Source organism: Rattus norvegicus, chromosome 3, assembly GCF_036323735.1.
Source record: "Rattus norvegicus strain BN/NHsdMcwi chromosome 3, GRCr8, whole genome shotgun sequence".
Classification (NCBI taxonomy): Eukaryota; Metazoa; Chordata; class Mammalia; order Rodentia; family Muridae; genus Rattus; species Rattus norvegicus.
In genome coordinates this window covers 29,080,101-29,137,186 of record NC_086021.1, presented here as the reverse complement: position 1 = coordinate 29,137,186, position 57,086 = coordinate 29,080,101, and the positions used below count along the sequence as shown (strand labels likewise).

The 57,086-nt window shown below is 54.8% G+C and overlaps 1 protein-coding gene across 16 annotated transcripts; it reads right to left on the bottom strand.

Moving 5' to 3' along the window:
* Window positions 1-284: 284 nt before the first annotated feature.
* Window positions 285-56,116, bottom strand: Kcnt1 (potassium sodium-activated channel subfamily T member 1). 16 transcript variants are annotated; one of them, XM_008761624.4, is made up of 32 exons: window positions 55,635-56,114; window positions 36,764-36,805; window positions 30,734-30,813; window positions 30,001-30,100; window positions 27,898-27,954; window positions 27,569-27,617; window positions 26,899-26,958; window positions 26,615-26,689; window positions 26,464-26,547; window positions 25,786-25,880; window positions 24,669-24,849; window positions 20,479-20,643; window positions 20,051-20,187; window positions 18,535-18,598; window positions 18,332-18,440; window positions 17,825-17,933; window positions 17,464-17,613; window positions 16,849-17,087; window positions 15,464-15,698; window positions 13,869-13,974; window positions 12,700-12,872; window positions 11,987-12,058; window positions 11,727-11,861; window positions 11,243-11,354; window positions 10,067-10,168; window positions 9,692-9,775; window positions 9,442-9,567; window positions 9,088-9,108; window positions 8,031-8,361; window positions 6,722-6,784; window positions 3,593-3,680; window positions 285-3,498 (listed from the first exon to the last, which is right to left on the bottom strand). In XM_008761624.4, exons 1-32 carry the CDS (start codon window positions 55,727-55,729, stop codon window positions 3,378-3,380), a joined length of 3,660 nt encoding a protein of 1,219 aa, XP_008759846.1. In that variant the 5' UTR covers window positions 55,730-56,114; the 3' UTR covers window positions 285-3,377. The 16 variants fall into 16 exon arrangements, 15 of the variants coding, with proteins under 15 accessions (XP_008759846.1, XP_006233760.1, XP_006233759.1 ...); XM_006233698.5 differs by lacking the exon at window positions 55,635-56,114 and adding an exon at window positions 40,913-41,341 and having other exon boundaries at window positions 8,031-8,394; window positions 15,464-15,692; XM_006233697.5 differs by lacking the exon at window positions 55,635-56,114 and adding an exon at window positions 40,913-41,340 and having other exon boundaries at window positions 8,031-8,394.
* Between the last annotated feature and the right edge of the window lie 970 nt (window positions 56,117-57,086).

The window sequence follows — 57,086 nt, the reverse complement described above, 5'->3', positions numbered from 1 at the left end:
GTTCTTGTGGGACTAACAACAATGGGACTGGGCATGTCTGACTCCTTCACCTGTGCACAGGATCTTTCCCCTCCTACTGGGTTGCCGTGTCCACCCATGATGGGAGAGTTACGTCAAGTCTTACTGTGTCTTGTTAGGCCATGTTCAGTAGATACCCCTGGGAGGCCTGCTTTCGTTTATTTACTTAATTTTATTTTCTAATGGGAAACAGGAGTTGATCTGGGGGAGAAGGGAGGTGGAGGTGGGACTGGAAGGAGTGGGGGGATATGAGAGAATAAAAATAATTACTACACCCCAAACGTTTATTGACACCGAAGGCATGTATCTGCTCTGTGTACAGTGAGCATTGGGCACAGAGAGAACTCCATTCTCCAGGAACCTGCCTTAGGAGGGAAGACAAAATGAGCTGAGCTTCCTACAGCAACACTGTTCCCATCTCCAAATGCAATTCCGCTTTGTATGCCGCACTGTCTTCCTAATGGAACTTACCCAGCAGGAAAATCTGACTTGGAGTTTAAAAAGGTCCTTTCCAGGGCATTGTGCTGTGACTCTGTGGGGCCTAGGATGAGGGGTCAGAATGGTGGGGTGAGAGCATGGTGGGGCGGAGTACAGCCTGGGGGTTCTCGTCACATACTTTTTGGAATCTTTCCCCAAGAGATGCCTTGCAGCATGAGGTACATGGGGTTGGTGGAGTGAGAGGGCTTGGGGAATGGGTCATGTCTCAGAGTCTTCTTTCTGTCCATTGTGTCTGTCTTGTCACTGCCCACTGAAGCTACCCTCAGAAGGTGTGGCAGATGTGTCACTGGATTGGTGCTACCTGTGTGTGCAAGTGTTTTAAGTTTTGCCTTGGTCTCTGTCTCTGCCCTTCCCATTTTTCTGCACTAAGCACTTAAACTTAGTGTTCCTATCTCTGTCTGTCATTGCCCATCTGTAAATATGTGTTACTGAGACAGCCTAGAACCTGCAGCAAACACAAACTTCCCAGGCTCCCAGACTCAGCTGCCCTCACAACACTCCTGTCAGGTTCACTTAAGCACAGGCTACAGCATCTGGGACACTATTTTGAGCTACAATTCCAAGTAGTTAGTTAGGAACACAAAAATAAAAGGCTTCCTGCTAATTTTGTATACCTTGAACATTCTGTTGCTGTTTAAATTCTGACTCCCTTTAAAGGCCAGACCCTTTGTCTCATGAGAGCCCTGAAGGCCTGTGGGGTACAAGGGCTGGGAGAGTCAATGGTGTCCAAGGACAGCGGGAGACAGTCTGTCTTCCAGGCCTGGAGATGAAGGCAGTGGAAGCTGTGGTGAGTTCCAGGTGTGCAGGTGGCTTTTATTGACCTGGTGACTGGTATCTCGGCACACACATCCTCCTGGCCAGGCTAGCCCCGGGGCCAGGCATCTTTAAAAGCTAGCAAAGGCTGGGCTGGAAGTATCTGCCTATACCCCTGGGAGGAGTGCGCTGTCCCCACACCCACACCCACACCCCCACCCCCACCCCCACACCCTGAGACTGAGAATGTGTTTCCATGCTGCAGATGAGCAAGTGGCAGCTCTGCCAGCATGGACAGCGGGCTGTTCAGATCCTTCTAGATGAGGGCCAGCTTTCCTGGTTCTCTGGGCTCAGCAGCCAGGCAGGCGGCTGAGCAGGGAGGTAGAATGTGAGGATAGACTCAGACCTCCTGCTGCAGGGTGATGGCCATCGACAGACCCCAGCCTAGGGAAGTCCTGGCCACCCAACTCCTGTGTAAACCACCTGCTTCTCTACCCAAGCCCCAAAACTTCTTCCCTGAGTCCTTAGAGTCAACTCTGTCCCACTACATCTCACCAGGACTCATGCACACTTTGTGAGCAAGAAGGTTCCGACAGGCACCAAGTGGCGGTAGGAAGGCTGGACTTGCAGGCAGGCTATGGGGAGGGGAGAATTAGGTGCAAGTACTCAGGCAAGCTGTAGCAACTGCCTTGACCTATCTCCTGCTCACCTGAGGGTCCATTCCTTCACCCCAACCTTTCAGGACACTCAAAAAGCACCCCAAGAGAAGAGGTTCACATAGTCACATCAAGGCACCTTCCTCCCAAGTGTGGGGTGAGGGCGCATTTCCACGGGAGTTTAGGGTCTTAGGTGAGTTGGGCCTACCTCTGGGACATGCTGGACCATAGGGGGAAGCTAATGAACAGCTTGTCAAGGGGTCCTCTGGGCACGACATCCCCATACACCCTGGGGCAGCTGCCTAGGCCTAGTCACCTGCAACACAGAGGATTATATTACTGTGTTGGGAAGGCCATGCTGGCCATGCCAGAGGTTGGGAGTTAGTCTGTGAAGGCTGGGGTGAGGAATACATGAGGCAGTTCTAACCCTAAAACAGGTGAGCCTCAGCCATCGCCACACCCACCGTCCCAGAGCCATGATGGGCTGTCTGTTCCATGCATGACTGCAGGATGTATCCATTTTAATAGAAGGTTCCGGTTCTGATCATACAAACCATAAACAAGAATGAAGTCAGCTGCCTGGAGGAATCCCTGGAGACCTGAGGCATGGCCAGGGCCCAGAGCTAATTGTGCTTCTCAGATCAGGAGTTTTAGAGACAAGACTTGCTTTGAGTGTGAAATGATCCACAGAGACACACCATCTGCCATCTGTGTCCCCAAAGGCTATGGCTGGGGAAGCTCAAGTGTGACTTTCATAGTCACAGCCTCAGAACTTGAGGATCCACTATAATCCCCCCTCCACTCATGCAGGGGGCTGCAGAGCTCAGGTTCAGGGTGGGGTCTCCTGACCAGGGTTCTAAGCCCCTGTTTTTCTCCTCTTAAAGGGCACGGCACCTTTAGTGGTTAGCCCCTTGCCTGGTTCTGGGGAGAGGCACCCCATAGGCCGTGGTGTAGTCCCAGAGCCATGCAGAAGCTCTGATCAGAACAGCATGTTGAATGGCTACAGAGTACAGTTGGTTTCCATGCAGGAGGACTTCTCAGTCCTCTGTGGAACTCTGCAGTTCCAGGTCATTCCTTCTCCCATGCACCCCAGCACCCCTTCAGACATTGCTGAGTGAAGCCATGAGAGACTGTAGGATCCAGGGTAGTGTCCAGTCCTTGTTCTGCCTGCCTGCTTCACACTTAAGCCAGACCCTAGTCACGAGTTGTGGTACAGCTATGTAAGGAGATGCAAATCATTCAGATTTGTAAAAATAGGTTAAAAAATGTCTCATGCCAATTTCCAGGGTGGTCCGGTGGTCTCACTGTTGGCCCCACTGAGAGGATTTCCTTTCTGGGGGCAAGTCTTGGAACCACTGTATAAAGTCATAATGCAGCCTGCTTGGCCCAGGCTGGCCCGTGACAATGTCCCCTCTATTCTCCCGCGTCCACCTGTCCGCCTCAGAATGGGGCTCAGAGCTGGGTCTCATCCCGGGTCTCAGGATTACAGGATGACAGTTTGTTGCTGCAGCTGCTTTTCCGACTCTGGGAGCTGCTGGTCACGTGGGCCAGGGGGTCGGAACGGATGAGGTACCTGCAGAAGACACCAAGGAAGGGCCTGGAGTGGCAAGCCAGCCCTGTGCCGGGTGAGTCATCCCGCCCGCCGCCAGGCCTGATGCTGTACTCACACAATATCGTTGGGCTCCAGTCTTGTGTCTGGCGGGGGGTTGATGAGTACATAGGAAAGGGTGTTCTGGTGATGATCATTCATCTCATCTGCAAAGGACATAGCCTAGGCATCACCGCAGCCCCACCCAGTCATCTGCAAAGGACATAGCCTAGGCATCACTGCAGCCCCACCCAGCCCAGCTCTGTGGGGCCCCAAGGCGCCAGGGGAGCTAGTTGTCCCTCCTTTCTGGTCACGGACTGATTCTGACCCCCCGTCCTCAGCTCCTGCCTGCACTCTGCCGGGCTCAGCCAGAGTTAGAGCAGAGCACTGGCTCCCACTCGCCTGTGAAGCTTGCTCAGCTGTGAGCCAACTGCAGATGACAGCTCACCAGTGTGTGGGGCCAGAGCAGAGTTAGAGTGCACCTGTAGGCGCCTACTTCCTACAGATCTGTGAGCAGGGGCGTGTGCCCACGTGCACACCTGAGTACACGTGTGCAGAACATTCACCTGCATAGCAACTGTGTGCACTTCAATATATCTGTGGGCACCTGTACATCCACACCTGCAAGGACCTGTGCATACCCTATGTACATGCACCTGCACATATACACGCATGTACCCATAAACACTGCCAAGTGGTCACTTGCACACATGGCACATCCACATGCCTGTAATACCCACATGCACAGCCATATAGAACACTCAGGCACACTCCATCTACCCCATACTACATCACACCTACATAAGCTGCTCAGGCCTTCTTACCACCTTCCCCAAAGTGCTTTGCGAGGAGTCCCCATTGCTGGGGACTGAAGGCCACCTCTACTCCCTACACTGATGAGAGACAGCAATTCCCTCCTAGCCCCAGGGTGACCATGGACTATGACCCATGGGAAGGTGGACAGTCTGGAGAAGCAGCCTGTTATCTCACTGGTGTCTGTGCTTGGCCAGCAGGGCACCATGACCACCTATATAGTCCTGGCAAGGGCCCTCAGCTTGCTGGCCTCAGTTTACCTACTTCATATTTAAAGGTACCTCTAGTTCAGTGGACATACAAAACGATGGTGACCTGAGACACAGCATCTTCTACCATTTCTCCCTCTCCTTTGGTCATGCTGGGCATGGCCCTAAGAAAGAGACTGACCCCTCTGTGAAGCTGAAGAATCTGCCAGGCAGCCAACTGAGCCCGGGAGTGAATAGCCAGAGCTATAGCCCCAGGGTGAAAGAACAGGGCACAGCATGCTCCTGAGAGATGGGGCGGGGCACAGGCTGGGCACACGTGTAGTTGTGCCCTGGGGTAGTTGAAATGGAGCCAACACCTGTCTACTTCTGCAGAATGGTGGCCTGCCCTCTACATGTGGGAGGCTGTTCTGTCCCACATGCATCCGTTTCTGCTCCCCCCCCCCAAATCCTACAGTCAAGATCCCCATGTATGACTCATGCTGGGAGTCAAGTGGGAGGTGTGTGATTCTGGGACCAAGTCCCTCATGCAGTGGCATGGGTAGTGTAGGGACAGCAGGGTTTGTGCAGAAGCAGGAGCATTCAGGTGTGCTCACAACATTCCAGACCACAGCCTCTGTCTGTCAGGGCCACCATACAGCCATCCAGAAGGTAGGGCTAGAAGCCCTGGCCATTGAGAAGCTGCTGGATCCTCTCTCCTCAGGGCTGGGCCCTGGGCTACGAATCTCCTCCAACCAGGGTCAGATCTTGGAAAGTCTGAGACTAGCAAAGCCTGGGGGTGGGACTAGGCCTGGCTCAGTATTGGGTTGGGGGAACCATGCCAAATTCCAGCTGTAGCGCAAGGGAGGGGCTGTGGTCAGTCTTGTGGCACCGACTCCAACTGCTTGGCCAGGGAAGGCAAGCTAACTGACCCTGCGGTAGCCTCTGCAGCCCTGATGTTTGGTAAAGGTGGACAACGGGTGCAGGGTAGGGGTGGGGACAAGACCTGGCTTGAATGCACTTCTAAAACGGAGACTCCCAATAGGCTGGGCCTCTGCAGCAGCTGTGTCCCCTCAACTCCCACTTTCCCCAGCCAAGTATTCCCTAGATCCAGGCCCTGAGCCTCCAAATCTATTCCCCCATGTAGCTAGAGGGTACTAACCTGAGTCTCAGCTTGCTCTAACAGAACCAGATTCCCCTGACCCCAACCCCTCCCTGGTTGCCCTTTTCTGGGCACTGTGTGACATTCTGGCCTGACATCCTGGTCCACTCCATGATGCTTGTGGGCATTGCGAGTTCCTGTTGCCGAGTTCCCACACATTTTCCCCCATGAGCACACAGATGATGCTCAGTGTACAGCCAAGAGTATCTGGTGACCCTGCAGGAGCTGCCCAAGCCCTTGCCTGCCCACCTTTGCCTAGGAGCACACAGGAAGCAGATGTAGCTGGGTGCAGGGTACGCTTGGTTCATGAAAGTCACCAGCCCTAGATCAGAAGCCCACATCTCAGCTCTCATGAGTGCTGTTATGGGTGGCAGGAGGAGAAAAACCACAAGCCCAGGAGATGCCAACACTTCACTTCTGTAGCTGCCCACAGCCATCCTTGCAATAAGGGTCTAGCTTAACTGATCTCTACTTGAACTCATAAAGCTCCTTGACAACCTTTACGAGGGGAGGCACTGAAGGCAGGGGCTTAGCCTCTGCTCAGGGCCTAAGGGAGGGACAGCTCCTTAGAGGATGTGCTCAGTACCATTAAGCACCCAGATAAGAAGTGAGCAGTTGTCTGTCTCAAGCAGACAGACTTCTCTTGAAGCCCCCAGTCTACATGGCTTGAGTAATCCCAGTCTGCCTATGCCTTGGCACAGAACCTAAGTTCAATCCTCATGCCTGCCCTGAGGTAAGCAGGGACTTTGGCATCTTGTGGGACTAGCTGTTTGTTAGGATGGCCTGCTGCTTAGTCAGGACAAAGCTAGGTGGCATGGCACATCCTAACAGAACTAAGTGAAGTATTTTGGGTTGAGGCCTGGGACCAGGGTGGGGTCCATCAACTGGGCTCCCACGGCCCTCAGAGGAGGAAGGCAGAAGGTCTGAGAACCCACTGTGGATACACAAAGCCTTCTCAGCTCTCCTAGTCACTGCCTGGCCCAGTCAAAGTGACAAAAGGTTGGCACATCCCCTGTGTGGTGGCTGGTATCCACTGGGGCAGAATTACCTTGCAAATATCCCAGGTTTACCCGATTCATCACATCACTGGCTGTTAAATTTGCTACGTCCTCTATGGAACACATAGGAGAGGCACAGACAGAAACAGAGAGAGAGACAGGTCAGCAAGCAGTGGTGGGGTGGGCACGCTGGCACAGCAGAATGGGTATGGGGCAGTGGCCAGCTGCACACAGACACCGTCCACACTGGGAGAGTGGTGGCCAGCACCTCAGAAGCGAGTCGGTTGCCAAAGGGAATCTGGGTTTTATCCGGCAAGCTCTGGCAGGGGTGAGGTTGCAGAGAGTAAGAGGTACACAGGGCTCGACTTTGCATCTGCTAGTACTTGCAAAGGCTCGTGAATGCTGGAATCCCCTTAGCCTTGGTGATGAGTTCCCTGGAACAGCAGGTTACCCAGGCAGGTACTGAGGGGCCCACTAGATCCAGGACGTTGTAGGGACTCTGTAGACATGGCTGGGGAGGGCTCTGGTGGCCTCAAAACCCTGGTCTGTCTTCCCCAGGCCTTTCTCCAAGTCCACCACTGCCTTGTGAACACGCCCAGAATGCCCAATGTGCACTGCCCATGCCCTATGCATGGCCCAGCCCCAGTGACCCCTGGGCAGCTCCTTCTACTTAGAGGAGCCTCCAGGGTGATGATGGACTTCAGCATGCAGGGTGGGCCTTGGCAATGGCTGAGTACTGAGATGTTGAAAGAGTGGAGAGAGGCACAGGCCAGAGTAGAGATCCTGGGCCCCTCTGACCTCATCAAGAGGTAACATCTCTAGAGGAAGGCCACACAAAATGGCCCATAGAGAGGGGAATTACAAAATCTGTTGGTGCAGATGTCCCCTAGGACTGACTGGAGCAACAGAGCTGTGGCAGCTGCCTTGTGGGGAACATGGGATGGGTCAAGAAATGTGCAGACCATTCTTGCCATTGATGACTATGGCAGGGGTGACCAGGGCAGGGACGGGCTGTGGCCCTGACAACTCCTTGCCTTTTCATGTCTTTCGTGGAATGGGAAGACGGGACTTGTATCCCAGTTGAAGGTGATGAGGAGCTTTGGGGAGCTGGCTTGGCTCTCCACTCTACTCCGGTCCCTTACTTTATGGTGGGGAAACTGAGGCTCCAGAGTGGTAGAAATGAGTCAGGCTGTGGGTTACTCTGAGCCTTTCACACATGAGTGCAGACGCCCGCCCTGCCCTTTGTGGAGCAGGCCCGGGGAGGCCATTGTAGAGTTGGAGCCATCCCGGCCATAGGAGTCAGGCGGCTATGAGACGCCCATCAGGTGATCTGCCACGGTCCTGCCAGCCCTGCCTTACCGTAGCCAGTGGTGGGCAGCCCCAGGTGCTTCATTCGGTTCTTGACCAGCTCCGAGAGCTCCTGGCGCTCTGAGCGCCGGTACAGGCTGAGTCGCTGCTGGGTGATCCAGTCTGTGGTCATGGGTGCCTTCCCCGCCTGCTTGCTGCTCTTGCGGCTCAGCTTGCGGGCCCACTGCAGGCTCTTGCGGCGCAGTAGTGGGTGCTCCACCGGGTCAGCACTGCCCCCGTGACGGCCATGGGTGCTGCCACCGCCAGACGCAGCCCGTGTGCCCCAGGGCCCCTTGGCCTCCCGAGTGTCCTCGCAATCCTCCATGTTCACCGAGATCTGAGACTGGGCAGGCAGGAGGGCTATGGCTGGGCCCCCCTGTGGCATGAAGTGCCAGGACCTACAGTGTGAACTCCAGCCTTCTCTAGGCCAGAACTGTGGGCTTCTACCTGTACCCCAGTCTGCCTGGCCTCCTGGCCCTGCTCAGAGTCTGGTCCAGGATGGAGCCAGCCTGGCCCCATTTCCCTCTCTGGGCCATCACCACTATGGTCTTCCTGGTCCCTCTAGCCCAGCGTATCCTGACCTTATCCTAGGAGCCCTTGTGTATACCAGTTTGCCCCTACACAGATGGGGCAGGGGTCACTGCCAAACACATCCTTGGGAGTCACTGAGGGGGGTTGGGGTAGGCTATGCCTAAGTGGGCATGTGAGGTGCAGGGAAATTGTGGGGACCCCATCAGGCAGTACCTTGTGGAGACTGGGAATAATAATTAGGGTGTGGGGTCAGGTCAGACCATATAGGTACCTGCCACTTTGGAGGCTATAGTGTGACCTGCTGTACAGTGTACATGGTGCTGGGCTAGGGTGAGGCCGAAACCCTGGGTGATCTGCCCTGCCTTGGTTCCACACCATATAGGAGGATGGTAACTGCTAAATGCCCCCAACCCTGAACTGCCCAGTGGCCAACACGTTTTCATTCCCCGCCTGCTTCCCATGGGTCTGATCAAGGTACGGAAGAATCCCACGAAGCAGAGGTGAAGCAGAAACTCCACATGGGCTCCGGGGTGCTCACCTGGGCTCTGAGGTCATGAGGCTGTAAAGAAAACCAAGGGTTGCGTGGGGCCCGTGAGTGTGTTCACCTCTACCTCAGTGCACCACAGCCTCTCAAGGTCCACACATGACGTGCTGAGGGCGGGATGTCGGGAGGCTAGCTGTACCAGACTGCCCTCAACACCCTGCCCAGCCCCCCTGGAGCTCTGGGGTGTTTCCAAGGTCACCATTCTTCCCAGAGTGGCAGCTACCCTCCCTGGAGGCACATGTTTTAGACACTGAACCACCCGGAAGGAGCCCATGGCACACATCAGCCACACCCAGCTCCTTAGCACTGGACCATAAGGATGGAAACTCTACGGCCCTGGGACTGTACCTCAGAGGAGAAGACATGGCACTCGGTCCTGTAGATGCCGATGGGGATCTCAGCGCTGGAGGAGCAGAGTTTCTGGAAGAGGCGGCCATAAGTACGGATCCACAGGTCATCCTCAGTTACCTTCATCTGCAGCGAGTGAGAGGCACTGAGCTAAGCGGGCTCAGAACACTGCCCGGAGCCCCAGTATTGCAGTGAGCCAAGGAGGGTGGTAGGCCCGTGTCCCACGGTACCACACGTGCCCTGCACTTACAGCACAGAGGTAGCCAGAGCCTGGCGTCGTGTCAAGGCCCAGCAGCAGCCTGGTGATGGTGATCATGTAGTCCTTCACGAAGGACTGTGGGGCAGCAGGGCCAGGTGAGGCAGATGCCCCAGCCTCCGCACGCTCAGAAGCTACCTGCCTGCCATCTCAGCACACGAGGTCCAAAAGGACCAAGATCCAACCCCCCAGAGTGGCACCGGGGTATCCCCAAGGGCGATTAGACCTGCTGCTCCAGCAGGAATGAGTCTCGGGGGACCTGGGGAGGCTGTTCAGGGGAGTGGGACCATAGTTCAGTGACAGATCGACTGTGGACTCTGGTCCAGGGATTATGGGGCCCTGCCCACCTTTCTCCACCTTCCAGCTGACCTGGTAGAGCAGCGTATCCAACATGCTGATACTAAACACCCGACCAGCAGCAAATGGCAGGCGGAACATGAAGGCCAGGTTGGAGCCATTCTCCCGTTCTTGCTGCAAGAAAGGGATCCTCGGATGACACAAAGGATTGTGGGTAGCCATCAGATGTGCATATAGGATGTGTATGTGTGGCATATGTGTGCATATGTATGTACATGTCTGTGTGGTATGTCCATGATGCATTTGTGTGTATAAGTGGTATATGAGCGTGTGTGCATGACATGCATGCACATGCATGTGTTGTATGTGCATGGTATGTGTACATGGATGTGCATCTGTGCATACACCAACAGACTTCATGCCAGCAGGCTTGAATATCCAGTTGCATTTCCCACACACTCAGGGCCAGAGCCCAGGGAGAGTCTGGGACTCTGAGAAGAGAGTGGGACCTATCCTGTATGTGGAACCCAGGGTCTCACACACACTGTCCCAGACAACTCTGGGTCTTCCTCAGTCAGCCATGCTGGTCCCCGCAGCTCTCCACAAGCATGCCGGCCCAGGCTGAACTTGGGACTCACACAGAACAGCAGGCATTGGCAGCCATGGCTTCCTCATCCATACCTGGCCTTGCTGTCCTCATCCTAATACATGGCTTCCATTGTCCTTACCCCAGTGCCTGGCCATCCCTATGTGAATAGCAGGAAGGGCCAAGCCACTATACACATGGCAATGCAGACAGTGACCCGTCTCTCCACACGCCTAGTGGGTTTCTGGGTCCTTAGTGTGTTTATAATACCTTGCCGAGTCCCTATGTCCCTGAGTTCCACATCTGGCCCAGTGGGACCTGACACCTCCCACAGAGCTCCAGTGTCAGAAGTGCAAGAGTTAGGCACAGCTCTGCCATTGTTGCTCCATCTGCTGTGTGATCAGCACAGGTCTCTCCACTCTCTGATCCTCAGTGTGGAGAACACAGGCAGTGTCTGGTACCCAGTGGGCTGTAGGTATCTGTTAATGGTTGCTGGCTGAGCCCAGATTACCATTGACCTGCAGGTGCGCGGGCCGGGAGCACCACAGAGAGCACCATCAGCTGAGCCTGTCTCCTCAGCTCCCACAGCCCTGCCCTCTCCTCTGTCCTGTTCTCACTGGGCTCCTCGGTGAAGGACGGCCTACCAGGAGGAGCCCGCTTACCTTTTCAAGTTTGGAAAGAGCCAGAGAGTAGCTGTCCTTGGCCCGGAACTGCATGAACCGCATGTTGGAAGGGTGCGTGAGCTCCGTGGTGATGCTGAGACTGGGGAAAAGCCTGAGGAAGGGATGACCATGGGAGGAGTTGCCATCCACTCGGGGCTGAGGGCCTGAGTGGGTCCCAGGGCTGTGCAGTCGGGTCTATGGTGGATCCTGTGCTCATGACTGTGTGGCCTCATGTGTGTTCCCATTGTTATAGCTATGGGATTGGTCTCTGGTGGATCTTGGGGTCAAGCCTGTGGTGTCTGTGGTGGGTCCCTTAGTCATCGACATGTAGCCCCTTGTGGGTCCTGTGGTGAGGTCTATGAACTCTGATGGGCCCCACGGTCATAGCTGTGGGGTCTCTTGTGGGGATCACTGTCAGGGATGTGGACACAGGGTGGGTTCCGTGGTCCTCACCAGGCCTAGTTCCCATGGTTCAGGTGCTCACCTGAACATGGTCTGCACGTTGACAATGGTCTTGGCATCTGCCATGTAGTCCTCTTCAGCGCTCATGGTACTCTCCTTGTCCACCACCACCAGATTGTCAGCATAGATGATGCCACACTGCAGCAAGCTGTCCAGGCTGGGCAGGGCAAGCAACATGGCCATCGGGTCAGCCCAGTGCCCCCAGCAGCCCTCATTTGAGGCAGTCTGGGGGGGTGGCAGGGAGGGACAGCAGGCGTCCTGCCCATGCTGTTCTCAGCTTACTTGTCCACGGATCCCTCCATGTAGTAGACCATGGGGAAGCAGCAGATGGCCTCCAGGAAGTGGTGGTCAGGCCTGTGAGGACAGCAGGGCCTGGAGTGCCATCTGCTCTATGGCTTATCCTCCTCACACTGTTGGGGTCCCCAAAACATGGGACTGAGGGAGGGTTAAGGTCAAAAGATCTGCCACTATTCAGCTCTGGAAACCTAGGCCTTGGGCTTGTTGAGGTTAGACAGCCAAGACTGGACCTTGGGCTCTGACTGCCAGACTCCTGGGGTCCTTGGATGAAAGGGGCTGTGGTTTTGGGAAGCCCTGTGGTCCTGCCACCTAGGACTCTCAGTTGTGGAGACATAAGGTAAAGAGGTTACAGGAGAAACTAGAGGAGGAATCTGCCAAGGCCAGCAAAGGGAGAAAGGGATGAGAAGACAACAGGGGACTAGCCAGCAGTCCCTCCACCCCCTGTCACACACACGCGTGTACACATACATGCACACATGCACACACACACATGCATGCACACACACGGACACACACACACAGACACACACATACACACACACATGCATACATGCACACACACGGACACACACACACAGACACACACACACACACAGGCACACAGACACACACATGCATGCATGCACACACACGGACACACACACACGCACACACACACACACACACAGGCAAGGCATCCGAGGGCTGCACTGCCTCACTTGTTGTCAAGCAGCAGCACAATGGGGTTGAGCTCCCGGCGGGACCGGTAGTAGGCACGCAGAGGCACGATGAAGTTGTAGAGCCCGTTGCCTGCCGTCTCAGCAGAGACGATGATCAACTTGTTCTTGAACCCGTAGGCCTTGGCATCCTCATAGCTGTTGTGTTTGCAGCCCTAGGGATGTGGGGGACCCAGGCTGGCACCGCCCTGACTGTTGGGGAAGCTGATGGGCCAATAACAGCAGGGACAAGCAACCTGTCCCTGTCCACATGGCAGCCTGGGGAGATATGGGGCCACCAGCCACCAGGGCTCAACCCTGCTGGCAGCCACTAAAGTCAGCGCCCCACACAGCTTAATGGAAGTCAGCCAATGTAGTATTTAGCTACAGAAATACAGAGGGCCAAGTCATGTGTGCACAGGTGTGTACGCATGTGTGCGTGTGTGTGTTCACGCACATGCATTTCCTAGCTCTGCCCACCACAGCCCTGGTGCAAGGCCACAGGCAGCAGATGATCCTGTTTCCTAAGGCCCCTTTCCCCAAAGGGAGTCAGACCTCAGCTGGAGGTGCCTGATCCCAGTCTACGGCTTGGCATGTACAGGGAGAGGCTGGCAGGCATCAAACAACATGAGACAGTATGAGCCCAAAGCAAAACAAGGGCCATGTGCCTGAACCACGTGAGTGCAACAGACGCCTGACTCTTGGTAACATGCTAAGAACAACTGGAAGGGCCTAGAGCTAAGGCAGTGATTCACAGTGAGGCAGCTACCCTGCCCTATGTCTGTAATCACTGAACCACAGAGAAATAGTCACTTCCACAGGGGGCAGCATGGCCAGAGATCCTGAGGAAGCAGAAGCGGAGAATGACAGGCATGTGTTGGCTTAAAGAGGACAAAGACCCTGGAGCCCTGGCAGACTCTGGCTCTGACTGACCCTAGCAGTGATGGTCCTCACCCTCTGGAAACACACGGTGTTTGGGTGTGAGGGACAGGACGGTCCTAATCAGCTTTCAGCGTGTTCAGAGAAGGATGCTGTGAGGTCAGAGCAGGGAGACAGAGAGCATGCAGGCAGGGTAAGGCAGAGAGGGGTTTGCTCCTACACCATTTGCAGCACAACCAAAACTCAATGTCACCAAAGTGGGATGTCGGATGGTCACAGTGGAGTGGCCTTACCTTATCCAGTCGCAGGCAGCAGAAGGGGGCCTTTACAGGCAAGAGGTGGCATAAAGTCGGGGAGCTGCCAATGTAGGGTGAGTTGGGAGGGTAGCCCTTCACATACCTGGGTGAAGACAGAGACCATAGCATGGTATGACTGCATGGCGGCCTGGCCACTTCAAAGCTGCCCTGCACCTGGAGTACCACAGTCACCCAGTACTAGCAGAGATAGCTTACTGTCTCCCAACTCCCGATTCATACATCTGCCTGGGACAGCCACATGAGAGAAGACACCATGGACCTGACCCTGCTTCCCAGGCCAGAGCTAGGACAGGTACACTGGCCCTCACCAAGGCCCTAGAGTGGCTTGGGCAGAGGTGGGGTGCAGAGGGGCTATTTGCTGCTGCTCCCTTTTAGGACCCAAGCTGGGCTGGGAATGTTGCTGCCCACCAGGACAGATGGGGACAGGAGGGGAGCCTTGCATCCCTTGAGAAAAAACCCACAGAAAATATGCTCAGTGCAGACATTTACACACATACATATGGAAGTAAAAACAGGAACAGACACACATGTGCACATGTGCATGTGTGAACACACAGAACACGCTTGCATACATGTATGTGCACACAAACACAGGCATACACAAGCAATACCTACCTCTACACATCTATACACATATATTCTCCCTCCTCCCCCACTCTGAAGCCTGGAGGCTGAGAACACCGGGCTGTAATCATCAGCTCCCTGAGTAATACTCATGGCACCCCAGGTGACAGATGGGACTCAGGCCTGTGCTTCCCGTAGAGCTAAGCAGCCTCTCAGAGGCTGGTTCTCCTCCCTCCCACCCTACAGTACCCAATACACACTATACCATGCTTTAACATTGAGCCCTGGCCACAACCCTCTGTTTCCTCACTGCCCCAAGGGACATAGCCACAGGGACCCACATACTTTCTGCTTGTAGGATCTGGGACCCCGACAAATGACCCCTCGACCTTAGAGCAGATCCCAACAGGAGGATGCCCTGACTGAGGTCCCTCATGGTCTCAAACAGAAACTTTTGGCCTCAGATTCCCCTCCCCCCAGCCAGGAGGGCTAACTTGAGGTAGACTTGTGGTCTCTGGTTCTGGACAAGGTCTTGCCAAATTGTCTGCTGGTGACCTCTACAGACCCTACCCCAAGAACACCTATTGAAATGAGGTGGGCCACACCCGCAGTACCCAGAGGAGCTGACCAGTTGGAACGTGAGCTCAGGAACGTCTGCGGGTCACTGTCTGGCTCTACCCCAACCTGTTGACTGGTGGAGTATCGGAGGGCAGATAGCCCAGTGGCTGAGCAGATATAGGGCTGCTCTACCATCCACACTGCTTATGTACGTCACTGTGTGGGGTCTCTGAACCCCATTATCTATGACTCCAGCTTAGCACAACCCTGTCAGAATGCCCTCACATGCTTCAGGACTAGGCTTGGGGTGAGGAGTAGGCTTACTCTGCTTCTATGCGTGTCCGGGCCCTACCCCCAGAGACCCCGTTTGCGAAGCAGGGATTGCCAGAGATGGAGTATACCCACACTGGGGACTCCCTCACACAGAAGGAGCTCCACTCAACACTCACTCAACCACAGAGAGCCCCTCGTCGTCTGAGGGTGTCACCTCATCCTCTGATTGGTCACTCAGCAGGTCGCAGGGCAACAGGGCTGAGCTGTCTGCCAACTCCAGAACGGGTGCGATGCTGGGACGCCGACTGCCAGAGCCGTTCTCAGTGGGCAGAGTCAGCTTGCCGCCGCCCCCACCACTGCCACCCTGGGAGGGCCGGCAATCTGTGTTCTGCAGGTCCATGGCCACTGTCCCTGGACAGAGGGGGTTGGACCTGACCAGTAGCCCTTCCCACCCCACTCCAGGCCAGTCATGACCGCCCTAGGAATTTCGGCACATTCCTTAGTTTCAGTTTCCTCTTCAGGAGGAAGACTCTCCCACCCCCCAGTGGTGGTGATGTTCAACTGATGCTGACCTGAGGGTGGGGGCCCTTGGGGCTCATGGGAAACTGGGTGGAGCTAGGGAGGGTGGCCACACAGTCACACGGGAGCAACAAGGCCACTTTGACCTGCTGGCCTCAGTTGTTCCCACTTCAGCTCAGGCTGCCAGGCTGCGGCTGGTGATTGGCTCAAGGATGTAGCTCACAGCCTCTGTGGGGCAGACCTGAGGGGTGGGGTGGACAGGCTTCCTGGGTTACTCTTGTCTCCCTAGAACGCATGGGGGTGAGCGGATAGCAGGTAATAGACAGGGGCTGGGTTGGGCAGCTCTTCCTCAGGCCTGACCACTAGACAGGGCTGCTGCTGCAGGAGCAGCAACTTCAGTCACAGGCCATTGAGAATGTATACCAGAGTCAAAGCACGAGGTCCCTAGAGACCACTTACACTGGGCATACAGTAGGAGCTTACTAGTGTCAACTTGCCTTGTGGGTCACAGCTGGAGCCTAGCACCACATGAGAGAAGGGCATAACCCTGGATAGCCTGTGGGTCTGGGACCTGAGAGGCTAAATGACCCTTTCCTGTTCCCCACCACTGCCTGGGGGACTGGCAGAGGATGGCACCTGCCACAGGCGCCTTCTGAGTCTTGGCCCAACCCTGTTCAGGAAGTCCCTTGAACCAGTTTTGGGAAGACAGCAGTTCCAGGGAAGAGCCATGAAACTAAATCGTGGCTAACGCAGTGGTTCATCTAGTTAAGGGGTGTCCCGCTGAGAGCCCAGGGACCTCTGGTTAGTACTTCATCTACCACAGTACTCCTATAGGCTCTCGGTTATCCTGGTAACTGATGCTCCCCAAAACTCTGACAGGTGGGGTACCACAATTGGACAGGGGGCAAAACCCGAGGCCTGGAAAGGCTCACACTGTCCAGGAGGAGCTGGGTCTTGGGGGTCTCCTGCCCAGTGGCAGGTGGGGTGTGGAGTTCACCCTTGGAGGCCGCCCGTCTTCCACCTGTGTGCTATACCAGCTCACCCATAGAGGCGATGATGCTGTGCACTGGGAGCCGGGAGGGCCCTTCGTAAAGTGCCTGCCCTGCCAGGCCCCGCCTCTTCTGCTTTTCCTCCTGCTTGAAGATGAAAGCTGAGTTCTCCTCCTTGGTAATATTGATATAGAAGCAGGTGTCAGAGGCGGCCAGGATGTGCCGTGGCCCCGGGTTCAGCAGGATACTCTTGTTCTCTTCACGTTTCAGCCCAATGAGGCACACCCCATACCTGAGCAGACATGGCCTGGAGCTTCAGGGCCACTCCTGACACCCTGTGGCTCATAGTCCTCCTGAGCTACTCAGCCTCCTCCCAGGGCTTCTTGGACAAGCCCTCCCCTCGGGTGTTGGGACTCGAGGATCCCAGGTCAGCCTTAGAAGCTTCAGAGGGGAGTAGCTCTGTGGCAGGTTCTTACATGAACCCTTGTCCTGGGATGTCCTCCCCAAGAACACAGGGCCAGGTTACCCTGTCCTTAGCTGTGACTCTGTGACCTCCTGCCCCAGGGCCCTGCTCATGTTGATCTGGCCCTGGGTGGGGAGGATGAGTGTCCCAGTGGTGGTGGGAACAGCAGGCTCCAACCCTATAGGCAACCCCGAGCCCTACGTACTTCTTGTGCGCGTGGAAGGCTGCGTAGGTGAAGCTCTTGCCCTCATACTCCCGGAAGAATTTACTGTCACCCATGCGAATGTGGTACACCTCGTTGCCCGAGCAGCGCCCGTACATGCGCTGCCACTGCTCTGGTGACTCCTGTCCTTCCCTGCCGGAGGAGCAGGGCAAGGGACCTGTCACCCTCAGCCAGGCCTGCCCCTCTTACCCAAGGTTAAATGCACCCTGCATCCCCCTAGACCCCTTCCTGTGCCAGACCTCTGCCCACTATTATGCCCTCCACCTCCAGGGAGCCCGCCCTGCCTTGTGGGGTTGATCGGGATGACCAGGGCGTGGTAGTCGGTCTGGCACAGGGCACTCACTGGCCACGGGATGTGTGCACCAGCAGGGTGATGAGGGTGGAGGTGGCCGGGCAGATGCAGTTCAGGGCCAGCATGGCGTACTTGCACTCTTCCTCGCACACCACATGGTCTGTGGGAACTGCAGGGTCAGGCCCGCCACCCCTGCTGTCTGTGGTCCCTCCCCACAGCACCCATGTCTTTTGGACATGGGAAGCTACTCCTGCTTGGCATTAGATTAGCTCAGCACCTCAGTGAGCTGCACATCGACTCCTAGAGGAGCACCTGCATTCCTGGGATCACCCCAGCTCTACCCAGATGGGCTGCCCCTCTGGTCAGTGTTCCTGCTTCCCTCACCACCTCTGGCTCCTGATCTCAGACCTTAGCCCCAGGTGGAGGTCAGATCATCCACCAATGCTGCTCCCTAGTAGTTCCCTATTTTCTGACACAGAGAACTAGAGGGAGGGGTGAACCCTCCTCGATCCACCCTTGCAGCCTGCATACCAATGATGCCACAGGGCCCCAACACACCAGCAAATTTGACGTGAAACTTGTTTTCGGGCTTGAGAATCTGGACATAGAGGGGGCAGTTGGGGGCAAAGTCTTTCACAGCCCAGGCTCGAAGGATGGTCTGGTGATCCTAGGGGATGGGGGGTGGGTAGTAGTGTTAGAGGCCTGCTGCTAAGGGCAAGCAGGCGGGGCAGCGCAGGTTGGGGAAGTCAGCCTGAACTCACCGCAGCTGTGCGGTCCACCTCATTCCTGCTGCTGAGGATAAAGCAGGCCTCTCCGTTGTCCATCCTGCAGAGCAGCAACTGCTGAGTGTGGCTAAGGACTCAGAGGCCTCCCCAGGAGGTCAGGAGAGGCTGGGCATGTAAAGGGTGAGGAAGGATGGCCCAGCAGGGGCCATGCCAAGACAGCCAGGCCTGGCCTAGCACATCCTAGCATCAAATCCTGCAGTGTATCCCAGGCCTTCCGACCTCCCCATATTCTGCCAGTATATTCTGAGCAGGTCAGGATGCCAGGACACCTACTTCAGAGTCCAAGCTCAGATGCTGAACAAAGCTTGTGAGCCAAGCTTATCCTCGAGACACCAATTGGCCAGTGGAAACCACTCAGGGTTTCCAAGCTGTGGCATAATGGTGTCTGAGAGGGGTCTCTTTGAGCCACAGTCTGCCACATCCTGCCACACTCTGGTCTCTGCCTGCCGCTGTCAGAGGCTTAGCATCAGAAAGAACGGGTCCACTTGTGTCATTGGTGAGAATTACCTAGCCCTAGGCCAGCTGACCTGACTTAGGGCACTGCCCACAGCATATAGAGTCCTTGTCCTAGGCTCCCATTAACCCTGTGCTGGAATCTAGAATCTGTCCTTTCCTCTGCCTGGCCGAGACACAGTGGCCTGGACTTGGGTGGTCATTTCCAGCTCCTTCCAGGTTCCCAGGAAACTGTCTGCAGAAACAGCTAAGCCCTGCTAAGGACCAGTCTAAGAAACCCTTACTACCTCACAACCAGGACAGTGAAGCCTCACACCACCTCCCGCTCCACAAAAGCTGTGGGTGCCTCCCTGCCTAGCTGGCACTTCCTCTCTCCAGCCAGCCCAGAGCTGGACACAAGCAGATACAGTCTCATGCGAATAGAGCAGGATCCCAAAAGAGACTGCACCCATGAAAGCCCCAGCTCAGGGTTCTGGGGATGAAGGACCTGGGCCATCATCCTGTTCACCCTTGGCCCCATTTCACCTGTGCCACACACCAAAGTACAGGAACCTTCTGGAATGAAAACGTGGCACGGATTGGGGGAAGAGTCCCAGATGGTGCGTAGCACATTCTAGTTACATGTTAACAGCACACTCTTGTCACCTCAAGTCACTCTGTCAACTCGTCTTTAAATCAAGAGCCACCCTCAGCCTCGTGTCTTTGTCTCTGACTCCTGGCAGCCGTTTTTTTCCGCCCCTGGTCTATTTTAAGCTCCCTAAAACCTGACAGAGAAAATCCCCAGACTTAGAGCAGGAGAGGGAAAATTGCCCGTAGGCAAGCTCCACAGCGGCAGAGACCACAGCTTGGCCAGGACTGTTTGTCAGGCTGCCACACCATGATGTGAGGACAGGCTCTAGGGTCCCACTCACCCACTCTGACCCAGCCTCCATGTGGGCCCCCTGCCTGCCTCAGGCAGTTAAGACTGTCATCACCCTACCTCTCTCTACCTGGGGACTCAGGGGGCCTCAGGCCTAGGTCTGGCTGTGCTGTCACTCACTTAGCTCGCATGAGGTCCTGGTCCTTGAGGGCAGAGCCCTGGAGGTAGATGACACGCTGGGACCACAGGGGAATCTGTAGGACCCTGCGCACCTGGACATCCATTTCCGAGGGACACAGGATGACCACGTAGTAGTCCTACTGGCAAGAGTGAATGTCAGTGTCTCTGAGCAGGCTCCTGGCCTCCCCTCACCCCAGCCTGCTCTGTTTCCTGGGTGGTGTCATTCCAGGGCCTTATTGGACCACCACAGACCCCACCCACCCACCCACCACACACAGGACAAGACAACCAGGGTCTAGAGCACGCAGGAGCCTAGCCCGAGCATGTGGCATTCCTGTGCTGAAGTGGGAGTTGGGGGTTGAGGGGAGGTGACTGCTCTGGGTGCCTGAAAGAAATCCGAGGCCCTCTATGGGTGCATACAGCCTTACCTGGAGACGGGGGTGGGCATAGAACTCATTCAGGAAATCCATGAGGAGATCGATCTTGAGGGAGCTCACACACAGGACCACATGCTTCTCTGTCCGTGCTCGGTGGCGGCTATAGTTGCCCCCTGACTTCTGCCGCTCCATCCAGAGGTAGACAAGCTCTTCAAACTGTGGAGAGGGAGTAATGAGCACAGGCATCTGACTGGGAGCAGAGGGCGGGGCAGGCTGCAGAGCAGCAGTGTTATGGAGATGCCAGGTGCTGAGGACAGCCTGCTAGGCTGGCAGGACGCAGCAGGAAGAGCAGAGACCAGAGCAGGGCCAGGAGCTGGCATGTACAAGGCGGGATCAGAAACCGTGGTGTGTGGCACAGATCATGGGAGGTCCAGCTTGTGGCCTCAGAAGCTACATGAGCAGTAGCGGATGCCAGAGCCTGTGCTCTGGACAGACATGAGAGTCTTGGCTCCTCCTATCAGTTTCCTGACAGTACTAGGAAACCCTTAGCATGGAAGTTACACACTGGGCGCCTCTCTATCTATCAACAGTGACCAGATCAGTTCTCAGGTTTCCCAGGCGGAAGCAGTGTTCAGGCCTCGCCAGTGCAGTTTCCTCGTGCTGGGTGGGAAGAGTTGTGGTGAGGACGGCCAGGCTTGCACAGTACCGGCTCTGCCCAGGGCCTCACACTGCCTGTGGCTCTGAGGTCAGAAGTCCACTGTCTGCTCCACTCCTGAGCACCAAGACCACACATGGCTCTAGGACTTCTAGGACTGTGGCAGGGGCCCTGATGGTTGGGGCCACTCTACAGGTGACATAATCTCCATGTCACTCCCATGGGTCTTCACGAGGAGACCTGTAGGGTGTTGGGGAACACAGGTTCCCCTGCAGGGTCTAGGGTGGGGCAGTGCTGCTGGACCCCGGGCTTGCTTCCAGGCTCTCTCAGGTCTCAGTTTCCTCATATAAAAAGTGTAGGGGTTTTTTGCAGCTGTGATGAAGGGTGTAAGAGAGCTAATGAAAGACTGACACTGAGACCTAAAGCAGACTCACTGTCTTGTCAGAGTCTCCAGATGGGAGCTGAAAATGTGTGTGTGTGTGTGTGTGTGTGTGTGTGTGTGTGTGTGTGTGTGTGTGTGTGAGAGAGTGTGAGTGTGTGTGAATGTGAGTATGTGAGTGTGTATGTGTGTGTGTGTGAATGTGAGTGTGTGTGTGTGTGTGTGTATGTGTGTGTGTAATTTGTTGACCTGAGGTCATCTTGGATAATGGTGACTCCCAAATCCAATATCCATGGAGTATCTGTAGGTGGACCAAGGGCGACAAGGTCACATGGAGCTGGGCATAGGGTGGAGCATGTGGTCAGGAGGCTGCCACAACCATGATACCAACTTCCAGACACAACAGCTACCACGTAATGGGCCTTGAGTACCCCTGGTCTCCCCAAAGTCCTAGACCAACCACAACTCAACTCTGACCTGGCCTCCAGAGTTTCCGTTGCCTACATGTTTGGATGCCGAGTCTTAAACACTGGACCGCTGTGGAGGAGAGCAGACCTCAGCATCAGCGCCCCATTTCAGAGCCTCCAAGAAGGCCAGGAAGAGTTTTTTTCTTGCTTCTTGTCAAAGTAACTCTGAGTTACTGGGACAGAGCTCACCCTCACTCGGGGAAGGGACTGGGGTGTTCAGAGGGAGTCCTGAGGGCTGAGACTCAGGATGGATTGTCCTTGGCACCTCCTCAGCTCCTGCTAGGTCAGGGTGTCAGGAACGAGCTATGAGATGAGCAGCCAGGATGGGCTCAGATGGCTTTGCAGTGTGGTTAGGGCAGCACAGTGAAGCCAGGACCTATAGTGTGTAAGGGGGGCTAGCAAAAGAGATGACTTCCTGCCACTTAGGAATGTTACCTCATCTGGAAAAATCAGCGGGACCTTTGTGGAGACCAAGATGTGGCCTTTATGTGAGGAACATAATCCAGTGCTTGATTAGATGGGAGCTATGACTGGTAAATCATTGTAATGGGCTATGCCATCAAAGCCCACACAGGATAAGCTGACACAGGTACCAAGTGTGGCTAGAAGAAAGGAGAGGTGGGCAGAAGGAAGAACAACAGAGGAAAGGCCACATACGGGGCTGACAGTTTGGAATTCTGTCTGTAAGCCAAGAAATACTGAGGATGGGAAGCTGAGGTAGGGACAACATCAGATTTTGGAGCTGTGGTCTCCGTAACTGTGGAGTCAACTTCTAAGTCCAGGTGTGTGGCCAGCTTCCAGCTGTCAGGAGACACCTGCACACTCCAGCTGTAGCAACTCTGACCAAAGCAGACCCGTCTTGGGTGATGACAGATAACAGAAAGCACAGGCTTCACTCAGACACACGCTAACTACCAGAGCCCAGCAAACCCTAGCAGACTCCTGCATAACACTGTTAAAAAGTCAGAGGCTATGTTTCAGGAATTCAAGGATGGGTAATATTAGACGACTGCATTGATTTTTAAATGTGTTAAAAAAAAAAACCCCTGTATTATAAACCCTGTATTATCACTCCATTGGACTGATAAAAAGTATTTAATTAAAAAAAATACTAGTTCCAGCAAACTGGCATGAGAAGGCCTTTAAGCAGAGGCCAGGCATCTACCCAAAGTCAACAGATTGTCCCAGGAACGGCAGACTGACAGCTCTGAGGCTCATAGACTGATGGATGGGAGAGTGACTGTCGTTCTTCAGGGACAGTCCATGGAAGCTGACCAGTGTCTGACACAGCTTGCTACGTGCACACTGGCAGAGCTCAGGAGAAGAAATGCAGCGTCGCCATGGGGCAGAAAGAAGTATGGCTCGAGGAAACAGCAAGAGCTTGCCCCCGAGGAGACCATAAAACAGCACTCAGGAAGGGGTTGGGGTTGGGATTTAGCTCAGTGGTAGAGCGCTTGCCTAGCAAGCACAAGGCCCTGGGTTCGGTCCCCAGCTCCGAGAAAAAAAAAAAAAAAAGACAAAGTAACAAAGGTTCTGGAGCTAGGTGTAGTCGCATACACCTTTAACTGAGCACCCCTGACACAGAGGCAGGGGGATCTCTGTGAGTTCGAGGCCAGCGTGGTTTATAAGCAAGTCCCAGGAATGTCAGAGACTTGCTAGGAAATGCTAAGGCTAATAAGCCATAACCCGTTCCTTGGCACACATGTTGTTAGGATTCTCATAAAAGTCCTCATATGGGGAGTTGGTCTTGAACCCCATAGGAAAGCTGAGATTACAAGTGGGCACTACCAGAGGCCTGGCCTGTGAAGTACACAGAATTGCAAGGATCCAAGAAGCTTCTGAACAGAAGAGAGGGTGGTATGCAGGGCCTCGGGAGTGACGTACTGTCGGAGGGATGAAGGGATGTGCACGGGGCCCATTCCACCTCACCACACGCGTGCCCCGTAGGACAGCTTGGCCCTCTGTGTGAGAAGCTAGCCCTAAACGTTTGCAAGAAGACAGACTTGTGACTGAGGGAGGGAATGGTCCTTCTAGGTAAGAGAAGAAAATGTTAAGGGGAAGTTTGATGCATTAGACCACATTAAAACCTCAACTGGAGAAGGGCAGGGCCCTTGACTAAGGCTCGGAATGAGGTCCCAGCCCAGCATCTGTGAGCAGAACGCTCTAGGACTGGCTTCTGGACACAGAGAAGGTAGCAGGTGGGAGAAATGGCTGGAAGGACAGTGCTGGGGACGGATGAGATTGGCACACTTCAGGCTTTCAGTGCAGCATACTGTGGACAGGGGCAGTGGAGAGGCAGGCAGCTCTTTCTGGAAGAAGTGGGGAGCTGCCTACTGGGTTTGGGGCTCAGCGCTCCATTCAGAGATGGGACTAGCCCACGGGTAGAGCTCAGAGTCAGCCCTAAAGCTGTAGTTGGGGAAGAGGGTGAATTTCACCCCCATAGTCTGTCTCTGCGTAGGTAAAGGGGATCACTTGTACCTAAGACCCTCTGGAAGGAAAAGTCTGCACTCCATGGTCGCTCCTGTGCAGAACACCACCTCACTGCTTCCCAGAGTCAAGGCAGAACCTGTGCAGTGACCCACCACACATGGGAACACCTTCTCTGGCCTCAGTGCTCTCCTGGGAATGGCCTTCACAACCCCATGGAGCCCTCCTGTCCTTGGTCACTCCTCAGGGAGTGCCTCCTGATGTTCCTGTGAGGACTTACTTGCAGTGGGAGCACCACAAGGGTGACACTTACCTGCAGTGGGAGCACCACAAGGGTGACACAGATCAGGATGACCACCAGGAGCTGGGATGGCCAGATCTTGGGTGTCACATCACCGAAGCCCACGGTTGAGAAAGTCACAATGCAGAAGTAGAAGGAGGTCAGCAAGTTCAAGTTGCCACCTGCCCGCTCTAAGTGCTGAATCCCACAGGTCCTAGAAACGGGAAGAGCAGGGCTGCCGCAGTGGGGGAGGGGCTGCAGAAGTAGGGAAGGGGCCACAGCCGAGGAGGGAGGAAGTGAATGGAGAGAGGGCTGCAGTGTGGAGTGGGGCTGCCTGAGTTGGCTGCTGTGGACAGGGAAACAGGACCTTCCCACCTTTTCCCCTCTTTGAGGGGTAAGACTCTACCAGTCCTGGGACCCTGTCACCTAGCACCTAAGCAATGCATTCCTGATCGTCAGAATACAGGTGACTAGTCTGGATCACCCGCAGGCGGCCCTGGGCCCTCTGGCACTGAGTTTAAGTCTCAGCCTGGGAAAGCTGGTCACCCTAATCAGCAGTGAGGTGATGGGCTGCAATGGTGAGGGGGCACCCTTAGGTAGCGAAGAGGCGTGGTGGCAGCAGTGGTGGGTGGCGCTGCCACAAGCTGCAGCAGTTCCTAGCCCCAAGCCCTGCCAACCTGTCCTCCAGGCCCCACAGCCATCCCTAGCCAGCTCATTCTTGCTTGAAGGACAGCAGGAGGTGACTGGGCCTCTTGAAGATACGGAGCAGGGCCATTCCACAGGCAGATGCAGGAGGCTGGCAGGTCTGCCCATGTGACCAGAAGCTCCCTACTCTAGATGACCCTCCAAAAGACCCTGGCTGCTTCTAGACTCCATTCTCAGCTGGACATCAAACCAAAGGGTCCCCAGTCCCCATTCAGCCCCGGGGGCCAGGTCCCTTCAGAGTTGCAAAGGTTGTGCAGGACGCCTTCAAGAACAGATGTTGGGCCACTGTGTCCCTGAGTTCTGGACATAGGCGCGTGGAGCTAAGTTCTTCGGTCAGCACTGTGTCCCATCTGTCACGCCCCTTGGCCTGTCTTGTAGGCTGGAGGTCTGCCTGAGGAGTGTGCTAGCCATGGCCCCCTGACGGGACCGTGAGGTGTCTACTCACCCTGTGAAGACCAGGCACAGCAGGGTGCAGAACAGGATGAGCACCTGGTTGAACATGGCTGACTGTGTGCGCAGGATGGCACGGTGGAAGTCATTCTGCAGAGAATACAGCCGTCAGAACCCTCAGACACCCTGATTCATAACAGGCAGAGGTCTGGTCACACTTCCATCCCAGGTAACCGTTACAGGCCATCTTGCCCTGTGCTGTTCATCCTGACCTCAGCTTGGTCTCGGAATGAGCCATGCCCTGGGCTGAGGTCAAGATGAGTCAGGGGGGCAGATAACCTTTTTCTTTAAAACTGTTGTCACTGTGCAACAGAACGGGGCTGAGTCAAGGTGACTGGCCACGAGGGGGCAGGCCACCAGGGAGAGAGCTGTCATCCTGGCTTTTGTTTACAGGCTGGGTAACCTTGGACATCCAGCAGAGGCTAGCCACAGGGGTAGTTGGAACCTGCATTCTCCTGGGGCTGGCTCTGTGGCCCAGCTCTGGCTGTGCCTGCTCACACCCGCACACCCTGTCCCTGGAAAAGTTCTCAGTCTTGGAAAGGCTGTCTCCACGGAGAGAGGAAGCTCAGGGCTGGACCAGAATGCATCACTGTGGCATGCAGTCTCCAGGCCATTGCCTGGGCTGGCCAGCAGGTGGGAAACGTGTTCTTCTGGAGGACCAGCCCTCACTTACGATCATGTTCTCCAGGGCGTGCTTGGCCAGCCAGCAGTTGAGAAACACAGGGATGAACAGGTTCCGGAGAGGTGGCCAGAAGACCTGTGGTGTGCGGGAGAGAGGTCAGGTGGCGCTTGGGTAGCAGAGTTTGGGGCTGGGGCTCACCCACCGTGATGATGAAGGGCAGTGTGTTGATCATCTCCAAGACGAAAGACACATGGAATATCTGCTCCCAGATGTTGCCCTGGGGGACAGAGGGACTTCAGAGCCAGCTAGGGGCAGGAGCAGGGCCATAGGGCAATCAAAGTCAGGGAAGGGGGCTGGCAGTTTGGTAAATAGGGAGAAATGAGGGTTGGGAGTGGCCAGTCTTTGAGTTAGGGATTCATGGGGAAGGGCTGTGGAGAAAGGGCACGGTGGGGATTCAGGGTGGTGTGGGCACAGGGAGGGACTCACTTTGTAGCTGAGGTAAATGAGGAGCATGGTCTCTAAGAAGCTTATTGTGGCCACAATGACCTGAGTGAAGAAAAGCAAAGGGGTTTGGAGCAGATCTGGGAACAGGGTCTGACCTATGAGGGGCTCAGCAGGCAGAGTCCTAAGGAAGCTGGGCATGCATGCGTGTGTGCACACATATGTATGTGCATGTGTGTGTCTGTGTGTGTATGTGCATGCACATGTGTGAGCATTTGTCTGTGTGTGTGTACACGAGTGTATAGGGCTGCCTGCACCCTTGCTGCTGAAGTAAGATGGTCTTGATCAGGAAGATTTGCAGGCTTAACGGCAGTAACTACTCTAGGCCCTGGCTAGGGTTGAAGGCAGCCCAGACTCTGTCCCTGCCCTTTTGAGCACTCTGTGGGCCAATCAGGACAGATGAGGCAGGAGGGGTGGAAGCAATGCCAAAGCTACCTTAGGAGGCTGAGATGGCAGTGAGGGGAGGGGCATACTCCTTGGGCCCTGGGTAGGGATGGAGCCTTACTACAGGCCTTACTGAGCCTAGGTCTGTTTACTTAGTGAGCCTAAGTCCCTTGCTCACTGAAGGTGGGACCTCAGCTCTCTTAGCCCTCTCTTTACTGAGCCCTTAGGAGCAATCTCACTGTGCAAGGAGGAGAGCTGGGCTGAGACTCACCTGGATCACCCACAGAGCCATTTTCCTCTCCACCCACAGGATGGGAGCCCTAGGAAAGGAAGGGGGGTGAGTCACAGACCTGAGTACCACTGCCACGTTGCTTCCTCTTCAGGCTTCAGAAGAATGTCACCAAGGTAGTGAGAGCCCAGTGGCCAGATGTGGAGGACCTGACATGTTTACTTCTAAATCGAACCCTCAGATGGGGAGTATCCCCAGCACTGGCTTCAGCCATCAGACGGAGGTTGGGCATCGGCTCCACTAGAGCTGGACAGCTGAACTCCCACCCTGCCCCAGGAGGCCTGAGGAATGGGAGCCAGGAGCAAACTCACCAGTGGAACTCCGAGGACGAACCATTGAACGTGTAGTTATACTTCGTGCAGCCCCAGCTGTGAAGAGACAAAAGCACTGGCCCAGCCACAGACTTCCAGGGCTAACGCCACGGACCCCTGTTTGCTCACTCGGGGCCCACCATATGCCTCAACTGGAGCTGGTACTCCAACACTTACGGAGCCTCCCCGGCCTGCAGTGACCATGTGGGAAGGCTCTCTACCCAAGAAGCAGGGAGAACACATCCCTGTTAGAGAGGTGCTGCTCTGGAGGAAAGGGAGGACTCCACTTGGGCAGGTGTCAAACCCCAGGGAGGCCCCTGCACAACCACAGATGTCCCAGTGTGAACACTTAAGCCCTCTGGAGGTCGGAGCTTCTGGAACAAGCCCCAAAGAACGTTCCTATCCTAAGGAGAAGCTTTAATGTGGCTCATCCCCAAACCACGCTCAAGCATCTTGGAACCAGCTGATGAGAAGAAGCAGGAGATGGCTAGTTCTGCTCCAGGCCAGACCCAGCACCAGGCTCAGTTACCACAGGGACCTTGCTGCTCACAGGGCCCAGAAGGCAGCAGTTCTTACCCTCTCGGCTCACCCGAGCTTTATTGGGGCTGTTAGACTCAGCACCCACAGAAGTCTCCGAGCCATCCACCTACCTTCTCTCTCATCCTCTTCTCCAACATCGACCTCCTTACCTTTCATCACCAACCAGTCACCTACCTTCATCTCATCTATGGCCCATGCATCCGTCTACCCATCATCCTCTGCTCTGTAATCCATATACCCATCTATTAATGCAGCCTCGTGTCCAGCATCTACTCAGCATCCCATCTCCTCGCTTTTCAACTCCCAACACATCCACCCATCTAACCATCTACCCATCCAGTCGGGTACTATCCGTCATTCACTCATCCACCTACTACCTGAATATCCATCACCTGCACACACCCCCATCCCTGCTGGTGACAGTGATGAATGTGACAGACTTGGGTCCTCTAGGGAGGTGGAAGCAGAAGTCCTGAGCCTTTGGGACTTGGAAAAGGTGAAACAGACCCAGCAAAGTGTTTTGAGTCAGTTATAACCTGTTTCTCCTCAAACAACTACAGAGGCTCTTCCCTCCTCTGACCCGGACAGTGTGTGAGGGTTTCTGGTCTTGGAACCCTAGTTTACCTGAGAGTGGACAATAAATGAAAAAAGGAGTTCAGTAAAACTTTGCACACAGGCCCCAGGATCCAGCCTCCAGCCTGGAGATTTATGGGACCCCAGGAGCTCAGGCACTCAAACCCCAGTCTCTGACTAAGGAGACCTCTGGCATCTGAGCCCACTTGTCAAATCTGCTGATACGCAAACCAGAGGCCAACAGAGTTCAAAAGACAACACTCAGTGGAAGTAAGAGGCAAAGGGAAGGGCCAGGCACAGTCAGGGGGGTGGGGGAACCAGGAGATGCAGCCCCCCAGATGCAGAACCAGGAGGTGCAGAACTCAGATTTGGGGAGGTGTGTCACCTCAGAACAGCATGGAGAGAATGGAAGGGACGGGGTAGGAGTCAGGAGAAACAAGCATACAGGAGGCCAAGAACCCAGCTTCCAAGCCCCACAGGACACAAGTCAAGACAACCCTGGCACCAAGGGTAGTGTGGGTCAGCCCAGGGGTGAGCCAGACGCATACCAAGGCACAGAGAGGCCAGCGCTTTCAGGGAAGACAATGGCACTCCGAAAGGATCTGCGCTGGGAAACATCTCACAGCAGTCAGGGCAGTGGGAGGACCACAGAGAAGACTTCAGAGGAAGAACTGCCAGCCTCATGAGCTGGGATCCTATACAGACATCTCTCAAGACACTTTCCTCGAGGTGGATGAAACACACTGTGGCAGTATGCACAGCTCTACCCTGGGGGCCCCTATCTTCACACCAACCCAGTTACCACCCTGGGTGTGACTGAGTAGCCCTAGGCATGACTTTGGGTTAAGGGTCACACTGGGAGAAGGAAAGATCCACGAGGCTCTGGTTGGGAGTCTGGTGAGGTGTTGGTTACAAGTCTCCCATACAGATGCCTGCAATGCCAGTGGAACTCATCCTCAGGACCTGGCCCCAGCCCCACAGGTCACCCACCATCCGATGCCCTGGTCTGGGTTGTCGAGCAGGACACGGACAATGTACAGCAGGCAGGTGAGGAGCTTGAGGGAGAAGTTGAACAGCCGGATCCTCAGGCCTGTTAGGAGGGGGACATCAGGGCAGGAGCATCAGGGATTAGGCCCGCCCCTCTGCTGGGGCTCTCAACGGCTCCCTCCTGAAGTGCCCCCGAACTCCGCACCAGCCTCCGGCTCTCACTTGTATTCCAGATGCAGAGGACAGGTTTGTCTGTACCAACACCCCTCTCCCGTCCCCGCCAGACCCATCTGACCACTGTATAGATAGATAAGGCAATGAGGCTTTCAGTGCAGAGGCTTGGGGGTGCAGGGTCTTGGGGTACGGGGGATTTCCTGAGGCCACTTCACTCATGGGATTAGATTTATGGGACTTGGAACCACAGCCTTACCTCCAAGCCCCTTCTTGCTTCCCAGGTGGGTCCAGAGTGGCCAAGCTTAAGGTTGGGAAGGAGGGGAAGGATGGAGGTAGGGATCCCTAGGGTGGGGGCTGGAGTGACAGAGGGGAGGTGACTCAGCTGGCTCCTGTGGACAGCCTAGCCCAGGGCCCAGCATGGGGACCATGTCTCAACAGGTTGGGCTTCCCTGGCAATGCCCGGGTGACTTTTTCCCTCTGCCCATATAGTTGGGACATCTCCTTGGACTCCCAGCCACTGCCCATCCCTCTCTGCCCAGGGTATTCCAGGCCCCTGACTCACTGGATCTCTGGTTTTTGATGAAGAACAGCTTGAGGCGTTCTTTGAAGGTGTTCTCATTGACATAGAATTCCACCTGGACCCTGAGGGAGGAGAGGAAGCTGGGGCTGGGGGCCAGTGGCTTCAGGCCCAAGGCAGGAGCTGGAGCTTCAAACTAGGACCAGAGAGCCCCAAGCCCAACCAAGTTTTTTTCAAACCACATGAGCAGAGAGGAACTTGGGAGGAACACTGTCCTTACTTTGTCCTCCCAAAATCTCCCCTGAGTACACCTGCAGCCACCAGTGGACCATCTGCTCAGCATCCAGAGCCCTCTGGGTCCCAAGGAGTTCAGGGCTACAGCATCCACAGTGCTCTGGGCCTTGGGCGCTCAAATCTTCTTAGTAAATGTAAAAACTCCCAAACAGGAGGTCACTGTCACTATGTCTGGTGGCCTCTGGGGTTTGTGCTCTGAGGCCTGTAGTCATTATAATCTGGACGATGGTGACAATGGCCAGCAGGAAGCAGCCATCTGTAAGCTGCCCTCACCCCCCCGCCACACTGTGGACCTGGCAATCCACCTCCCATGGCACCACACACAGGCCAGCCTCTGAGGTGCGGCCACACCCACGGTCTCTGAGGTCCTAAGATCACCAAGTGTAAACGGCAAGTGAGCTATTCACTGCTCACCGATGCCCCAGTGCCACACCCAGGCAGAGTCACACGTGCTCACTGAGAATAACTGTAGCGAAGGGAAGATGAGCCTCTGTTCTCACCTCCCCGGCTTCAGACTCGGTCCTGCCCTACCCAATCCGTTCTGAAGCAGGGGACGAAACATTTGTGCTGACATAGGAAGAACTCGAGGAGTCCAAGTTTGGAGCCTGGACTCCTGAAGCGGGTGTGGCCAGCTTGCAGCATGTCCCCCCTGTGAACTGGAGCAATCATGTACCCTTGAGTGAACCATGGCTCCCCGTGACGGACACAGGACTCCCTGGATACGTGGTCCCTACTGGTACATCCTCCCCAACAGGCTGCAATACCCCTCAGGATGGAATGAGGTGGGACACAACATCAGGGACCATAGAACAGTGTAGGGTCGCAGCTCAGAAGGACAGAGGGACAGTGTGTCCTGCAGGCTCGTCTTGCTGCCTGGGAGGACTCTGCATGGAGAAGTGGCTGCCTCTCTGTAGGCTAAGGAGACAAACATCAGCTCGTCTGCTCCACCGTTTCCCAGTCAATGTTACTGTCTCCTGGGGAAGGGGGTACCAAACGCAGGGCAGGTGGATTCTGAACATCGCTTTCCTCTGATCAGGTACCGGTTCTGTCAAGACGGTTGGAGAGTTTAATGTCAGTGCCTGGCTAGGACTGACTACTCCAACAGCACCAAAGTGTTTTAAACAGTAACTATCAGAGACCTGAGTTTGACCCTCAGGTCCCAACGTGATGCAGAGAGAGCTGACTACTCCAAGTTATCCACCCATCTTCACATGCATGGTATGGTACACGTCTGACCCAGCAAGCACATATCAAGCAATAAATGTAATAAGATATTTTAAAAACACCAGTCAGCATACCCTAAAGCCTGGTTAGTGTAGACTATGGTGTGCTCAGCAGCCTTGCTCTAATGTTCTGTCCCTGGGCTGGGGAGGGTCTCGGGTCACAGAGTTCCCTAAGGGTTCAAGGGCCTGGTCATCTTGCTTGGGACAAGACACCATTGGTGTGGGGCCATGATTGGATCCAACCTGGACCTCACAGCAAGCCAAGCTGTAGGCAAGTAGGGGCTGACCCAGTGCTAATAGCTGGTGTACCCTAGCATTTCCACTATCCTTCTGAACCTCACTTTACCAAGCACCTCACTGTCCCTCAATATACCCTTCTACCCCAGCATATGACCCCACGATGCCCCACAAACTACACTGTACACCACCAAGCTTTGTGCCCCAGATTGTCCAGCACACCCATTATGCCACAACACATCTCTGCACCCCAATTATCCAGAACACCCCACTGTCCCACCATGCCCCCACAGTGCCCTGGTATACCATGCTATAGCCAGTGCAAAACTATGCCGTACTATATGGCAGCACGGCTTTTAACAGGGTGCTAGGAGCCCGAGGCAGGAGAGGACACTGCACACAAGTGACTCTGAAGTCAGCTATGTGACTTTGTCTTTGAAGGCGGCAGAGGTTAGGTGACCAGGCTGGATGGGGATGGGGGCACAGAAGTCATTATCAGGGGGCCCGTGGGATCACCTGTGTCCTAAAAGCATGTAAGGAACCTATGAATCCCTCTCCTGTCCACCCACCTCCTCTACAATAAAGGCCTCAAGGGAGGGTCTTCCTACCTGTTCAGCCTCAGCAGGTGGCCAAGACCTTTGTCAAGGGAGGTGGCAGTCTGTCTTCATCGCCCTTAGGGCACAGACCACAGCCTTTCTGACCCACCGTGGTTCCCCCACCTATCTTTGGCTCTACTCCCATGCCAACCCTAATAGGGATGGTCACAGTAGTCTTCTACAATCTGCCAGATCAGGGCACCAAGTTCTACCTGCCATGGGTATGCCCCCGGTGGCTGGGGTGGGCTATTCACTGCCCTCTGCTACTTCATGCCAGTAGAACATGATGACGTGTCCTCAAGGTGCCATGTGCTGAGAGTTTAACCCCGAAGGGGCAGATAGGGACTATGTACAACTATGGGGTGTGGGGGAGTGCTGATGGGGGTTAGGATTAGATAAGATCGAGAGGGTAGAACCCAGAGTCAATCCTGGTGGCCTAACAGGCAGAGGGGAAGCTTAAGAGTCAGATTCATGTGTGCCCCAGCTCCTGCCATGTGGGGTGACCGTGACCACCTTACACCTCTGCCTACGAGATGATGATTTCCAGATGTGGACCCCTGACACTGGTTCTGACCTGCGCTGCATAAGCTCCTCTGTTTGAGGAGTCTGGACTCACACACTTCCCTTGGGCAGACTGATCCATGGCTGACCCACCTTCCTCTCCTCTCCCACCAGAGATGCTGTCCAGGATACACAGGAGATGTACTCGTATGCTTTCCTTGAAGCTAGAACTCTAAGCAGAGGGACCCCATCTGGGGAAAGACAGAACTCTGGCCCTCCCTCTGTCCCTGCACCCCGCTGCCCCATCTCACTAGATATTCTCATGGGACATTCCTGTTGGTTGTCCCCTGCTCCTTCCCATATGTCTGACCGCGGTCCGTAGGTCTCTTGAGTGCCCAGGTCTCCACTACTCCCAGGGACACTTCCACCTTCACTCTCCAGGGTCCTAGGCCCTTGATGCCTCCTGTCCTTCTTGTCATCTTCCTAGCAGCATCTTGAGATCAGAAAACCCAGCAGCCTGTGAAGGCCCAGGAGTCACCAGGCCCTGTGCTGCTCACAGAACAGCCTGTGACATTCAACCCTGCTTCTGTTGGCATCTTGGCCCAGCTGTGGAAAACTGACCTGGCTAATGGTATCCTCCCCGTACCAGGCTGACCCCGACTGATGCCATCCCATGAGTAGAACACACCCTCCCAGCAGGGCTGCCTAGAAGACGACACCCATTTGGACGGCCCCATGTGCTTTGTGTGCAGTGCACACGTACAGATGTCTTCCAGGAGGAGCCACAGGCCTGCCTGGCTCCCTTGAAGTCAGAGCTCTACGATGCCAGAGAAATCAATGAATTCTTTTTACTTTTAAACTTTAATGACCTGTGGCCACCCACTTCCTCTAGCACCACACAAAACAGGGATTAAAAATAATCCATTTTACTCCAACCTGTGTTTAGGACACCATGTTTGCTCTGCCCTAACATGAAGGCACAGGGCACAGCCCTGTAGGAGCAGAGTTTGCGAATGGCCTGCACTCTTACAGCCTCTGCTCAAGGCACCTCCGGACCTATACGATCTAGGTCTGAGGTGGCTTTCAACTTGCATTGACTTCGACCCCATGGGCCAAAGGTGGGACGCATGGACCTCTGGGAGTCACAGAGTGTATGGTTGGAGAGCCAGTGCCCGCCAGGAAGCTGAAGAGATCCAGGTTCTGCCCTTGCCTGACTTCAGCTTCCTCACTGGGAACAATGATGCTCCCCCCACTCTCCCCGTATCACAGAGTACCTGACAGAGGCAACGCGTTATCAACGGTGAGGTGTGTCCTACTATGTCCCATGGGAATGAGCTCAGAAAGAGAATGGGTATGGGGCCCAGGACCAGCAGCACCCCATGGGGTCACAGGAAGCCACCTCAGGCCTGGATCATTCAGTGCCTCACACTGCAAACTCACAGACTGGCTACACATACACCAGCCATGCCCACCGACCTTGGGGAGGGCACAGGCCCAACCACTAGTCTGAGCTAGAGTAAAATACATGACCCACCTTGGTGAGGAACTAGAAGGCACAGACAGCTGTGGGACTGGCTACTTGGGTGAGAGGGTAAGAAGAGCCCAAGAACCGGCTGCCTGGGGCAGCTCAAACCTGCTCCTCCCTGCATCGTCAGAGGGCTGGCCAAGTGGGAAGAGACATGATGCTTCTTCCACAACCCCAGGCCTTCATAATCCCCAGGGGAGTTCAACAGAACTCTATTTGTAGCTCTGGGTCCTGCATACAGCTCACGGCTCCCCAGAAAGGCCCCAGGCTTTAGCCCCATGCAGCCTGAGAGTAAGCTGTCAGGTATGGAGGTCTTTAAGCTCCACCTGGGAACCTAAGGGAAGAGATCCGAGTGGCCTGGGAAAAGAGCACTGGCTTCTCGAACTAACTTGCCTAGTGAGACAGTTTTTCTTTGGACCCCGGGGGCTCTCCAAAGAGCGTATAGCAGGGGCAGCCACAGACAGGCTCTAGCTCCCTATTGTTAACAGGTCTGAGGCCCAGCTCCTCAGGTACCTGGGGAGAAGGAGAGCACTGCATGTGGTTGGCGCATCTGTCCATGTCTCTTTTCTACTGCACCATAAGGAGGTGGAGCTAACGGCTGTGGCTGCAGCTACCCAGCCCACAGCGGTGGGGTCACTGTAGGTTGAATCACTGTAGCAGGGATGCACCCAAAATTGCCAGCAGCTGGAGACACTGAGCAAGTGGTGGTTACCAATTCTGTTCATCAATGGAAATGACAGACAAGGCCCCACATGGAGACCACTCCAACAGTGGTGGATCGGGCTCCCAGGGGCATGCCTAAAGGTTTCCTTGAGGGGCTCTGGCTGCCCCAGTCTCAAAGCCTTTGTCACTTGGCCTAACTCTTAGCTGAAGAAAGAGAGGCACCCAGCAGAACCCTTGGCCCTGGGAGACACCAATGCACAAAGGAAGCAGACAGGAGCTGAGGCTATAGGCTGCGGGATTAAATGAACACTGTACCCATACAGGCATGGCGGCAAAGCTGCATCCTGTCACCAGGCTTCTACTGAAGGTCTGGACACAACCGGTTTCAGGCACTGTGATGGTTTGAATGAGAATGGCAGTGCCTGGCCAGCTCCATACGACCTGGCCTTGAGTTTCCCTAGACTACCCTGCCAAGAAGAGGGAGGGGCTTGGCGTCAGGAAATGCATAGGCTCATAGACTTGAGTGCTAGGTCTCAGTCACGGACAGTTTGGGAAGGATGGGGGGGGTGGCCTTGATGAAATTGTTGAAGGAGGTGTGCCACAGGCTTTGGGGTTTCAAAAGTTCATGTCATTCCCAGCTAGCTCTCTCTTCTACTGCTTCAGCACCAGCCTGCCTGCCTGTTCCAATGTCCCCACCATGATGGCCGTGGACTCCGCCCCAATCAACTTTTTCTCCTTTAAGTTGCCTTGGCCATGGTGTTTTATCACAGCAATAGAAAAAGTAACTAAAACCAGACATCCACCCCAGGGAGCCCTTTTCCTGTCCACAGATTCCTCCCAAGGGGGTCATTAATCTTCAGCTCCAGCCCCCAGGGCAAGAAACACATGCTGGTCCTGGTCCAGGTCACGTTCCTGTCTGGCTGGTGGCCCATGGTACTGGACAAGAGTAGCCTTTCCCATGAGCCTGGTTCTCAGGGCATGAGGACACATCTGTCCCTGAGGCAGTCCCCCTACCCCCCCCATGTGAAGCACTTACTGAGAAAGGGAAGAGTCCAGGCTGAAATCTTCCACATGAAGCCTGGAGACACAGAGTGGATACATCAACATAGAAGGTGGATGGGGCTCCAGGACCATAGTAGGGCTCCAGGCAGTATCCCAGAGTAATGGGGTACACCTGAAGTCCCCATACCTGTGACTGTGAAGCCTCAGGCATGATAGGTATTGTCAGGACAGGCAGCCTAGCATGCAAGGCAGATGGAAGCCAGGTCTACCACTCCATGTGGGAGAAAGCAGCAGAGACCACACGTCTGGCACATGCAGGCCAGAAGGAGTGGCAATCACAGGGAGGACAGGACCCTGCCTTTAGCCAAGATACAAGGATCTGTCTCTCTCCCACTCAGTGTTAAGCCTATCTCAGGTATCTTTGTGAGACAGTGACCCTTACAGTAACACTAGCCGAGGAAGCTGAAGCCAGCTGAGTAGTCCCTATCCAGGGTCACATTTGGGCACAGTAAACTTTGGATGGCCTGTCTCTTGGTTTCCTACTCAGCTGACACTTCCTGGGTGACTGAGGTGTGGGCCTGGCCAACTTGACAACTTGACCTTGAGTTTCCCTAGACTACCCTGCCATCAGGAACTTTGCAGTACCAGCCCATGTTGAGTGTTGACTGCATGCTGTCTGGGTCAGTCCTCTAACCAAGGACTTCAGTGAAGCCTCTCTTCATTTTCAAAGCAACCATCTTCCAGGTGAGGAAACAGGGATTCCTTACTGCAGACCTCAGGCGGCAGGCCCCCTGTACAACCTGCGTTGGGACCTCTGTGAGGCCAGGATACTGCTTCACGTTCCATTATGCAGCCCCTCCTTGTCCCTGGTGTGTCTTCCTGTCAGAGTAGGGAGCGGGGCACGGGGGAGCCTAAAAAGGGTGAGAGGTGTTGGAAGGGAGCTGCTCAGAGGAGCCACCCGGTGGTCAGGGGAAGACCCAGGATCCTGGAGTAGTACGGAACCATGAGGTTCTAGACTTGGAGGACAAGAAAGTCCCAGCAAGGAAGATCCAGGGGATCATCTCCTGAGCCTGGAATGCTAGGTTGATCCAACTGGAGCTGGGGAGAGATTCTGCCCCCTACAACTGGACTGATAGGCTGGAGACTTCTTGGGAGAACATCAAGGCAGTGCATGAGCCTGAGAAGCTGCCCTGTGAAGGCCCTGACAGATCTTGAAAATGGGAGTGTGAACAGGGAATCTGGCTGGCCGTTGAGAGACTTGGAGCCACAGGCTGTGAAGCTATGGCCCCACTGAGCTAGAGAACGGTAAGGAAGTAGGTGATGTCGGGAGTATTAAGACGGGGTCTTGTAGTGCAGGCTCAGGCTGTAAGAAGGTTGAAGACACAGCCAGTCCTGGGGGCTGGTCAAAAAGCCGGGAGGGGAGGTGGGGGCCTTAATCCTCAGGGCACTTTGATTTGGGACAGCCGTGGTGGATGTGCAAGTGTGGGGGAGGCTCAGCTCAGAGTAAGGCTAACAGTTGATCCTACACTGACCAGGTCAGGCTAGGGTGCCACTGAGGAGGGGGATTCCTGGCACCCTTGCCCTAGCCTCTGCTCCTGGGCTCTGTCCTTAGTAGACTGAGAGTGTCACTATCCCAGTCTCAAAGGGGTGGCCCCAGCGGAGACCCTGTGAGGACACAGCAATGGGAGTGGCTGTTCTCTGGAGCCTTGTAAGGGATGGAAAGGGCCCAGGCCAAGTCAGGTCTCTGCACATCCATCAGGCCCCGCCCCAGCTTCGCTGCAGCACCCCCTGACTCTGCCCACCTCTACACCTTCAGTTAAGACCCCAGAGATGCCAAAGGATAGAGGAGCCCTCGTCATGGAGCTCCCCATGACAAGTGTGTGGAGCTTCAAACCACTCCCTCTGTTCTCAGGGGCAGACCTACCTCCTAGGTCTTTTGTAGCTTTCTACCCATAACACACCACAGCACCCCAGGACCTCTACTCTCTTGGTCCTATTACTGGCTATGAAATAGACCAGTGTCATCTGGAGCCTCTAGAGAGTCCCAATATATGCCAGTAGGGACAACTTCTAGGACCATTTCTTCCTTCTGTCCCCTCCAGTTGTCCTCCAATCCTGGCCCCATGGGCATAGCTAAGGTGTGGCCTCTGACGTGCCTGTGCAGAGACTTGGCCCCACCCTCTGACCATCCAGCTCCTTCTTGGGCATAAAACTTCCTTACATCACTCGTTGGCCAGACAGTCCCTGAGGGAGCAGATGGCGCTGAGGGGGAGCCACGGAAAGTACAGGTGGGAAGGACTCGCCGGGGGCCCAGGTCAAGTGGATCCAGGAGCTAGAAGGGGCTCTCTCACCCGACAGTGAGAGGTTTGCTAATGACCCAGCCCTTTCTAGGTTTCCAAACTTTGAATAGGTTCCCCTCTCCCCAGCTCACATTTCTCAACCATCCTAAGCCTCAGTGGGAGCTGGAGAGAGTGGGTTCAGGTTGGATAGGGTGTGAGGGCCCAAGCCTGCTGCAGTTGTGAGAAAGCAGTGTTTCAGGAACTGTGTGGACAGTCACACCACCACTGTGGACATACATGAGGCCATGTAGATACTTTTCTATCTTGCTTCCTTCCTAGTGGTGGGGAGGCCCCAGGCTCTGACTTTTCTGGACAGCAGTCCAGACACAGAACGGGCAAAGGCAAGTCACAGGCCAGGATCTTGCCTGGAAACTTCAACAAATTTGATTCCTAGTGGGCCAGTCTACCTCATCCTCCTTAGCTGGGATCTGCCTTGGCTCCCATCTGCTCCTCACAGCAGGTGTTACGGTGCCAGCTATGGCCCAGGTGCTGCCTGGACCCAGCTGGGTAGGTGGCTCCCTTCTCTCTGCTCTGCAGAAGGAGGTTGGCAAGACCCTGCATATAGGGAAGAGAGGCTGTCCTTGTTAAAGGGCCAGCAGCACGGCTTGTGGTCTGCAGGATTGAGGGCAGCCACATGCAGAGGTGCAAGTGGGGAGGGCTTCCTGGAAGAGGCGGCCACAGCTCTGTTGTATTCTGGGCTGAGATGAGGAACCCTGGGCGAAACGGCCATGCCTGCAGCCCATCTGTCATGGGGCCAGATTGGCTGGGAAGGGAGCTTCCAGGATCACTGCTCCCACCCCCACTGTGTTCATTAAGATGAGAGGCCAAGAAGGGTCCATTCCCCAGCCCCCTGAGCAGCACTAACTATTCTCCTGCCTGAGCTGCCCATCAGCTGTGGGAGGCCCCTCAAGAGCCATTTCTGGCAAATGGGAACAGGGTAGCAGCAGCCTTCCTGTGTGAGAACCTTCCTAGTGAGAGACTGGTGCAAGTGGGGGGCGGGGCAAGGAAAGAAGGGGGTGCTGTGATCACTTTAGTCCAGCCATCTGTTGCCAAATCATCAGGCTTGACCCAGCACCGGCACCTCACCCAGGGGTTTCACCATCCCTCTGTCCAGAAAGCCTTGCCAATTCTTGTTCATCCTTAAAAGCCAGTGCTCAGGAAGTTGCGGGGCCTGGTCCCATTCAGTCCTGCCCCAATCGCTAGCAGAGCAGGCTTCGAGCACGATGTGCCCACACCGGGCCAGGTCTGATTCATTTCCCCCGCAGCAGCCAGCAGGATTCTTGGCACAAGCAGGCGATGGCTAGGGATTCACTGCTGCAGAGACCTCAGTGCCCTCATCCATGAAATGGGTGCCACATCCTGCCTGCAGCTTGCAGGAGGATGAAAAGGGTGGTCTCCCTTTTGCAAAAGCCTCCTGCATCCTGGTTGCCCCACCATGCTGGTACTCAGCAAAACCCATACCTTTACTGTACCCCAGCCAGTTTGCTATCTAACCTGCCTGGGCCTCAGCTGCTCACTTCTAAAGTGCTTATCTTTACTTAGTGTCCCTAGTAAAAACCCACTCAAATGGGGCTTCCTGGAGCACTGTGGTCCAGAGTCACCTGGCCTAGAGCCCAGGTCATACTTGCAAGGCCCTAGGTTCAACCTCTAAGCAAGAGGCCCCGGGGTCTAAGTGTCCCCAAGCCAGGCTTCAGGCAAGGGGTGGTGGGACACCAAGACGCCCTCTCCCGGGCTACAGGCAACGGCAGGCGCAGGGAAGCAGAGCCCGTGCTAAACAAAATGCGAAGGATGCGAAGCCCCTCCCGCGCAGCCGCGGGGTCCTGGTCCCCGCCAAGTGTCCCTACCTCTGGCCCACGTCGCTGCCCACGGAGCCCCCGCCGCGGGTGGGCAGTAGCGGGCTGAGTCCGTGCGGCTCCTCAGGGGCTGCAGAGCCGGCTGGGGTGTCCCCCGGACCCGCCTTGCCCTCGGACGGTGAGCGCGGCAGCTTGGCCCGCGCCATCCTGCGGGAGCGCTTGGCGCGGGTGGTGGTGGCGGGGGCGGCGCCGGGCGCAACCACCGCTCACCTCACCCCCAATCGCGCAGCACAGTGGAATGGTCCAGAGTGGGGAGGGTTTCAGCTTGGCTCCCCGTATACCAAGGTCGGCCCCAGGCTCTTGCCCCAATCTGGATGCCTTAAGGAGGATGCAGTTCCAGCATACGCTGTCTTACCCCTACCAGAAGTAATAGTAATGCTGATAACTGCCGTTGTACTGAAGAGAGGGGATGCAGGAAGGGTAGCATAGGTGACAGCTCATGTGGCCCTTGGTAGCTCACCTCCAGAGGAAGTTTGATGGAGAGAGGAGATAGCCATCTCTGCGGGGGCATGTACCCACATCACGGGGTACTCTTGTGTGTCCTGGGAACCGTAATGTATTGCTCAGGATGGCAGGAAGCACAGAGCCCCACCCATCCTCTAAGCTCCACCTCAGGGCCTCACTGAGTGAGGTGGGCCCAGTCTTCTAGTCAGATGGAAAAAGGTGTCTGCCTGTCTTCCCTGCTGCAGATGCTCAGCGTCCTCACCCGCCAATCCTATCCCAAGGCTGTCAGGGTTCAGCCCTCAAAGGGCTGTTACTGATGGCTCAACTGTCCTGGGCTCTCATCTTAGGTACCTCCAGATACTGAGTATCAGTCTGCGCCAGGTACCTGGGGACTTGCACAGTGTCACCTCACAACGCGAGCAGGAGCTGGGGAGATAGCACAGAATTATTAAAGTCCTTGTAACTCAAGGATGGGACTTGTGTTCAATTCCCAACATATCTATTTTTAAAAAAAGTCAGACATGGTGATAGCACACACTTAAAAATCTGAGAGCTGGGAGAGCAGAGACAGGCAAATTCCTGGAGGTTGCAGACCAGCTGGCCTCACCAAATTGGAATGTTCCAGGTCCCAGGAAGAGACCTTGTCTTGAGCTACAAAAACAAGTGGACAAAACCAAGGGAGAAACTGAGGAAGACATCTGCGGTTGTTCCCAGCCTCTGCAGTCATGCGCATGCGTTCGTACCAGCCGTGATGACACACACAGGTCTACACTCCCACAAACAGACACATACATCAGTGTACCCCTCTCCTCAACACACACACGCACACACGAACACATGCACACGCACACACAAACACACACATGCACACACATGCACACACATGCACACACACACGCACACACGAACACATGCGTACGCACACACAAACACACAAATGCACACACATGCACACACACACACGAACACATGCACACACACACATACACACACACACACACACACACACACACACGCACGCACGCGCATGCGCACACCTGAGCAGTGTACAGTGGGCAAACTGAGGAGCTGCGGGAGTGGTTTTCCCCACTACACTGAAACAGTAAGGAGCAGAGTAAGGATTTGATGGGGAGACTGGCTGATTCAGAGATACCTGTGCAACCATATGATATGGTTTTTCTATCCCAGACCTATCCATTTCACGGCCAAGGCTGCAGGTGACTTGCCCAGGTAACAGGTAGGTAAGAGCAGCCAGAGGTCTATGCTAGAAGTCTGGCCAATCGGACATGCAGTACAGGAGGCTCTAAACACCCTAGTCCTGAAACAGCTGCTGCAGCTCCAGGGTCTCCTGACCACCCAGACCAGGACGGCAGGCTCGTCCCACCTGCCCAATCTTCCCCAACTGTGGCCTACCAATCGTCAGGGCCCTTCCGGAAGATCTGTGAGGGGAAGGTGAGCTTCTGTACTCCTAAGCTTAGGGAGTGTACTAGCTCCCATAACTTACATCACGGACCTTACAAAGTAGGGGCTCACTATTCTCCTTTTCTCGAATCCTTTAAACATTGGATGGGCCCTTCATCCTTGGCCTTGCTGAACCTCCACGTACCCTGGCGAAACAGGACAGCAACTCAGGGCTGTCCTCACGGGATTGAGTCCCTCGGAAGGGGATGACGAAGCACCTGCCTCAGGGCCAATGATGCTTCCTCAGGGTATCCATACCCTAGTCACCGCTGTGTGAGAGAAATGACGGCTCAGGGAAGGAAGAAGATGGGTTCACCTTAAGCCATGCTAAAGAGAGGGAGACTAACAAGCTCTTTAACAGGACACTACTTTCTCTTCCCAGAGTCCTGCCCACAGCTAGCACAGAATCGTGGAGCCGCAGCCTCAGAGGGCCACAGATCGGTCGGCTATTGTGGACTATCCAGAGAAGTGTACCTTTTTCTTTATCTTTTCTAAGCGCACTTTCCGTATTACCTTCACTAAAGTCACTGTCTTCACCACACGGTTGCTTGTCAGCCATGTGTCTGCATGCCATGGCAGCCTAAGCAACATGATGCTTTCCCTTCTCTTGTCCATCTCCTTCCTCTGGGCAACAGCTGGGTGTTTTACAGCTGGCCTGCCCCACAGCTTTTATTTTAAACTTGAATAAAATTGCCTTTGTGTTTAAAAAAAAACCTGCCTTATTGGCTTTTCCAATTATCTGCCTCAGCTCCAAGACCTCATAAAACCAGCCCCTCAGTCTCTGAGCTAATATCCACATGAGCGTCCCCTGACTACACTTCAACATAGCTCATGTGGCAGTAGACAAAGTATCAATCCATGCCTGCCAAGTGGGTGCACTTCTGCCCTGCAGGTGGAAACCCCTTTGCCCTTCTCAGGGACCCAAGAAGGGACCATGAAACTTCCCAAGGGCATGTTGTGGGATGATTCACAGTAATGTGTGGGAATCAGGCTAAGAGAGAACAGGGCATAACACAGGATGCTGTGCACACAGACTGCAGTGCACAGAAAGTGCTGGAAGGACTTCTGGGAACTACTGGCCACCCAGGAGCAAGGGTAGAGGGTTTCATCAGTGTCATGGATGCAGGGCTCCGTGTTCAGAGTGAACACATTTGCACCCCTGAGCGATGTGGGCTGCTCAGACGCCACATCTACGGAGTACAGGGGACGGAGACCCAGCTGCCTGCTTGGGCGTGTGTGGCACCTCTGTACTGGATGTTCTATTCTTATTTTCTCAGAGCACAGTGAGTCTCCAGGTGTCCATCTGCTGACAGACTGGAGTCTGCGTAGAGTGTCTCACCCGGCGTGACTTCAAGCTGAGGCATGTGAAGAACCTCTTAGTGACCGTGGGGAATCTGGGGCAGGTAGGACTCTGCCTCACTGGTTGCTAAATCACAGAGATCGGAGCAGGTATAATTTAAGCACGGTCATCACCTCTGCTTTGAGAGTCCAGTGCTGTTTCTTGTGTTAGCTCCTTGGCACCTCGGCACAGAGGAGTTTCCAGATGTCAGGGAACCTAGTATGGAGTGAGGTAAAGAAGGGAAGATGGGGGTTGGGGATTTAGCTCAGTGGTAGAGCGCTTGCCTAGGAAGCGCAAGGCCCTGGGTTCGATCCCCAGCTCCGAAAAAAAAAAAAAAAGAACCAAAAAAAAATGAAGGGAAGATGGGTGCCAGGTACCTTGTGCCAGGTGCCAGGCTTGGACAGTCTGGAGTCCCAAGACCCCGTGGGACAAATGCCATAGAAACCAAGGTATAAACAATCCTCCTTTTAGGAACACCAGGCATAACACTGCAAGTGGCCTTATATAGAGAAATGTGAAACTCTGAACCAACTGGATGAAGTAAGTCCCTGTGGGTAGAACCTGTGGGGTCAGGTGATGAAAGAACCACAATGGAGGGCAGCCTCCCAGACCCAGAGTTGAACCGATGTGGAAAAGGACAGAATCCAGTTCCTGAGCCCCCAACCAGACAGGACACACCAGCGCCACACACGTCTACAAAACAGTGTCAGAAGCAGAGTGATGAGAACGAGGAGATGACAGTCCCAGGGACTAAAAAAAGGAATGGAAGGCAAGAGCTACTATACCCAGATAATGTGTCACTGAAGTCTACAGGTGAGATCCCAAGAGCAGAGCAGTGTAGAAGAACATGGCACGCATGCAGATGCCCTGCCTGAGAGAAAAATACCTTGAAGGTTTGGCCTCTTCACCCTGACCACCATTTTAGGCTAAACTGGGACAATCATAGACCCTGAGAATTCTCCCCGCAGTTCGCTGGTGGTAAATGGGTGGCAGCAGGCAGTTGCCCTGACTTGCACTGCTGTCTGCTGAGGGAGATATCAGAGCTGAACCTCTCCATAGGCTGTTCCCCTCAGACTGTCCCCGTAGAAAGGGCATGGGGCCCTACAGCATGCCCAGCTGGACGGCCTGCCCTGGGAGTGTGCAGGGTGCTGGGATTCAACATAAAGACGCTCTGAGCTGGGACTACGGACCTAACACCATTCTCACGGAGAGACAGTCTCCAGAGAAGCACATCTTCAGGAAGGGGTTCAGGACATTGTCAGAGAGTGAGAAAGTAACAGGAAAAAATATCTCATAAAGTCTAAAGTAAAGGGAGGTCTAGCGCTGGACACGCACAGCCCTTCACATCTCTGGGGTTCTGGAAAGGCAGCGTTACCACCATGTAGGCTGAGGAGAAGGAACAGAAATGGTGTGGCTACCCAACAGCCAAGAGGTGAGCGATCCCCAGGTCATGAGTCAGCCCATGAGAGATCACTACTCAGCCTCCGCAGGGAAGTCCGTCACACGCTACCACAGAGGTGGATGTTGTGCTGATGAAGAAGCCATTCGGAAAAGGACAGGTCCTGTTGGACTTGGTTTCCATGAAGTCCCAGAGTCCTTGGCTCCATAAAGACATGCAGTACACAAGGCCCTGGGTTCAGTCCCCAGCTCCGAAAAAAAAAGAAAAAAAAAAAAAAAAAGACATGCAGAACAAGGTAGACGCAGGGGCTGGGGCTAAGGACTCAATGTTGATGGGGAGGACAATACTAGAGGACGCACAGCAGTATGCTGTTCTTCCTGTTCCATCGAGAGGGAAAGGACTCTAAAAGCAGAGAGCCTGGCTAGCAGCAAAACCTAACCCCAGGCCAGAAGGAAACTCTAGGGCTGGAAGGATCTCTCAGCGTAATGAGCACACGGTTCAATAAAAGCAGCTCTGAGAGACCAGATAAGTATACTTATCTCTACGGTCGGAAGCAGAGAGATTTTTACAACTCAGGATTCCTGGGAGCCCAGGCACTATCCCAACATTACAGAGTGAATCAAATTGGATCCAAAGAGAGGCTAGAAATGGAAGTACTGACCAGGACAATCGCTCTGATCAATCCGCAGAGGCAGACATTGATCAGGCATCGGAGAGCGGAGAACTCTGTTCCGACAGGTCTTCGGACCCGATGGTGGGGCCCCCAATTGGCCTCAAGTGTTTAAAATACACTTAGTATTTGGAAACACTATACAGGGAGGGAAGAGGCACGCACTAAATTCCAGGAAAACAAGCCACAGTACAGCACATCGGGAAACTCATCCTTCTCAATCTACTGAGCTGGGAGGACATTTGTGGACACAAGACAGGGAAGGGTACCCAGCAAAGGCTGAAGGAGGTGGCTTTGGAATTTCTTCAGGGAAGAAGGGGACAATAGCCACAGGCAGATCTAATGGGAGAAAAAGAACAGAGAGCTAGTACAGCCCGTTAAAATATCACCCAAATCCCAGACACAGAGATGCCTCAGGTGTAGAGCAGCAAGCAGGAACTCGACCAGGCACACGTGCCTCTCTTCGGGAGGGTGGCTAACCTCAAAGGTTATCTGCAGACAGTTCTAAGAAACCCCAAACCGAAGTGCCTCAGAATGGAAGGGGTAAACGGATGCCTGTGGTCAGCGGGAGCTCGTGTAAGTGGGCTCACAGCACGTGTTAGGTAATTATCCAAAATCTGGCTACAGAACAGATTGTGATGATCTTGAAGCTTGTCGAGTAAAGAGAAGAATATAATTAGCAAACACTGGGAGTGTTCAGGGTGCTGCGATTCAAAATAAAGATGTTCTGAGCTGGGACTACGGACCTAACCCCATCCTCACCAGAGAAGCACAGCTTCAGGCAGGGGTGTTCTTAGGGCCAGAGATCGAGGAAGCCACAGACTGAACAGAGGCCAAATGAGACCTGAGCACTGATATCGGCCACACAGGCGTCCTCTGGCTTCTAGAAGTAGAAGCTTATTGGCTGACAACGACATGCATGAATCACACGCCTCTGGGTTCAGGGGTCCCAGAGCCTCCACATCTGTTGGATTCCTGCTGGAGTTGTAAAAGAGAACTCTTGACAGCTTCTAGTGACCACCCGTGCTTCTTACCGCTGAGTCTCTGATTCTGTTCCATTAACCTCTGAGTCTGCTCTGGGATTGCCTCTCCATTCAAAGACCCTAGATGGCCCCAGGCCACCTAGACAATCCTAAGTACAATGTCATCACGAGGCCCTTAATCCCATTGGCAAAGTGTCTTCTGTACTGGGTGGCCACAGGTCTTCAGGATTAGCACAGGGATACTAACACAGGGACATCACCCATGACAAGAGAACACAACTCCAGGCTAAGTACATGATGCACAGATCCAGAAAGACCCAGTCCACGTGTAAAGGCCCCCCCATCATCTCTACATCAAATTTCTCTGGCTTACGTTTTGACATTTTCTTTTTTTTTCTCCTGCCCCTCAAGTAAAATATCCAAAATCTGCATATTGGGCCAATGCTGTCTCAATGACTGCAGCCCAGGCCTTTGCCTCTGTCTTACAGGATCACTTGTGATTGCCTTTCAGGATAACTTTTCTTTCTCGAATCCCCACACAACCACCCTCAAGGAAGCATATAGCCTAAGCCAAGGTTCCAGGAACCAGACATGGACATATTTTGAAGGTTTTTATTCAGTGACCTGGGAAAGAGTCTCAGGCAGACCCTTTAGCTCTGTAGGTGGTCGTCCATGACTCTCTAGAGGCCTCTCCTGCCAAGAGGATGCAGGTGGGTGTGAGGCAAGCCAGGTGTCACAGCAGGTACCTCCCATTGTTGTTCTGGAGCCGGGGAGGGCAGAAACACTTTCGGCATCCATGGATGGGAACTAAATGGCCCAAGGCCACATCTTCCTCTGAGGACACTACAGCTCATTGAGAGGCTCAACAGGGTCTCTTCCAGAGTGGAGACACAGGATTACATTCCCCTTCCCATGCTGGGTCTATACAAATAAATCAGGTTGACAGTGGGACAGAGTGAGGCCCTTGAGTTAGGTGTGCCAGGACCTTGAGAGCCGAGCGCTCTCACTTCTTGGGGTGGCAGGTGGCACTTGCTCAGGAGTTTCCTTGAGATTGGAAGGGGCTTGTGGGTGGAGGGTGGAGCCAGGCAGGAGCCCTCACAGGCCAGGCCCTAAAGGTGTGGCTCTGCCCACATCTAAAGCAATAGAAGGTGGATATGGGGACCTCTGGGCTCAGAAACTCACCATGGAATCTCCCAGATGGGCTCTGCTTCTGGGGAGTTCTCTATCTCTGAAGTGTCACTGGGCTTGAGGCCCAAGGACAGCACTTGGCACCTGGGACCACCTGGGCTCGATACTCGATGGTTACCCTGCCCAGCACAGGGTCAGAATCCCACACATGTTCTGACCATCCGTGAAGCTCCTTCACCCGTCCTACAAGGCTCAGCCCGCTCAGAATGTCTTCCTTCCCTGGCTCTTGCTATACCCCTCCCCCACAACAGGCCATTCCCAGCAAGCCCAGGGGACTGACCCCCTAGAGCGCCTTCTTGGCTGCAAAGGGCCCCTTTCTTAGGCTCTCAGGGAAGTGAAGGTTGGAAGGGTGCAGTCTCCACCATCTGCCTCCTCAATGGTCAGGGGCAGCTGGCAGGCTGGCTCTCATTGTTCTGCAAAATGGCTGGCCTGCCTGCTAGGAGGTTCCTACTGTGTTCCACCTCATCCGGGGTGGGGTGGGCCTCTCGTGTGGCATTTCCACTTTCCAGTGTATCTCCAGGCTACTTAGATTCTTTAGGAAAACAGCCTGGCCCCAGATGTGGCTGGACGGTCAGATGCCATCTTCAGAGCTGGTACCAGGGGGCCTGGCATAGCATGTTTCCCATTAGTGACCTCCAGCTTCTTGGCTCTGGCTTCTCATGACACCTGCGACACCTGTTTTGGGGCCACCTAACTGACTCCCTTGAAGCCATACTACACTGTGAGCTCTCAGTTCTGGAGGACAGATGTTCAGAGTTGGAGCCCCTTAAACCTAAGAAGCTGATACTCACATGAATGTTTACCCCCTTTTCTGTGTGTGTGTGTGTGTGTGTGTGTGTGTGTGTGTGTGTGTGTGTGTAGATAAATGTGCATGCGCATGTGTGTAGAGGCCAGAGGACACCATTTGATGTCATACTCAGGAAACTCCACTGTTCTACCTTTGTGACAGGGTCTCTCACTGGCTTGGAGTTCACCAATTAGGCAGACTGGTTGGCCAGCAAATCTCCACTTCTGCCTTCCCAGTAGAGTGATTACAAGAACCAGCCACCACACCTGGCTTGTAATCGGTCAACATGCTCTAAGAATCCCACTTACCAGCACCTGTTAGACACTTCTGGCCTCCAGGAACCTGGGGGACACTTCTGACCTTCAAGACTGTGAAAATAGCTGTGCTGGGAGCTGCTTCTGAGGGGTACTCAATGCCTGCTCATGACGGCCCACAGTAGACAAACACAAAGGGTAAACAGAAGATGCCCTCCTGTTTGCATCCAAGTGGAGGAGCTCAGAGTGGCCTGTGGCAGGCTATAGGAAGTGTGTGGGAAATCAGGGGACTCCCCAGGAACTGCACTGTCCCTCTCCCAACTAATCCTGACGTCTATGTGACTCCGCAGAGGACCCCACCCCCGCGCACACACCCCAGCCCTCTGGGTTCTGTTTTATGTTAATTCAGAAGGAATCTGATTTTAAGTCATCCAAGTGAGTCACTAGGATGTGGGCATAGAACATAGGCTTGGAGGGCCAAGTTACGTGTCTGGCTGTGTTGGCTCAGAGGACGAGGTAAGGGATTTAGCCCCTGGAGATGCCAAATTCATCTTCTCAGGGTGTCTCTGGACATCACAGGCGTGGGCATGAAGGGACCAGACTGCTCAACTGATGGTGTACAATCTGTGTGAATGGGGACACAGTGGCTCCAGGGGGCTCTTCAGGTGATGACCACAGTGTACCCGGGACTGACACCTCTCATTGCCCTTGTGTTCTATTTCCTTTACTCTAGCCCATCTCCCATCTGTTAGTCCTGTTGTTTGTAGCTTCCCAAGAGTCCAAGCTCTGGGGTGGTGGCCCAAGTCCCGGAGCCCACGCCCAGGCAGAGATTCTAGAGGAGGGAGGTCTAGCCAACCCTGGGACTACTCAGGGCGTCACCTGGCTTCTCTGCCCCAAGGCTCACCTCCCAGGCTTTCTCCTTGTTACAGAGCCCAGGGTATAGCAGGGGACAGGTTAGCCAACTCCCTGTATAGCTGAGTGTAGAGGCATGAGCAATCAATCCTTCATCTCTGTGTATAGCTCGCATGTACAGAGGCTTGTGGAAAGCAGCCCTGGTCCTGGACAATGATCGGACAAGTCTCAACCTGTATCTTTTGCTCAGGACGACTGAGAGTGCCTGAACACTCCAGAACCTTTCAGACCCCATCCTCCTTCTTCCTGCTGAAACCAGGCCTTGATTCAATCACCTAGGACACACAGGGAGGTATCCATGGGATATGGAAGGATGCACATCCTAGTGAGCTCCTGGAGCCCAGGGAGCTTGTCCTTTTGACCTCAATGACTCTCAGCTGAGCACCCCAGCCCAGAGAAGGGTGCAGGCAGCACCCCAAGGCCTGCCCCGTTCATCAGTCAAGCCTATGCAGGGAAGCACCCAGACGGTATTTTAAATGCAGTCCCCGTGGGAGGCAGCACCATCATCACCTGATGTTTCCCTGCGCTCAGAAGCCTTGGGCAGGAACAAAGGACAGAAACCCAGTGCCAGCCAGTGGGCAGGGGCACTCCACTTGCTCCAGGGCCTGGCAGGTCTATCATCCTCCCCTGCTCTGTCCTCTGCAGTGACAATGCCATCTCCTGTCCCATCAGTTCACTCGAAGTCTGTTCTTGGCAGGTATGAGGCTCCAGTCAGCTGGGTAGCTCAAGCCTTGGGTGTGCTGGGGGTGCTCCAGTCCTTTCTGGGGTTCCTAGCCCCGACTCTGTGCTCTGGCCTTTCCTTGGTTGCCTCAGTCCTCATCACCACTAGTCCTCATCACCTGGCACCACTTGAACTCTTGGCCAGGCATGACCCCCATATCCCACCCACTATCACCTTGGCTCAAGCCAAGCCACACCCTCCATCCTTTACGCTCCTTCCCATTTCAGATACTGGATGCTGTTCCTCTCCTGTGGGTTCACTTGGGACCCAGAAGGGCTCCTGGTCAAGGCCCAAGGAATCCCCAAAGGAGAACTAGTGTGCCCCTAATACCTCCCATCCTAGGGCTGCCCTTGAGGGCTTCATGCACAAACTCTGGTCCCAGTGGCCTCTGAGCACCTGCTGCTGGTTCACGGTGCAGATTGGAGGCTACTTGTCCTGGAAGGGATGAACAGAGAGTGGGGTGGGGTGCAAGCAGGGCTGCCCGGCAGAGGGAGAGCCCGAGGTGTCTGGTTCAGAATGATACTATGTAGCAGAAGAGGCAGACTACGATAAGGGTAGGGGTAAGGACAGGGTGTGTGAAGCTATGGGAGTGGTTAGGATGTGGAGCCAGGCTCTGGTCCCCAGGGCAAGCTCATCCAACAGTGATGAGGGCACTTAGTGGGCATCCGGCTATCCACGGCACTTGTCAGGCAGCGCTGATGATCCTAGTAGACTTCTCCACTCCCAGCTCAGCCCCACCCCATCAGCAGCACTGCCCAACCCAGCTCAATGGTCATTAACAATCTCAGTGAGTAGTTCTGAGTTCAGGGCTGTCCCTCGAGACACCTTTCCTCAATCTCTCCTTTGGAGACCTGGGGTAGAGCCTGTATCTCATGAGAAGGGTTCAGCTTAGTCCCCAAAGAGCAACTTGATGCACTTCAGTTCCTGACAGGAAGGGAAAGGAGGCACCAGAGGCTCTATACCCCCAGGACTCTATCCTCAACGGGGGGCGGGGGGGAACCCCTGCCCTGGCCACAGGGCATTTTCTGTTTCCCCATTTTTTTATGATTCTGTCAGAAAATACTCAAAAGCTTTTGCCTCAGAGAAATGAGCTGAGATCCATCCCATTGTCTGAGAGCTAGGGACAGCACAGATGGGGCCTGCTCTGTCTGGCCTGCCATCTGCAGCGGCTCCTTGGACCCCCCAAAGACTTCCCCTCAGACTTGAACGGGGCAGACCAATCCAGGACAAACCTGCTTTCACCTGCCTGGAGCCCAGCCAGTGGCGACCTACTAGGTCTCATCTCATGGTGGCTATTCTGAGCAGCCTGGTATTGCCTGAACATCCTGGGGACAAAGGGCCAGTGGTGCTACCGAAGCCTTAGTCTCTTACAGACCAGGACAAGACTCTGAGATTCAGACACTCCATCAACACCACAGCCTGAGGCCTCTCATGACGTCCTCTAAGGGGTCTTCATACATTTAGAGGGAGGATCTGCGTCTATATCCACCAGACCAGGAAACTTGGAGGGGCCGTTCTGGAGGGAGAGGATATCCAACCTCCTTAAGATGCCCAGATCCACTGAGCTTCCTCTGGCTGCTCCCCCAGATTGTGAGAGGTTATCCAGGGCAACATGGGTCCTCCGATGTGGGTGAGATCTCAACTCTGCCCCTCATGGGTTGTGTGCTCAGTGTCCTCAAGAATGCCCAGGCTGGCAGTGCAGCCTCATTTGCACGTGTGGGTGGCTGAGCACCTCCCTGTCAAGGCCTTTGAGGCTGTGGTGACTCACCAGCAGTGGCTTCATTCCTTTGGAGAACAGGAAACCCACACGGCCCTTCCTGCCTGTTCACAGCCTTCCAAGACTTGGGGTGTATATCACCCTACTTTTGCCTTGCAGATCTAGTAGTGGGACGAGACCAGGGAGCAAGGCTGTGGAGGGGGACTAAACCTCCAACCTGTGCCTTCCTGTGCTGGGACACACACCAGCTACCCCCCTGCTGAGAACACTACCCTGGGCTGTGGGTGGTCTATGCTATACCATCCTGGTACAGGAGCCCAACATCTGCAGCCTGGGACCCCAGCTTGTTACTCTAGAGAACTCCTGGGAGTAGGTAAAGCAGATAGAACCCCCCTTCCTTCTGTCCCCTCCCTTCTGTCCCAGACTAAGCCCTCCTAGTCACGTGGTACAGCTGCCTGTGCCAACATCATAGTTGTGAAGAAGGGCCCCCAGTGCCACCCTTCACTTTGAGAATCAGTGATGGTGCAGAAGGAAGAGGAGACAAGTATGGAGGAGAAGAGGAGAAGGAAGAGGGAGAAGAGGAGGAGGGGGAGGAGGAGGAGGGGCAAAGTTTCTGGTGGGAATGACAACAGGTTCCAGGCAGCAGGAGGGACCTCCCCTGTCCTCCCCACCCACGGCTTGATGTCTGTGCTGGGTCTATGTACACCCAGGGCTCAGATGCTCTGGGGCAGATCTCAGCCCACAGCTCTCTGTATCACCTGCCCGTGATGAGAACTGAGGGGTGTGGAGGGGCCAGAGTCTGCAGGTCATGGGAGGCCAGACTCGCCCACTCTCTGCAGCTAACTAAAGCAGTGCCCAGGAGACAGTTTCAGAGACAAGGGAGTGCCCTTGAGGGGGAAGGCGATCTTTCAGGATGGCTGTGTTCTAGCTTCTGAGAGTTGAGCGTTGCACCAGCTCTGCTCATGTTTAATTTCAAGTTTATGTCTCACGTTTATCACAATTAAAAGCATTGCACAAAGTGCCACTGCCCCGAGAGCAGTCTCTCACCCCCTGGGGCAGAAGACAGTTGTTACCAGCAGACTGTGGCTGTCACCCTATGGCTGACTACAGGGACCTTCACTATCTATGCCAGAACGGGAAGGAGGCAGTTTTTCACTCACAGCAGCCACAGTCACTGGCATCTGTCCAGCCAGGCCCCAGGCACTTTGGGGAGACAGGATGCTGTTTCTTACCAAGCACTGGGAGAGCCTTCCGCAGCTGCTAATTCCCGGAATTCACCACATCTCAGTGGAGCAGGCACCCAGGAGGGAGGGGGTGCTGACTTAAGATGTCAGGCACAGAAAACTGGAGCTCACAGAAGCCCAAGCTGTGACAGGTGAGGGTCCCAGGAGGACAAGAGTCCCCAGCTACAGATGGCAGGGACAAGACAGCCATGTTTCCCTGTCTGAGCAGACACTGCTAACGAGACCACAAACAGGGCATCTTCCTCAGACATGCTTGTGTGTTACTGTAGCACTTGGTTCAAAAGACAAGAAAGCATGAAATCTAAACGCACCTCTAAATCAGAGGCAGTGACACACAACTGCAATCCCAGCACTCAAGGAGCTGAGGCAGGAGGATGATGAATCAAGGCAAGCCTGGGCTACACAGCAATAGACAAGTAAACAGACATGCCTACACAGGACCCAAACTCCCTGGTTCTAACCAGTGAAGACTTGGAACACGCACGCATGTGCACACACACACACAATACAGCCCCGCATGCACACACGTCTTTGCTCCACTCTGTGTGATGGATGCCCTGAACACCCAGGGAAGTCTGGTAGGATATTGGTCCCAGTAGGCAAAGCAACAATCAAATCACTCTGCATGCAGTTCAGCTCTGTACACACACACTGACCTACTCACAAGAATGATTCTTTCCCAGTAGTGATTTCAGCCAGCAGTTGGTTGTTTCAAAGGCTCAGTGTGCGTTCTGACAATTTGCAGGCTCGTGGACTTTCTGTTCTAATTCAAGGAACTACATTGTTTGAGGGAAACTGCATCTCAGCCCAGGGTTGGGGTGACATAGCTAGCTCCGGGAAGGTGACGCACAGAGTGGAAGTTTCTGATCATAAGCCAGCCTTTCCTAGTCTTACAGTGTCCTTCACCATCTTCCCTTGCTGGTGAGAAAGCGCCTCCCCTGAGGCTGGCAGCGAGAACACTAGTGCTTACCAAGACAGTTATTTGGGGAAAAGGCAGAAAGAGACATTTCTCCCTGCCTAGTTCCCTGACAAGCCCCTTCACTTAGGAGCTATTTCCATATGATCATTCTGTTGACCCCTGTTTAAAGCACAGAGGAGAATTTGAGAAGAGGAAACGTCATACCGCCTTCACTCTGAAAATGTGACCACGCTGAAATGAACCTGAAGGACACTGACCCCTGGTGACTACTTGGCTGGCTGCGGGGCTCCGCGGCCATAGTGCGTGCGGTTCTGACTGGTTCTCAGATCAGTGGAGCGCTAGAATTGGGAACGAGAGCGGGTGTGTACGGGGCGGGGGGGCAACAGCGGGTGTGCACCGGGATACAGAGCCAGTCCCTCACTCTACCTCCCAAGCCCCGCGCGGCAGAGCCTCAGTGACTGCAAGCACCCGGGTCCGAGTCCTGTTCCAGGTCCCCGCAGGAAGAGGCGCCCGATCCCAGCCCACCCAAAACTTTCTCGCCTGGGAAGCCGAGAAAGTTGAAGAACGTTGCTGTGGCGGCGGCTGGGACGGCGCGGGGGTTGGGAGGGGTGGGGGAGAATGAAGGATGCGCACGCTTGTGCGGGGCTCAGCACCGCGGACAGCTCCGTCACTTACCTGTCGTCGTTCGGGAATGTCTGGTCTCCTAAAAGCAGGTCACGGAATCTATACCGTGGCGGCAAGGGCAGTACCTCTGTGTCCAGGTCGTTCATTGTGTGGCTGGCAGCGTCCAGGAGCACGTCCCCGCCGCCGACTTTCCCTGCGCAGGGTCGCCTGCAGGCACACGGCAGCGTCCCCTCACCGTCCTCGCCCTCGCCGGACGCGCGCAGACCCCTGCGAGCCTCTTCCCGGCGTCCGCGACCCCCCGCGGGGGCGGGACAAGCACCTGCAGGGGGAGGGGCTGAGGGCGGAGCTCCGCGGGGGCGGGGAGCCTTCCGCGTCCTCAAGGCTCTGCTTAGGGTTCTTTTCCCAGGATATGTGTGTGTCCGTCAGTGTGTGGGGGTGGGTGTTGGGGGGTGTTAATGGGAGTGGTCAGGGCTAACTCCAGAACATCGTTTTCTTGAAGGTCCCTGGTCTTCCTTGAGTTCGCATGGGAGCCCTCCTCTTCCCTGGACCTGAGCCAGGCAAGGCTTCCCGCCCCCACAGTCGGCTCCAAGGCCAGTTGCTCAGCTTTTCTTCAGGTTCTGGAGCCACTATCTCCACCCCCAAGGCCTCCTCTCAGCCTCTCACTGCTGAGTGGCAAGAGGCGGTTTATGAAGAGGCTCTCTAGGGCCAACAAATCAGAACAGATGTGATCCATGACTCTGGACTTCTAAAGACTCCTATCACAGTCACGGGAGTCACTGAAAGGGTGTAGAGATATGTAGACAATGGGCTGGGGCAGCCTATGTGCACCAGGAGGGTCTCTCCCCAGTCCTCCCACCCTTGTCCTTTCCTGTCTTCCTCTCCCTCCATATCCACATTCAGCAGGCACAGCAGCTGGAGACGGGCTGGCAGGGGACCCCAGGCTCCAGTTCCCAGCCTCCTGAGACAGCAAGCTGGGGGCATTTATCTTGCCAGCCTCCAAATCCCAGCTATCTGTAGAAACTTCTGCCTACAGCATAGGACCCAGAAGCAGCTTACATCCACCAAGTGAGAACAGGCTCGGACTCAATTGCACCCAGGAACTGTGGGCACTGGCTCAATGGGGGACTGTGGTCCACTGGGCTCCTGACCTAACCAGAGTCCTGGGCTTCTTGCTCCTCGGCAAGGCAGAGCTCCTAGCATTCAGCCCCAGCCCTCCAGCAACCCACAGTAGAATGCAGTAGGGAGAAGGCCCAATTCCCATCTACCTGACTTAGCAGTGCCCCAACTTGGCTCAGCCACGAGCAAAGAGACCAAGAAGGTGGCCAGTCTCGACACGACACGTGTGTATGCAGCACCAGTCCACTGGGCCTGCTTATGCTTCTCCCAATAAGGCCTGAGGGGAAGGGGTTCGTCCTATGTTTGTTCAAAGTAGGCCATGAGCTGTGTGTGGCTTGAGGGAAGATGAAGGGAACATTTTACCTCAGGCAGGGTTCGGACTCTCTC

What these genes read in the sequence shown, in the direction of transcription:
- Kcnt1 (XM_006233697.5), bottom strand. Translation starts at nt 41,067, where the DNA reads ATGGCGCGGGCCAAGCTGCCGCGCTCACCGTCCGAGGGCAAGGCGGGT. An exon ending in TCATTTACCTCAGCTACAAA is followed by an intron (nt 26,690 to 26,898) that starts GTGAGTCCCTCC and finishes TCTGTCCCCCAG; the next exon opens with GGCAACATCTGGGAGCAGAT. An exon ending in CTGGAGCCCAACGATATTGT is followed by an intron (nt 3,499 to 3,592) that starts GTGAGTACAGCA and finishes TGTCTTCTGCAG; the next exon opens with GTACCTCATCCGTTCCGACC.